This window comes from Cynocephalus volans, chromosome 1 (assembly GCF_027409185.1).
Source record: "Cynocephalus volans isolate mCynVol1 chromosome 1, mCynVol1.pri, whole genome shotgun sequence".
Lineage (NCBI taxonomy): Eukaryota > Metazoa > Chordata > Mammalia > Dermoptera > Cynocephalidae > Cynocephalus > Cynocephalus volans.
Window position 1 is genome coordinate 23,567,785 of NC_084460.1, and position 72,089 is coordinate 23,639,873.

The 72,089-nt window shown below is 40.7% G+C and overlaps 1 pseudogene; it reads right to left on the bottom strand.

The window, feature by feature from the left end:
- Positions 1-2,912: 2,912 nt before the first annotated feature.
- On the bottom strand, positions 2,913-25,755 carry LOC134369310 (structure-specific endonuclease subunit SLX4-like; annotated as a pseudogene).
- Positions 25,756-72,089: the final 46,334 nt, after the last annotated feature.

The following is a 72,089-nucleotide window of genomic DNA, read 5'->3' on the forward strand; positions in this document are numbered from 1 at the left end:
AAGGTCCAGGGCCCTTGGAACATCTCAAAGTTAGTTTGAGTCGAAGAAACTTAATTTTTCGAGAATTTGATTTTGAGAAGTTTGCCAAATAACAAAGTTTAAAACACTTCATTAAATAGATCATACATTATTATAAAATCAAACCAGAGTGACAAAAGATTTTGAGGGCCCAAAGCACAAGAAATTATCTTGATAAAACACAGAGTTGGTTTCCCACTCCAGTTACCTAAAACATGAAAATCTCTCACAGTTTTCTCTTATGGGAAGTTCAGTGCTTCAAGAAAACCCTATTGTTCCAACACAGACGAGCAACTTCTTCCTTTGCATCAGTGTAATTTTGACATCAATGCTCAATTTTTAAAAAAACGATGAGTAATTCCCTTCTAATTTTAGCCAATTTTTCTAATTTTTTCATAAATTTACCCTTTACAAACCTTCCTTATGACTTACTCAGACATTTCTATGACATGCTTAGACTTTCTGTTTCTCCTATATTTTCTCTTTTTTAAATAACCAGTCATTTTACTTCAGGACAAAAATTTACTACACAATATTCTTTTATACAAAATTACTCCTTTTAACCTTCCTACCAAAAATATGTCTTTATACCCATATTTTTTTCTTATATATCTCTTTCTTAACTATAGGTTCCTTTCTATCTTGTTTTTCTTTTCATTTTAAATTTACTTTTTGAAATAATCTTCAATAACTTTTGAATTTAGATAACAGTAACTCCTTTTTAACAACACAGTTTATTTTTCCTCTACATCTTATATACAGGATTGTTTTTCTATTTTTAGTAGTTTTAATTACATAAATTAATTAGGATTTTTAACTTTTAGTAACCTTAAATGGTAAAACTTAAGAAGTAATCCATTTTATTTTTTAAATTTTTTGTGTTTTTTGCATTTAGCCTAATGTTTATTGGTAAAAAGGAACTTTGTTTATATTACCCTGTTTATATCAACTCCTGTTTCTTTTTTTATTGACACTTGTGTCTCTTATCTTTTTTTAATTTTTATTTATTTAATTTACTTATTACACAATGTAAACATTTTTTGTGGCTCTTTACCACTTTCTCCTTACCCCCCCCCCCCACTTCCCCTCCTCTGGTGGCCTCAGTTCTGTTCTCTCCTTTTGAAAGTTCAATGTATCATTGTGATTGTTGTATCCTTCCTTTTTTGTTGTTGTTTTGTTTGTTTTTTCAGCTCTCTTAAGAGTAAGGACATGCAGTATTTCTCTTTCTGTACCTGACTTATCTCACTTAATACAATTTTCTCTAAGCTCATCCATGTTGCTGCAAATGGCAGAATTTCATTCCATTTTATGGAGAGTAGTTTTCCATTGTGTATATACACCACATTTTCCTTATCCAGTCGTCCATTGATGGACATTTAGGTTGGTTCCAACTCTTAGCTATTGTAAATAGAGCTGCGATGAACATGGGAGTGCACGTGTCCCTTCAACATGATGATTTCCACTCCTTTGGGTGTACACCCAGCAGTGGGATTGCTGGATCATACAGAAATTCTATCTGTGGTTGTTTGAGGAACGTCCTTACAGTTTCCGCCATGGCTGCACTAATTTACAGTCCCACCAGCAATGTAGGAGGGTTCCCCTTTTCTCTGCATCCTCGCCAGCATTTGTTATTCTGTCTTTTTGATAACAGCCAGTCTTACTGGCATGAGATGATAACTCAATGTGGTTTGATTTGCATTTCCCTGATGCTTAGTGGTGCTGAGCATTTTTTCATGTGTCTGTTGGTCATTCGTATAGCTTCCTTTGAGAAATGCTTATTCAGCTCCTTTGCCCATTTTTTAATTGGGTTACTTGTTTTTTTACTGTTGAGTTCCTTGTATATTTTGCATATTAATCCCTTTTTGAATGCATACTTTGTGAATATTTTCTCCCATTCTGTAGGTTGTTTTCACTCTCTTGACCGTTTCTTTTGCTGCATAAAAGCTTTTTAGTTTGATATGATCTCACTTGTTTATTTTTTTTCTTATTTCCTGTGCTTTTGGGGTCTTGTTCATAAAGTTTTCGCCCAGTTCTACTTCCTGAAGTGTTTCCTGTTTTCTTTCTTTCTTTTTTTAATAAAGCCATTTGTTTTTATTGTACATCATAAAAAATAGACTGCACCATATTTAAAACACAAAAGGACATTCACAAGGATGTGGAGACCCAAACTTTTCTTCTTTTTTAGCCCTCCCCCATACTCCATGTGAATAAAACCCACTAACAAAGACCATGCTTGTTTTGGAGGCTGCAGAGTTGTGCTGGGCCCTTGTGCAACATTGTCTAGTTTGGAGACTACTAGTGACAATGACAAGTGTCTTGGCAGGACAGCTGGGCCAGAAGGGCTGCCCTGGGGGCATGGCAGCACAGGGAGCCTGTGGATGTCTGGTCTGCAGATTGTGGCTGGGCCTGTTCTGAGTGCTAAGAAGGAAACAGGCTCAGGCCAGCTGGGGCAGACTGAACACAACGTCCAGCTCAAGACACAAACTCATGGGCAGTCCTGCCTGGGGCTAGTGGACAGAGAAAGTGGTGGATGTGGCAGAATCAGGCCTCATCCCCACCAGCTGGTGGCAGCCCACTGCTCCTCTGGAACACATAGGGGCCATGCTGGGTTAAGGGAGACACACTGTGGTCACAGACAGAGGGAGGCACCTGGGCCCTAGATCCAGCAGGTGACATGCACCAAATGCTGCCCCAGGAAGCAGGGCCCAGAGGAGGAGGATCCAGGTTGGTGCCATCATCATTTTCACAGGCCCAGAGCAGATGTGGCCCTGAGGCCCTGGAGTGCCTGTGGAGGCCTGACTTGTTCCAGATGTCCCACATACTCCCAGCAGATGGCCCGCAGGGACTGCTGATGCTGGGCACAGACCATGGGGCAGGGGTGGGGGGTGGCCCTGTCATTTCTGCTTCCCTTTCTTCTTGCCTGCAGGCTGCTGCCTATTGCCCTTGAGCCTCTCTTCATGGGCTGCAGCAGTGGTAAAGGTGATGCACTTGGTGTCCAGTAAGTCCCACAGCTTGCCCGTGGCCACGTGGATGCTGTTCTGCTTCAGCTGGGCCTGAAGCTCCACCAGCTCAAAGGGCTGGTACAGTAGCACCTTCTGGTAGAGGGCCAGCTGGGAGCGGAGGTGGATCCTCAGCGCATCCTCTGTGTCAGTGGCCTGGACAGCTGCCTGGCTGCCTGTGACACAGTGACCCCTGCCTCAGCCTCCTCATCTTCCCCCGCACACTGGAAGGCTGTGCCAAACTCACGGGAGGAAGAATTCTGTGAGCTGAAGGAGATGTCACTGCCATCCACAGAGGTGGCTGCAGATTCCAGGGATGCTGTGAGTTGGGCATCACCATAGGGGCCTGGAACAGCCTCCTCAGCTGGTGACCAGCTCAGGAATGGGATGGTGTCACCGGACTGCTTCTATCAGGGTCGGGGACCCTGGTGTCGGAGGGTTCCTCAGACCTTTGGGGCACAGGGCTGGGTGTGGCTTCCTGCCCTGGGAGCCTTGTAGGTTTCAGCAGTGTGGGTCAGGTTGCAGGGCACCTCCAGGGGCACCTGTGAAGCCGGAATCTTGTCCTCGGAGTCTGACTCCAGGGTCTGATGAGTGTACTGGAATATCTCCTTCAGATTCAGAACCATCTGGCATTTAGGCAGAGGGTAAACTCCAAACCTATCCAGCCCCTTCTTCAGCACTGGGGTCTCCATAATGGAATACCTTAGCATTAGAGTCATGGGCACTTTGGGGGGCAAATTCTTCTTCCGATTAGCACCTTTTGGCATCTCCAACTCTTCTGGCTTCTGAGCTCGATCGGCACTTGGTTGCCTGGGCCAGAAGAGGAGCCTCTGGAGACTTCTCTTCCTCATGCCAGTTGCCCCACAGAGCTGAGTTCAAAGAGTTCAGCCTCCTGCTCCCTGGGGAGCTGGCCCATGAGGATTTCTCCTGAGATTTTCCTTGGGCTGCACAGCTTCCTGGGAAGGGGGTGGTGCCCAGGAGTCCTGGGAGCAGCAGTCTCTCTCTCGCCCTGCTGCCGGGACTGCTTGTGCTCAGGGGGGCCAGTGTGCTCGAGGTTCAAGTGGTCACTTGGGATTGGCAAGAGGGGCTCCACTTGCCAACAGAAATTGTCAACTGAACAGGGAGTTGCTGTCTAGCTAGAGGCTGCTGTCTGCCTGGTCAGAGGAGGCCACCTCCTGCTCGTCCTCACTGTCCTCAATTTCCACCATTTTGCTTGCTGTGGCCAGATTTGGCAGGCTTGGCCCAGGCGGCAAGTGCTTCTGGAACAGCCAGGTGAGATCGGTGAGTGCTCCCTCGATGGGACAGGGAGCCAGCAGAGAAGAGTGCTGGTGGCCTCCTGGGCAGGGCCTGTAAGGGCTTCAGTAGACCTGCGTCTGCTGTTGGAAGCTCCTGGAGTGACCGGAGCATGGCAGGGAGATGACATATCGGGCATGATCACCGAAAACTTCTGTGCAGCTTTGCTCACTTCCCTGTTACCCACAGGGGCCCTGGGCGTGTGTGGGGTCATCTCATCTGCGAGAGCCCTGGCCCTGAGACCTGTGATTTGGGTCTGGGATAAACAGTCATGGCTTCTGCTGGCCAGCGGGGTAGCAGGCACCAGCCACAAGGTGTCTGTGGTGTCCTTGTCAAGGCCACTGTTGTGGTCACAGAGCAGCCAGGGGGCTCCTCTGTGCCCCAAGAGTCCTGACTCTCCAGCTGTCCCCCCTCCAACCCCCTGTGACTGGGCTTCTCTTCTTAGTGGCCTTTGGGAATGCTCCTGATCTGCATTGACATCAATGACTGAAAACAAAGGACTTGGGGCCAATTTCTAGAACTTTTCTTTCTTCTGGGGATCATCAGAAACTGGCTTTATTTTGGTTTGTTCTAGCTCCAGCTCTTCATCTGAATCCAATAAAAGGATAACTTCATCTTCTTTGCTCACACTGGATGAAGAATTCTGAGCTCTAAAACTTAAATGGTCAGGATTTGATTGGGTTAGGTCAATGGATGGAGATTTTTCTGGGGAAATCAAGAACCCCTCGTTTTTGCGTTCTCACATGGAGCTACATTCTTTGCCTTTCTGGCAACCTGGTTCTTTAGATAATGCGAGAACACTGCTGTCCCTCCTCTGCTTTGATGGTACAACTAGAGACAGTAAGTTTGGGGAGCCCACGTTGGAAACTCCACTGTGCAACTGGGGTGTTAACTGGGGAAAATCCATTTAGTGATGGGAGTGGAGATGTGACTGGCCAGGGACCCTGCCATGGGGCGGCTGTGACAGGAAGCAGCATGGCTGTGGTGGGGGTGCCTGCCAGGGAGCTGCAGTATGGGAAATCTCCACCCACTAGTGCCACTTCATTCCTCGTGATCACTCATTATTTGGGAGTGTTCAGAGAATAGTCCTTGAGTTGATGGAAAGAGCTGTTCATAATCATGGACATCCACCCAGGGCAAACAGGAGCCTCCTTTTCCCCATGCCCAGCAGCCTCTGGAAGGGCTGGTGGAGCTGGAACCACCATGTGTCTCCTTCGGCAGCTCTTGCTTAGGGCTCTCTGTCTCCCTCTGTCCTCTGAGCACTGGCCCCAGAGCAGCAGAATTTCCCAGGTGGCTGGAGCCTCCTCTCTTCCTGGCCCCAGTGACTCCATTTGCTCTGCAGTTTCCAGCTGTTTTCCACACTGGACGCTTGCTAGCACACGCCCAGACACCAGACTGTCCTCCCTGAGCGGGGCAGTGTCTTCATCAGTGTCTGATGCTCTGTCCCCCTGGAGCAGCTTCTGCTGAGTAGCTGCGGATTCATAAATTTCTTCCATTTCTGCTTCATTCACCTTTTCTCTGTTTTCTTTGTGGCCCTCATTTCAACACAGTCTCTGCTTCCTCCTCTTCATCTACCCACATTGACCTCAAGAGTGCTTGGAACTTCTCGCTCTGCTTTCACAATTCTTGTCCTTCTCTTGTCATTTGTCCTCTGAATCCAGCACGAAGGGCTCTTGATTGCACAGGTGAACAGGCTTGCTCACTCCAAACCTGAGAACCAAGGGATCTCAGGTAAGGGGCCAGGTGGGGAGAAAGGCAGGTGTCTGCAGTGTAGAGGTAGCGTGGGAACATGCAGGTGGCCTCGCACTCCCATCACGCAGCTGGTCGCACTGGGTCAGGTCCCCATCCTCCACAGCAGAGAAGCCTTCGTTGTTTACATACTGACTGAGGGGTGGACATCAGGCATACCGCACAAACTTGGGGGCATACAGCACCTCCCCACTCCCCATCTGGAATTACATGTAGCTCAGGTGTGAATTATTGACCATGGTGCTGAAGTCTGCAACCAGCAACCCAAGGGAGACTGAAGCGTGGCCACTCCTCTCGAGGTGCTTCTCCTCGGATGGCAGGACAAACCCGGTCAGTGGAAGGCTTCTGGGTACCAAATCCAACCCCACACCCCCTCTAGAGCCAGCCAGGTCCTCACTGCTGGGCCACTGGCTGGCACTCAGCCCCTCCCCTGCTAGGTCCACCAGGTCCTGCAGGGCCTGGCGCTCCCTCTGGCTGGCTGATGGCGACGGGTCCCTGGGGCCACAACTGTCAGTGGAGGTGCTGTAGAGAGCAGGTGGCCCTCGCCCGCCTGGCTCTGGTTGTTCGAGCAGCACCAATGGTAGAGCAGGCTCCTGCATGAGACCCTGGACAGGCCCCTGGAGCACAAGGGGAGGCATGGCCCAGTCTCCCGTCAGGGTGCTGTTCTCCCACAATAAGGGCCAACTTCTTCAGTGGCTTGCAGGCACCCACCTGCCTTGTCCAACTCTTCCTACAAAATCCTGCTGGCAGGAAGTGGTGGCTGCTGGACACCTCCACTTACTCTGAAAGGGGCAGGGTCACACGATCCTCTATCTGTCTACCTGTGGTCTTGGAGTCCCAGACTAACAGCTGCGGGGGGGTGGGGGGATCGGGGGCTTCTTCCTCCAGCATTTCTTCTCTGCTCTGGGTCTCCACCTCTCAGAAAAAGCACTTTCCAGTCTGAGCGTCAGCATAGCTAGACTCTGCTCCATCTCAGATCTGGACAGAGCCATGGTCACCAGCAGGTCCTCCGGTTGGCCCACCTTCTGCCTCTTCTGGGGTCCCTTCTTGTTAGTGGCACTGTTTCAGACCTCCAGTGTGATTGCTGAAGCTGGACACTGTTGGGCTGCCACCTGCCTCGGGATGAGCTGTCTGCTGCTCCATGGCCTGCAGCAGGAGCTGGGGGCCAACCTCCATCTTTGCTGCACACTGTTTCAAGTGACTGATTCTGCTCTTTAAGATGAGAAACAGTTTGCCACAAATCGAGCACTTAGGGATCCGAGGTGCGGAAGGACTTAGCACCTTTTCAACCTCATCCTAGCACCTGCTCAGGTGCTGCTCCCTTCTGTCAAGTTCATAGCCGAGAGGTTCTTTTGACAGATCTGGCAGAAGAACAACCTCTTCTCTTCCCGGCTATCGTCACATGTGGATGCTCTACCCATACAAACTCCTGTTGCAGGGCCAAGGTCACCACAGTGTAGCTCTCTGTTGAAGGGAACTCGGGCCCTTACTCATTCCCCCTCATCATCTCCTCTTGAGGGCCCTTTGGGACATTTTCTTCCAGTGTGGCCTCGAGGGGGCACTCTTCTGAAGCATGTTTCAAACACTCAGGGTCTGCTCTCTTGAACTGCTGCATTCACTGTAGGACTAGCTCCGCCTTGGGGATTTGGAGGGACTTGGCACTGCTGTCCTCAGACCGGAAGGAGGGGGCTGGGAGTCACTGGTAGGACCACTCTCTGTCTGGATGCTCTGTGCTCTTTCCCAGAGCACAGGCTGATACGGAGCAGGAGCAAGACACCTCCCTCTCCATTCACAGTGAGAGCTGGTTCACTTTCTTGACTTGGTTGCTCCTTGCTTTTTAGTCCTAGGGGCCTGGCTGCCAGATGGAGGTTTCTTCTCTGCAGGGCCTTGAACGATTTCATTCTTGATAGCAGTTTGTTTAGTCCTTTTTAATTTGCTTCTTGTATGAGTGATGTTTGAGGCCTTTTGTGTATTCCTTTCTTCTGACACTTTCTTGCTTCCATTTTTTTCTCACCCTTTGGAAGAAGCTGGCACAGAGTTCTTTAAAATCATCATCTGATTCATCTGACCAGTTTTAAGGCTTTCAGGCTGGTCTTCAGAGGAGTAAGGGTCAATCTAGGGGGCATATACACAGATGAGAAAGTGAACCCGAGTGTAAGCCTAGCTGAGTCTCATTCCCACTTACAGCTCCCTTTACTTCTCACTGAGATACTTGGAAAGTTGTCACAATTGAAAAAAAAGCACTGTTTTTCTCTCCATAATTATTCTGTCATCAAAATGGTCCTCTGGTTAAAAACACGTTTAGCGCTTCCCTCTGTTAAAGTTCAGAGTACATATGAACTTGGTGCTCAGAAGATTCTCCAAGATCTCCGTGGTAATAAAGGACAATTGGTTTATTTAGTTTCACATCTCCAGCACTGCCGTGGCACCTTCTAAACAGAGACCCATATGCCTGCACATGCACTGCCTGGCACCCCTTGAATAATTACCTATGTTTTCTTTTAGTAGTTTTATAGTTTCGGATCTTATATGCAAGTCTTTAATGCATTTTGAGTTGAGTTTAGCATATGGCCAGAGGTACGGGTCTAGTTTCATTCTTCTCTATATGGATGCTTTTTCTGTGGCTATCGAGATATCATAAGGTTTTGATCTTGATTTTGTTGATGTGGTTTATCACAGTTATTGATTTGGGTATGTTGAACCATCCTTACATCCCTGGGATGAATCCCACTTGATCTCGGTGTATAATTTTTTTGATGTATTGCTATATTCAATTTGCTAATAATTGAGGATTTTGGTGTCTATGTCCATCAGAGATATTATCCTGCAGTTTTCTTTTTTTGCTGTATCTTTTTGTCTGATTTTGGTATCAAGGTGATGCTGGCCTCAAAGAATAAATTTGGGAGACCTCTGTTTCTACTTTTTTGAATGAAGAGAATTAGTATTAATTCCTCTTTAAAGGTTTAGTAGAATTCATCAGTAAAGCCATCTGGTCCTGGGCTTTTCTTTGTTTGGAGACTGCTGATTATGACTTCAATCTTATTGTTTGTTATTGGTCTGTTCAGATTTTCTATTTTTTTGTATGTGTCCAAGAATTTATGTATTTCCTCCAGGCTTTCAAATTTGTTAGTATGTATTTGTTTATAATAGTCTCTGATGATTCTTTGTATTTCTGTGGTATTGGTTGTAATGTCCCCTTTTCCATTTCTGATTTTTGTCATTTAGATCTTCTCTTTTCTTTTTTTCATTAGTTAGCTAATGGTTTGCCTATTTTATCTATCTTTTCAAAAAACAACTTTTGGTTTCACCGATCTTTTGTATCATTTTGGGGGTTTCCATTTCATTTAGTTCTGCTCTGATTTTAATTATTTCTTTCCATCCACTAACTTTGGGATTGGATTGTTCTTGTTTTTCTAGATCTTTGAGGCATAGCATTAGGTTGTTTATTTGAAATCTTTCTGTTCTTCTGATGTGAGTGTTTATTGCAATAAACTTCCCTCTTAGTACTGCTTTTACAGTATCTCACAGGTTTTGGTATTATGTGTCTTTCTTTTCACTAGTTTCAAGAAATTTTTTGATTTCCTGTTTTATTTCTTCTTGAATGCATAGGTCATTCAGGAAGGTGTTGTTTAATTTCCATGTATTTGTATAGTTTCCAGAGTTTTGCATGTTGTTGATTTCTAGTTTTAATCTGTTGTGGTCTAAAAAGACACTTGAAATTAACTCAATGTTTAAAAATTTGTTGATACTTGATTTGCAACCTAACATGTGGTCTCTCCTGGAGAATGTTCCATGTGCTGATGAGAAGAATGTATGTTATGTAGTTGTTGGATGAAATGTTCTATAGATATATGACAGGTCCAATTGGTCTAAAGTATGGTTTAAATCCTGTGTTTCTCTGTTGGTTTGTTGCCTAGATGACCTATCCAGTGCTGAGAGAGGGGACTTGAGGTCCTGTACTATTATCATATTGGGGTCTATATCTTTCTTTAGGCCTCCTGTTATTTGCTCTATATATCTGGGTGCTCTGGTGTTGGGTGCATATATATTTATGAATGTTATGTCTTCTTGCTACATACATCTTTTTATCATTATACAGTGGCCTTCTTTGTCTCTTTTTTATGGTTTCTGTTTTAAAGTCTATTTTATCCGGTGTAAGGATAGCTACTCCTGCTCATTTTTGGTTTCCATTTGCATGGTATATCTTTTTGCATCCCTTCTCTATCAGTTTGTGTGTGTCTTTACAGCTGAGGAGAGTCTCTTGAAGACAGCACGCAGTTGGATCTAGCTTTTTAATCCGATCAGTCAGTGTCTTTTGAGTGGGAGTTCAATCTGTTTACACTTAGAGTTGTTATTGAATAGTATTGCTTACTCCTGGCATTTTGTTGATTTCATTTGGATGTCTTAAATACCTTTTGTTCCTTTCTTCCCCTTTTATTGTTTGTCTTTGATGTTTGTTGGTTTTTTGAGGTGGTAAGATTAAGTTTCTATTTCTCATTTGTATTTTTGTTCTGCCAGTGGGTTTTGTTCTTTCTTGTGCATTTGTGGTAGTGATTATCATTTTTCAGATTTCTGATGCAGGACTTGCTTGAGAATTTCTTGCAGGGCTGGTCATGTGGTGGTAAACTCCTGCAGTTTTTGCTTGTCTGGGAAATACACTATTTTTTCCTCATTTCTGAAGGATAGCCTTGCTGGGTTTAGTATTCTTGGCTGGCAGATTTTTTTCTTTTAGTAATTTGAATGTATCATTCCATTTTCTTCCGACTTGTAGAGTTTCTGTTAAGAAGTCAGCTGTTGGTCAGAGACTCCCTTATAGGTGACTTGATACTTTTCTCTTGCTGTTTTTAGGACTCTCTTTGTCTTTCAGCTTTGCCAGTTTGACCATAATGTGTTTCAGAGAGGATCTTTTTGGATTGAATCTCTTTGGGGATCTTTGAGCCTCCTGGATATGAAGGTCCATGTCTCTCCCTATACCTGGGAATTTCTGTTATTACTCATTGAACAGGTTTTCAATACCTTTTCCTTTCTCCTCCCCTTCTGGAACTCCCATGACTCAAATGTTCGTGTGCTTAAGGTTGTCTGCTAGCTCTCTTAGATTTTCTTGATTTTTTAAAATTCTTTTTTCCTTTTTTGTCCACTTGGTTATTTTTAAAAGACTGTCAAGATAGAAATTCTTCTGCTTGCTCTAGCCTGTTGCCTAAGCTTTCAGTTGTGTTTTTTATTTTCTTGAATGTGAATGAATCTTTCAGTTTCATGAGTTCTGATACATTATTTTTTGAGGTATTCATCTCTTTATAAATTTCCTCCCTCATAACCTGTTTTTTTTTTTTTTCACATTTCATTATGTTGTCTAACTGAGCCTTCTCATATCTGATTGATCTTCCTTAAGATTGTTGCTCAGAATTCCTTTTCAGTCATTTCAAGGGTTATATGCTCTATAGGGTCTGGTATTTGAGAATTACTGTATTATCTTGGTGGTGTCATATTTTCTTGGTTTTTCATATTTCTAGTATCTCCGTGTTAATGTCTGGTCATCTCATAGAGCAGTTGCTTCTCCTATTACTCTAGAGTGGGATTTGAAGAGAGATACTTCCTCTTCTTTTTCCAGTCTCTGCTGGTAACTCTCCTGTGTCAAGGCAGTCGAGTGGGCAGCAGGCTGCTTGCCCAGTGGCTGTGGCTCCTACTGTGGCTGTGAGCTGCCCTTGAGCAGCAGTGGGTGTGGTGGTATCTCTGATGGACCACCCATGCAGAAGTGGTGTTTTTTGCATGCTCCTGCCTTCCGCCAGGTTGGGGGGTGGGCTGCCTATGGCTCCTGCCTAGGACCCTGTGTATGCTCCTGCCTTCTGCCAGGTGGTGGGGACTGCCCACAGCTCCTGCCTAGGACACCATGCATGCTCCTGCCATCTTCCAGGCCAAAGTACTCCATTTTAAATTGTCTCATACCAGCATCTTAGAAACTATTTTTCATAGTTTCTAGAAACATGTATTTTCTCACAGAACAATTTTTATCCTTACTAACAAACCCAAGTATATAGCTTTAAAAGTACTATATAAAAATAAGATGCTCATGTATATAAACTTTAACCTTATGCTCAATAATTAATGTTTTAGTATTTTAACTTATTTGAAATGAACTGGACATTTAATGAGTATCTATTACTTAATTTCACCTTAAAGTTTTAAGTTGTCAAAAATCTTTTTTTAAATATATATTTTATTCATCCTAAGAAGACTTTTTAAAACTATGAACAGTTCATTTATGAACATTTATGCCTAATTTACTTAATTTTTTATAGTATGCTTGAATTGTTAATGAAAATTTTATGAAACACTGAACAAAACAAACCATCATTTCAAGTTATTTTTCTGTTAACCATTCTTATAGCATGTTAGGCAGTTACCACCTGAACAAGAATTTAACCTCAGTTAAATACATGGATGTTTTGTTGATCAGAAGATGCAGCTATTTTCCTTAACCCAACAATATTAAGCTGGGCCTTATTTACCTAAGATTTACCTAAGTCATGTGAACAAAAAAGCATTTGAGTTAGGTTTTCCCTTCTAATAAAGTAAAATAAAACATTTGATCAAAATGCTTACTCTTTCTTTAAATCAATTGATTAGAGCTCTTTTGTATATTTTGGTAGAGAAATATCACATACACTTAACACATACAGATACATAGACATATGGACTCACAGACAGAAGCTAATCTTATAGCTTTCATTAAGATTCTTCGTTTGTCAATTTTTAAATAGTTTCTCTTCCCCCTTAGACTATCAATCCTTTAATTCCCCATTCCATCGCCCTAAACAATAGTTAGCTGGGCACCCCAAAATTTTGCACTTCCAAAGGGATAAATCCCAGATGTAACAAGATAGACAATTTGCCCAAACAAAGAAAGGCCCATTTAATACAATTTACAGAAAAAACAACTTAAACAAAGGTAACCATTTCTTATATAAACTTCAATCAATGTCTTCCCCACTGCAAAAGTTTCTAGTGGTTTAGGTGTAGAGAGGGAGGTTCCTTTATAAATAATGATTTCCTTTATCAATGCGAATTTCTTTTACAAAGAGTTTCAAAATATCCAACTAGATGTCCTGGATTATAAAGTTAACTGTTTTGAAAGTTCCTTGGAGGAGTTATCTCTAGGGTTCGAAAAATCCTTCAGTAAACTTAATTCAGTTTTAGGCCAAGGGGTAAAAAGCAAAACTTACCAGTTCCATTTGTAGGCATTTGTATTTTATTTTGTTTATTTTTTTAATACAATTTTATTTATATGTATTTTTGTGGGGTACAGTGTGTTGTTTCAATACATGCATATCTTGCACAATGATTCACTTAGGGTAGATAGCATAGTTTTATCCCCATTAGTTCACCCCTTATTTATTTTAAAAGGGGCTATAATTTCAGTGGGATGGGGCCATTGGTTCTGCAACCTCAGAACAAAGGAAAGAAAATTCAGACAAATCAGGAGAAGGAGCAGACAAGGAAGGAGTTATAGGAGCCAGTGAAAAGGACCGGGAACACAAGGACAGAGAGTCAGGTTTATTTGCTTTCTTTTCTAGCAACTTGGATCTTTTCTCAGAGGCAACAATAGTGATTTCCCTTTTTGGTAGCTTCCATTCACCACTTAAAATAATGTTCTCATTGATTTGGGGAAACACAAAACCCCTTCTTTTCCAATTGGGTTCTTAGATACATAAGCTTAGGCACATCAAAGGATGCCCAATGTGGCCATTGCTGGGGGTGATCATCCTTTGTTAACTGTGCCCAAAGAGAAAGATATATACAAGAATCCAGGCCATATGTACAAAACATAAAGCCTGCAGGAGTGCCAGAGAGAGGGAAGCCAGATCAAGAAGAAAGCTTAGAAGATAGGGTACGCATGTCTGTATGGAGGAGTCCCTTCCTTTATTAACCTACATAGAGGAATCCCTTCCGTTATTTATTAATAAAATTTGAATAGATCTTTATGAGAAATTTCTCCCTTAATCCTGCAGACCTCTGCCGATATGGAAGGTTGGAGTTGGGGTTGCGAGAGGACCTTACCTTATCACCTCTAGAAGGTTGAGAGCCCACTCAGATGACAAAAAGCCCTTGAATGCATGCCATGGAGAGAACTGAGATGATCCAGAGGCCATCTGTGGTCACTTTGCACCCCATCCTCATTGCCAAAATTGCCTAAGCAAACACTTCAGCCTGTAAGGGAATTTAAATGAGGCTTTTGTTTGCAAACTAGGGAAACTGCCTCTCAGCATGATAAGTCTGCCCAACAATCAGAGAAAGTGGGGAGGTTTTATTGTGTAAGTTCAGGAAAAGTCTAAGCAGTAAACAAATTCCAAACATTGTATAAAGACAGAACTGATAACTAGGACATATTAAATAATGATTTCTCAGGCCTTTTACAATATTTATGGCTACTCTCACCTAGACTACTCAACTCATAAGTAATCCTCCTTTGTTTAAAATACAACAGGTTAACAACCATCTCATTTTCCAAGGATTTCTCTAAACAGTGTCATCTACATTTATCTAAGTAATAGGATCTTGGTGATAACAAATTCCCTGTAAAGAGTTTGTTTGTCAAGCAATGAATTCTAATGGAAGGTCAGCTAGAAGAGAAAAAGTCAATTAAGTTTAAAAAAAAAAAATGGATTCACTGTGATTCTTTTTTCTTTTATTCTCCTTTCCTGTCTTCTTTTCTTCTTCACCAGATTCAACTGTAGTCATATTTTTTTTTTTTTTTTTTTAGTTTTGGTAAAATGTATATAACATAAAATTTGCCATTCTAATCATTTTAAGTATAAATTCAGTGGAATTAATCATACTCATATCTGCAATGTTATATAACATCACCACTATTTCCTAAATTGTTTATCACCTCAAACAGAAACTCTGTACTCATTAAGCAATAATTCCCTATCCACCCTCCCCAGCCCCTTGAAACTTCTAATCTAGTTTCCATCTTTATGAATTTGCCTATCCTAGATGTATTATATAAATGGAATTATACAATATTTTCTTTTGTATCCAGTTTATTTCACTTGGCACAATGTTCTCAAGGTCCATTCATTTTGTAGAAGATATCAGAACTTTATTCCTTTTCATGGCTGAATAATATTCTGAAACACATTTTGTTTATTAATTCATCTGTTGATGGACACATAGGTTGTTTATACCTTTGGCTATTGTGAATAATGTTGCCATGAACATTTGCATACAAATATTTATTTGAGTTCCTCTTTTGAATTCTTTTGGGCATATACCTAGGAGTGAAATTAATACAACATCTTTTTGTAAGAATGTGGGTCTTTTGGGGTCTGCACTTAGCCATGAGATCTTCATATTTCTGTGACTGCCAAGCCTTTCTTCCTCCCTCCTTTTCTCTTTTTTTCCCTACTTTTCCTTAGAATGGACCATTTTTTTAATCCACATGCCTCCAGAGATTTTTCCTATGCATTACTAAATTTATGATGATATAGAAAGTAAATATTTTATAGCTTTTAAACACTGCTTTCCTGTAAGTATCGTTTTAAAAATCATTGTATTCACTCAACGACTTGACTTTGCACACTTTCTAGGCTAATAGGTGTAGATTTATCTCATTCAAAACTGCTGCATAGTATTCCATAGCATGGATAGGCATGGTTTATTTGGACTTTCCCTATTGATAGACACTTAGGTTGTATTTATGATTGCAGCAGTGTTGTAATAAACATTCCTTCGTGTGTGCCTTCTCATACTCATTGGATCGGTACCAAGAAACAGAGTCACTGAGACACATAACAACCATGTTTTAAATTTTAAAAGTTACTGCCCCTTGGTCCTCCATAGAGTCTACAAGAGAACTCATTCACTCTCATCCTCACTGACACTGATGTTACATGTGGCAGAGGTAGCCAGCTGCAGTGGATTGAATGCTCCCCCTCGGAAAGTCATTGAAGCTTAATCCCCACTGTTAACTGTTGAGGGTGGGAAATCCTCTCATGGTGATTGAAAGGTGGGGCCTTGAAGAGGTGATTAGATTGTAAGGACCAGGCCCCAGTAAATGGAATAAGAAGTTGATGGTTTAATGGTGGTCGTGGGCACGGTTCTGAGGCCCTTAGAAGGAGAGTGCATAAGGAGCTCTCTGCTTCCACCATCCTGCCATATGAGACCCTTGTGTCACTGTCACCACCAACAAGGCCTTTACCAAATGTGTTCCTTGGACTTTGAACATCCTGGCTCCTGAAACTGTAAGCAATAAGTTTCGTTTTCTTACTAATTACCCAGTTCCAGGTATTTTGTTATAAGCAACAGAAGCAGACTGACATATCAACTGTCCACTGCAGAGCCCTGCTCTTGTTCTGTAGTCTAGAATTGTTGCGAAGAGGCAGCCTCCCAGTCAAGGACTGCATTTCCCAGCCTCTCTTGCCTTTGCCTTTAGGTGAGCCATGTCACTGTGGGCTCAAAGAAAATTGGGCAGAAGTAATGAGCTGGCCTATGTAAACCTCTGGCACAATTCTTCCTCAGAATCTACTGGGGGCTCCCAGGCCCATAGCTAGCAACAGAGACACAAGAGGAAATCAGCCTGAGTCTATGAGTGTCATTGTGGAACCGAGCACCCCTCCCTGTCGCTGTTGATTTGTCTTTTGTTGAAGATAAAATTAAGTCTATTTTGTTGAGTTAGTGAGATTTTGAAATCTGTCTGTTAACAGCAGCTATTATTACCTTACTAGCATATTATCTCACGATAGTGCTTTTGCCAATCTAATGGGTAAAAATTATCTTGTTTTAATTTGCATGTCTCTGGATGCTAGTAAAACTGGGCATGTTTTCATATACTTATTTGTCACAGCACTTTATATATATATAACCTCTTTTAATCTATAATAGTCTAGTAAATTTGTTGTTGTAACCATTTAAAGATAAATAATTTTTTATTTATTGAGTCCTGAGTCCCATTGCCAGTAAGTTATGAAAACAGACTCTAAACTCAGGTCTGTCTGGTTCCAAAGCCATTTGGGGTGGGAGATGGTCAGGGTTTGGGGAAAGGTGAACATTAGTTCACCTCGAGAGGGCATTAGTTTTCAGATTTTTATTTTTAGTTATGAAATCCTGTCTTTAAAGGAAGTTTTCTATGGTGGCCTAATAACACTGATGATGATAGTGATGACGATGGTGGTGATGATGGTGATGATGAAGAAGAAAATGATGGTAAACATTAGAGCCAAGGTCCTAGGCTGGAGGAAGACCAGTTCTTTTCATAGAGTGAATCTTTATTATTTTCTTGTGTTCATTCATTTATTCATTCTTTCAAAAAATATTTATTGAACATCGCCTATGTTTTAGGTACTGTTTTAGGCACTTGGGAAATAACGGTGAACAAGACCAAATTTCTACCCCAATGAAGGGTTGCTACATCTCACAACTCCAGGGGGTACTATTAACCTTATGCTATATATGAACCATACTTCCTAGAGCTGTGTGACATGGTAGTGCTGGTCCATAGACCTTACATTCTAGAGGAGATGATGAATAATAAATGGGTAGACAAATAACTATAAAATACCATATCAGGTGCTATATTAGTGCCATACCAAAAATAGAGCAAAGCAATGGATGTGGAGTGAAGGTCTTCCTGTTTACAGGGACTATAAAAACACCAGTGAAAGGTGAAACCTTAAAGGACTACACAGACTGGGGAATGGTCAAGGTTTCTGAGAGGGTCTGGCATTGCTTGCTGGACACAGGCTCCTCTGGGCTCCCACAAGCATTGCTTGTAACTAGAGCAACAGTTTCTAAATTTGGCTCCAATTAGAATCACCTGGAGAATTTTAAAAATTACTGATTCCTGGGTATCATCCCAGGGATTCAGATTTAATTGATCTGGAATGTCACCTGGGCATCTGGAGTTCTTAAAACTTCACTCTCCCATCTTCTGAAAGATCTTGGAATTAGAGAAAAGGAGCTGGGTTTAGGTTTAAGGTTCATCTTTGATGTGGGAAGTTCTCTTGGGCTTTCCCTCTTCTCACCTCCAAACGTGAGCAGAATCACAGGAACACTTGCAGACAGGTTGATTTAGCACTGCTCTAGTACTTGGTTTTGTGGTGACCAACTGCCTTTGGTAACTAGACACTTGACAAGCTGCTAGATTGGAGCAGAATTCTCCAAAAGTTCTGTTTGCAGTTGACAAGTTACCCCCTTACTGTCATTAACTTACAGCCCCACCATCTGCTTACATGTAAGATTGACATGTTTTTCTGCTCTGTGTTGTGACAGTGGCTTTTTCCAAATCAGACAATATTAAAGGGTTATTGCATTTACACCTTCTTTGGGATCACTTCATAGCTCTGCCACTTATTAGATGTATGATCTTGAGAAGGTTACTGAGCCCCTCTGTCTTTGATTCCCTCATCCATAAATGGGAATAATAGTGTCTACCTGTAATCATATCTACCAGGAAGGGTTATCAAAGGGTGCCTGGCACATAGGCTTCACAAATATTAGTCTTTCTCTACATTAACCCTAAAACAATTATTGGGAGTTATGTATAGAATCCTCCAAAACTCCCCAATGAGAAAGGCCTGTGACTTGCTAGGCCTCCCTGATTTCCAATCCCACCCAAAGACTTCAGTCCATGGGCCAAGGCTTTGTCATTCTACTTTGATTTTCCAGGTTTTCCCAGGGTTGGTGTGGTCTAGTCAATTGTGATCAGTAGGGCCACACAGTGTGAGTTATGGCTGCTTCCATAGCAAATGTGAAGGAGGGATTTTTTTTTTTTAGTTCCCATAATGGGAATTGAAAGATTGCTTCTAATTATTGTGACTTATCTTCACTGATCTTAGAGGAAGAATAGTGCCCTCCCCATCAGATGGCTCAAGTTGCTATTAAATGATTGTGGCAGATAACATTTTCCAAAGATAGCCACCATATATACCCCAACCCACATGTACTTCTTACAATGTGATTCTGACATTCCTCACTCCTCCCATTAAGTGATGGGGGTCCATGTTTCCTCCCCTTGCACCTAAGTGGACTTTTGTGACTACCCAATCAGTACAATATGGCAGAAGTGAAGTTATTTGACTTCCAAGGGTAGATCATGAAACTTCCATGCACTTCTGTTCCTTGCCCAGTAAGAAGACTCACTAGAGGTGGCTAGCACTTGTTTCTAATACAAAAAAGTCCAAAGTAACAAGTAGATAGTCATCTGTAGAGTGTGTAGGAGAAAACAATGGAATCCAGTTAAAAAGTAAGGCATCCCCCGCAAGATATGGAAACTGGAGACAGCAACATAGAAGGACAAGGGAAACTCCTGATTAGGACCAGTGTGGAGTCTGGAGAAACCCTGCATTGCCAGGACAAGTTAGGTGGGGAGGGGCCAGCGGCCAGCAGTCCCACCATAGACACCTGCAAACTAAGCTACAGAGAACCATGTGGCCCTTGTAGACAGTGAGCCCAGCATGTAGAATGGATAAGGGCCCACATGACTATATTTTCTCAGAGGGGAACTACATGTAGAGTTATGCTCACCCCCCTCAGTTCTGGGTTGCATGGGCATCACTATTTTGGGATTGGAGCCAGGGGAGCTCAGAGTTCTACCAATCCAGTAGTCCTGCACACCCCACAGCTGCCTGGATACATACCCTCTTTCCTCCCAGGAACTCAGAGCCCCACTCAACATGGGGAAACTGCCTGAGCCAGGGAAGAGTGAAGGTACCATATCAGTGATCTGATCCATCCATGCCCTTTTTCTCCAGGGAGCTCAGAACCCCACCTGGCTCAAAGACTCATCCCCACTGCAGTGGACAGTGAGCAGGAGTTGTGCTGGCCCCTTGTGCCAGATGCCTGGTTCCATGCCCTCCTTCTCCTCTGGGAGCTCAGAGGTCTGTCTGATGTAGTGAGCCTACTCTCAGTAGTGGAGAGCAGACTGGGTGAGCACAAGAACCTAGATCCATGCCACCACAGAGGAAGTATGGGGAGCAAGCTGGCAGTTACTACTGTGCTCACTCAGAACCAAAACTACAAAGTCCAACCCAACGATCAATATAAAACACTTCTACAGGTAAGAGTCTTTCCCCTCAAAAACCACTCCAAAAACTAAAAGTGACTACACCACCAGATGCCCAGACATCAATGCAGAGATATGAAAAGCATGGGGAAAAAAAGGGAAACATAACTCCCCGCAAAGAAGACTATAATTCTGCAATACCAGACCCCAAACAACAGGAAACTAGTGAATTACTTGAAGAGGAATATCAAACAGAAACTTTAAGAAAACTCAGCATCATGGATGAAAAAATAGAGAGAAATCACAATGAAGAAAGAAAAAAAAAAAATCACCCAGGACACATATATGAGAAATTCAACAAAGAAATAGAAACAATAAAAAAGAACCAAGCAGAAATTCTGGAACTGAAGAATTCATCCAATGAAAAAAATTAAAAATAAAAATACAACCAAGAGCATAAGCAGCAGGCTAGAACAAGCAAAAGAAAGAATTTCTGAACTAAAAGAGAGGCTTTTTGAAATAATACAGTTAGACCAAAGAATTTTTAAAAATGAAGAAATCCTACAAGATCTTTTTGATAAACTTAAGCATACAAACATCCATATTATAAGTGTACCAGAAGGAGAAGAGAAAACAAAAAGCATCGAAAGCCTATTTAATGAAAGAATACTAAAATCTTTCCAAGCATTGGGATAGATATGGTGTCACAGATCCAATAAGCTCAAAAATCCCCAAACAGATTCAACCCAAATGGACCTCCCCAAGATACATTATAGTCAAATTGTCAGAAGTCAATGACAAAGAAAAAATTTTAAGAACAGCAAGAGAAAAGTGTCAAATCCCCTGTAAGGGAATCCCCATCAGGCTAACAGCAGACTTCTCAACAGAAACCGTACAGTCCAGGAGAGAGTGGGATGACATATTCAAAGTGATAAAAGAAAAACAACTTCCAACCAAGAATATCATATCCAGCAAAGCTTTTCTTCAGAAATGAAGGAGAAATAGTATCTTTACCAGATTAAAAAAACTGTGGGAATTCATCACCACAAGACCAGCCATTCAACAAATCTTCAAGGGAGTCTTACATCTGAAATCAAAAGAGCGATATATAGCACCATAAATAAATGAGAAAGAATAAAAACCACTAGTAGAACAGACACACAAATGAGAAAGAGAAAAAATATATATCCTAACACTACAAAACACACACACACACACACACACACACACACACACACCAAACAGCAAACACAAACAATAAAAGGGAAAGAAAGGAATGTAATGAATATAAAATAACCATTAAAAAGTAATAAAATGGCAGGAACAAGGCAATACCTTTCAATAACAACCCTGAATGCAAATGGGTTAAATTCCCCACTTCAAAGATGTAGACTGGCTGAACAGGTTAAAAAAATAGACCCAACTACATACTGCCTGCAAAAAATTCACTTCACCTATAAAGACAAACATAGACTAATAATGAATGGTTATAAAAAGATACCAAAAACAAGCAGAGTTGCCATACTTATATCAGATGAAATAGACTTCAAACCAAGAACTATAAAAAGATATAAAGAAAGACATTATACAATGATAAAAAGATCAATGCAGCAAGAAGCTATAACAATTATAAATATACATGCACGCAACATCAGAGCACCCAGATACATAAAGTAACTGATATTGGATCTAAAGGGATAGTTAGACCCAACATAATAATACTTGGCCACTTTAACATGCATCTCACAGCACTGGACAGATCATCTAGACAAAAAATTAGCAGAGAAATATTGGATTTAAACAGCATTTTAGACCATATGGACTTGACAGACATTTACAGAACATTTCATCCAACAACTGCAGAATATGCATTCTTCTTATCAGCACATGGATCATTCTTTGACCATATTAGGCCACAAATCAAGTACCAACAAATTTAAAAGGACTGAAATCATATCAAGTATATTTTCAGAACATAATGGAATAAAATTAGAAATTAACAACAAACAAAACTTTGTGAACTATACAAATACATGGAAATTTAAAAACTTGCTTCTGAACAACCAATGGGTCGAAGAAGGAATAAAGCAGAAAATAAATGAAACAAATGAAAATTGAAGCACAACTTACCAAAACCTGTGTGATACTGCAAAAGCAGTATTGAGAGGGAAATTTACTGCAATAAGTGCTTACACCAAAAGAATAGAAAAACTTCAAATAAACGACCTCACTTTACACCTCAAAGAACTAGAAAAACAAGAACAATCCAATCACAGAAGTAGTAGATGGAAAGAAATAATTAAGATCAGAACAGAACTAAACGAAATAGAGACCAAAGAAATGATACAAAAGATCAATGAAACAAAAAAAAGTTTTAAGATAAACAAAATAGACAAGCCATTGGCCAGACTAACTAAAAAAAAGAGACAAGACTCAAATAACAAAAAATCAGAAATGAAAAAGGACACATCACAACTGATATTAAAAAGAATCATAAAGACTAATACGAACAACTATAAGCCAAAAGTTTTGAAAACCTGGAGAAAATGTATAAATTTCTGGACTTATACAAATTGGAAAGACTGAACCAAGAAAAAACAGAAAACCTGTACAGACCAATAATGAGCAACAAGATTGAAGCTGTAATCAGCAGTCTCTCAACAAAGAAAAGCCCAGGACCAGATGGCTTCACTGCTGAATTCTACCAAACCTTTGAAGAAGAATTAACACCAATCCTTTTCAAACTATTCCAAAAAATTGAAACAGAGGCCATTCTTCCAAACCCATTCTCTGAGGCCTGATACCAAAATCAGACAAAGACACAACAAAAAAAAGAAAACTACAGGCCAATATCCTTGATGAATATAGATGCAAAAATTCTCAACAGAATATTGGCAATCAGAACACAAGAGCACATCAAAAAGATTATACACCATGATCAGGTGAGATTCATCCCAGGGATGCAAGGATGATTCAACATACATAAATCAATAAATGTGATACACCACGTCAACAAAATAAAGGACAAAAACCACATGATTATCTCAATAGATGCAGAAAAAACATTTGACAAAATTCAACATCCCTTTGTGACAAAGAATCTCAACAAGTTAGGTATAAAAGGAAAGTATCTCAACATGATAAAAAGCATATATGACAAACCCACCACCAACATCATCCTGAATGGAGAAAAGTTGAAAGCTTTTCCTTTAAGAACAGGAACAAGACAAGGATACCCACTCTCACCTCTCCTGTTCAACATAGTATTGGAAGTACTAGCCAGAGCAATCAGGCAAGAGAAAGAAACAAAGAGCACTCAAATTGGAAAAGACAAAGCCAAATTGTCCCTGTTTGCAGATGATATGATCTTATGTATAGAAAATCCTAAAAACTCTACTAAAAACTCTTAGAGCTGATAAGTGAACTCAGTAATTTTGCAGGAACTAGCAGAAAAAGAAATCAAGATATCAAGCCCATTTACAATAGCTACCAAAAGAATAAAATACCTAGGAATAAATTTAAATTTAGCCAAGGAGGTGAAAGATCTCTGCAATGAAAACTGCAAGACACTGCTGAAAGAAAGAGGACGCAAAAAGATGGAAAGACATACATGTTCCAGGACTGGAAGAATTAATGTTTTGAAAATTGATCTACAGATTCAATGCAATCCCCATCAAAATACCAATGACATTCTTCACAGAAATAGAAAAAACAATCCTAACATTCATATGAAACAAGAAAAACCCCAAATAGCCAAAGCAATCCTAATACATAACTAAATATAGCCAGAGGCATTACACTACCTGACTTCAAATTATACTACAAAGCTGTAGTAACCAAAACAGCATGATACTGGCATAAACACAGACACTCGGACCAATGGAACAGACAAGAGAACCCAGATATCAATCCACGTACTTATAGCCGAGTGGTCTTCAACAAAGGCACCAAGAATGTACATTGGAGAAAGGCACCTCTTCAGTAAACGGTGCTGGGAAAACTGGATATCCATGTGTAGAAGAATGAAATTAGACCTGTACATCTTGCCATATATCAAAATCAACTCAAAATAGATTAAAGACAAATATAAGACCTGAAACTATAAAACTTCTAGAAGAAAATATAGGGGAAACACTTCAGGATGTAGGACTGGGCAAAGACTTTATGAATAAGACCTCAAAATCACAAGCAACAACAACAAAAATAAACAAATGGGATTATATAAAACTAAAAGTCTTCTGTACAGCAAAGGAAACAATTAACAGACTGAAAAGATAACCTACAGAATGGGAGAAAATATTTGCAAACTATACATCTGTCAAGGGATTAATATCCTGAATGTACAAGGAACTCAAACAACTTAACAGTAAAAATAATAACAATAATTTGATTGAAAAATGGGCAAAGGAGCTGAATAGACATTTCTCAAAAGAAGACATACATATGGCCAAGAAGTATATGAAAAAATGCTCAGCATCACTAATTGTTGGGTAAATGCAAATCAAAACCACGTAGAGATATCAACTTGACCCAGTTAGACTGGCAATTATCAAAAAGAGAACAAGTACTGGTGAGGATGCAGAGAAAGGGAACCCTCCTACACTGTTGGTGGGACTGTAAATTAGCACAGCCATTATGGAAAACAGTATGGAGGTTTCTGAAACAACTGCAGATAGAACTACCATGTGATCCAGCAATCCCATTTCTGGGTATATACACAAAGGAGTCGAAATCATTATGTAGAAGGGATACCTACACTCCCATGTTTATTGCAGCTCTGTTTACAATAGCCAATATATGGAAACAATCTAAATGTCCATTGACAGATGACTGGATAAGGAAAATGTGGTATATACACAATTGAATACTACTAAGCCATAAAAAATAGTGAAATTCTGCCATTCACAGCAGCCTGGATGAGCTTGGAGAAAACTATTTTGAGTGAAACAAGCCAGGCATGGGAAGAGAAATACCACAGTGTATTCACCCGAAAGTGGGAGCTAAGAAAGAGAGGGAGGGAGAGGAGGAGGGAGGGAGGGAGGGAGGGAGGGAGGGAGGGAGGGAGGGAGGAAGGAAGGAAGGAAGGAAGGAAGGAAGGAAGGAAGGAAGGAAGGAAGGAAGGAAGGAAGGAAGGAAGGAAGGAAGGAAGGAAGGAAGGAAGGAAGGAAGGAAGGAAGGAAGGAAGGAAGGAAGAAAACACAATAATACATTGAACTTTCAGAAGGAGAGAACAGAACTGTGGTTACTAGAGGTGGGAAAAGGGGGAGGGGAGGGGGTTAGCAAGAACGTGGTTGATGGACACAATGAACGGTTACATTTTGTAATGATGAACATGCTAATTATCCTGATTTGATCATCACACGTTGTACCCAATTATTGATAGTCAACTCTTTGCCCCACAAATACGTATAACCAATTATGTTTCAATTAACAAAAATTCCATGCCCTTCTGCCTTGTTCTGTGAGGACATTTACACTTGAAACAGCCATCAAGATGTGAGGAAGCCCAAGAAGCCACACAGAGAGGACAGAGGTGGGTGTTCTGATCCAAAGGTGTGGTCCCAGCCACCAGCCAATATCACCTGCCAGTCGTGAGCAAGTGAAGTGAGCCTTCAGGAGATTACAGCCCCCCTCTGTCCAGTCATCGCTGCCTTCAAGCCACTTCAGCTGATGCTGCAGGGGACAGAGATAAGCCATGCCTACTGAACCCTGTCCAAATTACAGACTCATGAGCAAAATAAGTGATTGTTGTCATTTTAAGACACGAAGTTTTGGGATGGTTTATTACCTAACAACAGATAGTGGCTACCATGGTCATCTTGTTATACTGATATTTGGTTATCTAAGGACCAAGCCACACTGTTGCTGGTTGAACAGGGGTCGGCTAGAAGGGAAGACCTCCTTTCTCGAATGCAAACATGTGTCTCAGAAGAAAAATTAAAATTTGAAGTCAGGACTTTATAGAGGAATGCTGAGCAAATATTCACTCTCTTTCTCCCCGACTGTGGAAGGAGGGCACTTCCCTGCCCTTTCTTGACTATCGGCCAATGGGATATGGTGGAAGTGACAGTTTGCCAATTCTGAGCTTAGGCTTTAAGCAACGTAGCAAGTTTCCACTCATCCTCTTGAGCACCTGCCATCCACCATGAGAAGAACATAGCTTAGCAGTCACTGCTCCTTCAGCCTCAGTTGCAGAATGAAGACACACAATGAACTTTGACCAGATCTGAAGCTGAGGTCATCTAGGTTCAGCTGAGCCCAGGCAACCCACAGCAACCAACACAGCCCACCCACACACCTCTGAGCAAGAAATAAGTGTTTGCTTTTGTGAGCCACTAAGATCTCAAGGGTGTTTGTCTCTGCAGCAGTGGCTGACTAATTCAGAAGGCAGCTGGAGTGGCTCCGTCTCAAAGAACATGGGGTGTATGAGCATGTCTCATGATCAGACAGAACTACTTTGTGTCCTGGTTATGCTACACAGTGGTCAGCTGTGTGACTTTTGGGGTTTAACCTAACATCTCTGAGCTTCAATTCTCCCTTCTTAGAACAGGGATAATAAGCTCTGCCTCACACAATGTTGTGAGGATTAAGTGAGACAACACTCATGAGTTAACATGGCAGGCAGAGCTGAAATATTTGTTCCCTCTCCTTCCTCACCTTTATTCCCACTCCCATTAGGATTCAACATGTCTAAAAGTCTAAAAAAGGCATTTCCAGGGATGGGGTTTAAAGGTGACATCCACCAAATCCAAGATGTGTGATGGAATCCAAATATCCCCCAAGTCCAGTTAGCTCTGGTGGAATCCCAGCCTTCTCTGGAAACCGTCTTGTTTTTATACTGTGATTATTCTGCTTATTTCCCTTAGGGCTTAGCATTTTTTCATGTTTCTGGCTATCTGAGCCATGGTGAGAGGACTAAGATGAAGGGGAGAATTGTTCTCAAGCAGGCCAGGGTATATCCTAGCCCTGGGGGCAGTGGGCTGATGGCATGAGAGCGTCTAAGGGAAAAACTAAAACTCAGCTTTCCCATCAGAAAATTTTCCTCATGTTACACATCATGTATATTCATATATGTATATGTGGTATCAGTAAAGATCCAATCAGGGAGGTAAGACCACTATGAGTATTATGAAATAAGGGATTAATGTTGAAATTAAATCTACACAAATGTGGGAGGACCTTGGGAAGTAAAGGTCCGGGGAGGGGAGTTGGAAATTCTTTCAACAGCCCTCCGGAAGCACTGGCATGGGAGAATGTCAGTCTTGTGGGAGAGATGCAGAAGCAGCCAGGGACACCAGCTGAAGACTGGGGTTGCAAAGGGAGGTGGGGAGTCTTTGGGAGGCTGCTGCTTCTCATAGCCACCATTTCTGTGAGATTTCAGCCTTCCAGTTTGGGAGAAGGGTTGCTGTTGATCAGTAGGGCCAGAGCTAATAAGCAGAATACTAACAGTATAAAAACAAGACAGTTTCCAGAGAAGGCTGGGATTCCACCAGAGCTAACTGGTCTTGGGGGATGTTTGGATTCCATCACACACTCATATCATGGCTCAGATAGCCAGAAACATGAAAAAATGCTAAGCCCTAAGGGAAATAAGCAGAATTCCCTTAGGAGAGAATTAGGGCAAGGTAGAGCCTACCAGCAGCACCTTTTTGTCTGTCTTTGTGACTGCGTTTGACCACAATGGCTTTCAGAGAATAAAGTCTGCTAACTTACTTCTGCCTTCTACATCTCCTGCAAACTTCTTTCTCAGGCAACTTTAGCCCAAAATCGTACAGAGAAGGGGATTCTGGGAAGCAGCTCCAGTGTAGTCAAATTGACCGTACAAAACCACTATGTGTATAATTACAAGATTCACATATGCACATGTGTTTGCTGAAACGAATTCAAATAAAACTGCAGGATATAAAATAAAACAGGAAAGTTAATCCTTCCATTTCCATTTTGGGTAACACCTTAAAAGTCTTTGTCTTTCCTGTGCATATGTTTAATGTATATGTGTGCATTCATTGTTATACATACACAGATCATATATATTTATATGCAAAAACAGAATCTGACTATAAATATTCTTTTTCAACTTACCTATTCAATGTATGCCTCTTCGACTCCTTTTCACATCAGTTTGTAGAGATCTACCTCATTGTTTATATAGATGGTATACCACAGCATTTGTTTATATGGGTTGGAGTTTTAGAGTGTTTTCTATCTGTCTTTATTGCAAACAATGTTGTACACACACACACTCACACACACACACGTGTTTCTGACCTTGCACACAATTTCTAAAGACCATATTCCTAGAGGTAAAATGTCATTTTAAATTTACATTTTAATGACTCTAAGTAAACCATCCCACCAAAAGTTTGTACTAATCTACATGTTCATTGACAGTGTATATTTATTTCTTCTGTTAATTTTCTGTTACTTGTTGCTATAGTTTGAATGTGTCCCCTAAAAGTTCATGTGTTGGAAACTTGGTCCCCATGCAGCAGTGTTGAGAGGTGGGAATTTTCAGAGGTGATTGGGTCATGAGGACTCTGCCTTCACGAATGGATTAATGGAATCATGGATTAGTGGAACAATGGGTTACCGAGGGACTGGGTTAGTTATCACAAGAGTGGGTCTGTTCAGAAAGCCATTTTGGCTGTCTCTCATGAGTCCCCTCACCATGTGATGCCCTTGTGCTGCCTTAGGATTCTGCAGAGAGTCCCCTCCAGCAAGAAGGCCCTCACCAGATGCAGCCCCTAATATCTGGACTTTCCAACCTCCAGAATTGTAAGAAATAAATTTCTTTTCTCTATAAATTACCCAGTGTCAGGTATTCAGTTTTAACAACAGAAAACAGTCTAAGACTCTTGTGGATTATGTCCACTTTTCTATTGCACTATTTGTCTTTTTATATCAATTTGTTGACTTAAATAATCATGTGAATATATTCTCTAATTCTGATTATCTTTTCATTCTTTCATGGTGTCTCTTTAGTTCAGAATTTTCACATTTTTCTGTATTTAGTCTTTTTCTTTATAGTTTACAGGTTTAATGACATGTTTAGACAGAACTTTTACATCCCAAGATTGTAAAACTTTTGCTCAAAATTTATTCTGGTTCTTCAATTTGTTTCATATTTAGATCTTCAAGCCACCTTGAATTTATTGTTATGAATGAGTGTTTAGTAAAGAATTTAATGTTGCCCTCAAAGAGGTCTGGGCTTTGACCTTGGCTCCTGGGGGATATTCCTAAAGCCCTTGAAATGTTATTCCTGAAGGAAGAGTCTTGGTTTGCCTGGGAGCCTTGGGTCACACTGTATGGTCTCACAGTACGATTTGTGATAGGAGTTGGCTACACTTTAGAGAAGGGGCCGGCTGTGCCTGAAAGACCAACCATGTGATTTAGGCTGGGGCCTTTGAGTCATGCAGTATCAGTTGACTTGGATGCTGAATCAACCACATGGGCAATCAATCAATCACAACTACATAGTGGAGCTCCAATAAAAACTCTGAACCCAAGCTCAAGTGAGCTTCCCTGATTGGCAATTCCTGTGCATATTGTCACACACCAGTACTGGGAAAGTAATGCATCCCAACTGCAGAGGGAGGGGACCACAGAAGCTCCACATTTGGTGCTTTCCCGATTCCACTCACTGAGTTTCCTCCCTTGCCTGATTTTAATCTGTTTCCTTTTCCTGAAATAAATCATAATCGTGAGTATAACAGCTTTCCATGAGTTCTGTGAGTTCTTTGAGCAAATTATCAAAACTGAGGGTGGTTTGGGGATATACCCAAACTTAGAGTTGCTGTCAGAAGTTAGGATGGTCTTGTGTCGACAGTTCCCCTAACTTTGCAGTTGACTAAACTCCTGCCGTGAGAAGAGGTAGGAATCTAACACTTTTTCTCTTTTTTTTCCAAGTGGACAGCCAATGTTGTCAATTCTTCTCTCCACTGACCTGGAAGGTGAGCTCAGTCATGTACTATCCAGGGAGTTGTTTAGAAATAAAATATTAGTCTGTTTAACTATGAGACTTAACTGCTTCAGAAGATTTATGACTAGGTTGAGATCGATGGGATATGGCTTTGGTGTGCTTGCTGGGGACATGTTGAAATCAGCACTGTTCTGAGGGGATAAATAAGAATCCAAGAGACACTATCTCCATACTCATGTCTCCCTCAAGCCATGTCCCCATAGCCGTCACCATAGGTTTTATGCCATCCTCTCCAGGCCACCAGCTGTCACACAAATGCATCCACAAACAGGATACTAATTAGACTCCTTTGGATGACACTGTGGAACTATCACAACATGGGGGATGCATCTGAGAGTCCTTGTTTTACTGCCACGTGTCAGCTTCCTTTCCCCAGTCTCTTATTTCTACATAGGTCCCCTCATTGAATATTCATTGAGTGATAGGAATCATTTCTGCAGCTTCCCATACCACAGGGACTTCACATGGGGCTCCTGACCCCATTGGACACATAGGCCCAGAAACCCTAGAATTCACCTCAAGCAGTGGCCAAGTATTTCCCGCAATTCCGTTGTTTTGTTTTGATACTTAATCAAAAGCATACTATGCATATTTGCACACAAATCGTCTTGAAGCGAGGGGGTCACATCTTGAAGCAAGGGGGTCATTTCTTGAAGCTAGGGGGTCACTTCTCTCAGAGTAGAAAGTCATGGGAGAGAACAGCTTTTCTGACCCATCCTGTTTTGGTTCTGAAAGGCCTTGCCTAGCATCTCTAATTGCTGGTTGCTCTTCATTTCTCCCTCTCCTCTCTTCTGGCTGTGAGGATAACACATTTATGAACGCCTCCTTCCTCTTTTCTCAAAAGGCCAGCTCATTTTTCTGTCTGCAAAGGACACATTCCAATGAGGGCAAACTCCAAAAATCTAGAAATCTCCCTTTTCAGCTTCTCTTTCCCTCTGCACCAGGAATCCAACTACCTTGGCCTTGAGCTACCCACATGCTTGATGCCAAATTTGCCCATGCTAAGGTTTGCCCTCTCAGGCTGGCTGTGTCCAAAGTGACAACGACAGCATCAACCCAGCATTCCTGAGCCCCTGTCATAGGGGAAGGGAACACAGCCAAACACTCCAAGTGGCTTAAATGGACACAAGAAACACTGGTGCACACGGCAGGATAAAATGCAAATTAGTGAGGAAACAAGACTCTAGAACTGTGCAGTCCAATATGGTAGCCACTGGCCATACATGGATATTAAAATTTAAATTAATTAAAATTTTTAAAAAGTTAGCCATTAAGTTGCACTAGTCACATTTCAACTGTTCAGTAGCCACACGTGACTAGTGAGTACCAATTGGGCAGCACAGGTACAGAACATTTCCATCATCATAGAAAGATCTATGCTGTACAATATAAGCCTTTCTCGGCTTGCCTGGAGACCCAGATTCCAGCTCTTCTGAGTTGTTCTGGGGAAACACTGGCTCCCTTTTGTGACTAACACTGTCCCGATGGTTTTGTCTTCTCTACGGCTATTAGTGTGGTTTTCACTGATGTGTCCCAAGCCACATATTTTGACAGAGAATTTTATTTCCAAATTCCTGATGGGAATTTACATTTTGATTCTCAGCAGACCTGCTGAAATGAGAGCAAGTGCTGTCAGTGGCAAACACATATAAATGTGTGATGGAAAAGTCCAGACAGTCTTCTTCAAGGAACATGTTTATTTTCCTATTTAGTAAATTACGATATGAGTAGAGAGAAGGCTTGGAAGATCAATGTTCTAGTCCTAAATCTGTTTCTTAGCAGGGGCCCTGCACATGTCTTTACACCTCTAAACAGTCCTGGGAGAAATATTCGTGAGTGGCAACAGCAGGCTGTCACTATTACAGAATTTCCCCAGTGGTTCTCTCATCCTGACCTCTTCGCTCTGCTCCTCTTTATAGGACATCGATACAATGTGGTGACATATTTATTTTGCTGCTCAGTGGTTCCCAGATTTTCTTATTCTTGGGTTTCTTCCCCTGGGGTATGAGTGGTGATGTTTCATAGCTTCTGCAGCTGGAACAACAAGTTTGATGGCATCTTTCTGTGTCCCCTGTTACCAGTGACTGTTGCACTATTGCTTTTCACTTCCTTTTTGGCTTCTTGACTTTGGAGTGTTACTATCATCTCTTGGAAATGCACCAAAGTAGTTATTACAATTGCCTAAGAAGCTGGCAGAAAAACAAGTAGAAACAAAATAAGTGCCTCCTGAAGACAAGCAAGGTCTTCAACCGTGTATTTGTTCCACTGCTAAAGCTGTTATCTCAGCCAGTGGAATTCAAGCTGCAGCCTTGCTGAGTGAGGATTTGTTGTCCAAATTGGCAGAGAAAAGGGAGCCATCACTTCCTGGAGATGGCTTGGCTGGATGTCCTCATGCTGCCCTTGGAGTGGGGTGACCAAGGATGTTTCAGGGACCAGTGTGGTACAGCCTGTGGGAGGCAGCTGGGAGGGAAGGGCAAACCTAGAGCGAAGAAGCCCTGGACAGCAGGTCCTGCCTGGGCACTGCTTTTTCTGCAGAGTGAACCTGGGAAGTGCCGTAGCCTCCCACAGAATCAGGAAGAGATGAGATCTCTCTCAGGCAATCTCATGAGATTGTGATGCTGAAATGAGGTGGACACTGCTTCTCAGATTATAGACAGCATTTGTTGGGTATGTGCTGCAGAAGCACCACTCTTCCCCTCTGTTTCCCCAGATGGGTCTGAAGGACACATGAGATTCCCACACCTGGCAGAATGTTTGTCCTAAACTGTTTATTTCATAGTCATCCTAATAAACCTAGCTCTGCATTTGTTATGGCCACACAGGTAGAGTTGCTCAAGTACTTACACATTTACCTTGACCTCTAGTTGTAGATGAAGACTGATTTTTAAAAATGGGGGTCAGAATTAGCAAGGGGGTATTGAGGACATTAACCCTGTGATAATGTGATTTATTAATGGCCCCAATTCTTCTTCCTTCCTGCTATGGTTTGAATGCTTGTCCCCTCTAAAACTCATGTTGGAACTTGATCACCAGTGTGGCAGGATTGAAAGGATCAAAAGGTGAGTCCTTTAAGAGGTGATTGGGTCATGAGGGCTCTGCCTTTATAAATGAATTAATCCATTCATGGGTTAATGGGTTAATTTATTAATGGGATATCATGGGAGTGGAGCTGGTGACTTTATAAGGTGAAGAAAGACTCAAACAAGCACGCTTAGCCCCCCGACCACGTGATACCCTGTGCTGCCTCAAGACAGCCCTCACCATGTGTGACCCCTGGACCTTGGATTTCCTAGCTTGCAGAACTGTAAGAAATACCCAGTTTCAGATGTTCTGTTAAAAGCAATAGAAAACTAAGGCATTTCCCCATAGCTACACTTTTTGCCACGTAACTTTTCAGTTTCTCTCACTAAACTGGTGGACTCTGTTTTCCTACCATTTGGATCTGGGCTCAACCATGTGACTTGCTTTGGCCAACAGAATGTTGCAGAATGACAGTGTGACGGTTTCAAGTCTAGACCTCAAGAAGCCCTGCATGGAACAGATCTCATTGCAGTGGTGCCAGCCAAGACCTTTACCAGCTGACAGCCAGCCATCTCCAGACCCACAAGCAAGCCCTGCCAAGATCAGCAGAGCTGCCTAGCTGACCCCAAAACATGAGCAATAAATGCTTATTGTGGAATGCCATTGAGGTGCTGTGGCTGCTTTTAATGCAGCATTATTGTGGCAACAGACGACTGATATCCCCTTGCAGAATGAAGGATGACCCCCTTGTTAGTATTGGGGATAAACTGAGAGTATGTTTCTCAGAGGGGAAACATGATTGTGGTAGCTTTTCCAGAAAGAGGTGTGGCCTTTACTGTTGCAGTCTCTTTCTGCCACTGTAAGATTTAGTTCTCATGTGTGAGGCCATTTATTCTACTTTGGGCCCAGTTTTGCCTCAGATGCTTTTCTTGCCCTAGAAGGATTTAGGGATCCCTGCAGCACTAGCTCAGTGATTCAGAATGTCAGCATCAGGCTGCTCAGCTGCAGGGTCCGCTCTGTTCTCTTAACTAGTTCTCACTGCATCCCTTGTGACGAAGCACAGCTCTGCTCTCAGGTTCACACAGCTGTGACTGTCTTGGTTCTCAGGGTCCACACTCTCTTTACTCCTTTGTGTTAGTAAAGCCCTTTTGCTCCAGAAAGTCTCATTTCTGAAGTGGAAGCACCACATACTGCCCATTGCCATGGCTATGTAAGGTATAAGTAATAAAGGCAAAAACAAACAAATCCCAAAACAAACAAAAATATAATCAAAAGTGCTTTCTCGCCACTGTATTAGGCCCACAGGTTTTTTCCCCCACCATCCTTTATGAGTTATTCTCTGCTTTCACAAGGTGTTTCTCTCTCTCTCATCACCATGCCTCAAGTGCCTGTTCCACTCTGTTCTCACCCTACCACTAACTAAGTCTTTTCAAGACAGAAAAAGGAAGATACAGGGAGTCTGGCTGTCAGAGACAGCTACTGTGACTTTGATAGATGCTGGGGAAAGATACAGCCCAGTGTTAGGCCAGTGGCTTCTCTCGGTAAATAGTGGCTTACAATAAAAGGTGAACGGACCCCTGGTTTCATCAGAGGCTAGAAACCACCTTAGCAGCTGAAGAGTGATTCTATTTTAACCAAACTTCAGAGAAGGGAGAGAAATTAGGCAGAATTTTGCCAAGTCTGATATTGGGGATATAGGATATTACAGAAAAAAATTAAGCGGGGGGAAGGTCCCACAGTCAAAAATATGGGGAACACAGGGCTAAACAGTTAAATGTGATATGTTTTGAATGTTTGTCCCCCCTAAAGCTAGCATTAAAGCTTAATGCCTAATATGGTATTTGAAAGGTGGGGTGACCACTCAGGGGTTAATGGGTTGATAGATTATTGGGTTATCATGGGAGTGGCACTAATGGCCTCGTAAGGAGAGAAAAAAGCACATGTTCGTGTGCTCAAGCTTACTTAGCCGTCACCATGTGATACCTTGCACAGCCTTGGAACTCTACAGAATGTTCCCACCAGAAAAAGGCCCTCACCAGATGCCTCCTTGACCTTGGACTTCCCAGGCTTCAAAACTGTAAGAAATAAATTCTATTTCTTTATAAATTACCAAGTTTCTGTTATTAGCAACAGAAAATGAAATAACAAATATGCTTCTTTGTTGCAGTTCTTCTTGAAACTTTTCATAAGTGATTATTCATTGTCATCTCCAAAAAGGGGGTTTCTAAAATGCAATTATCTAAAGGTTTTTTTGTTTTATTTTGTTTTGTTTTGTTTTATCACAGAGCCTCTCGAGAGACATTGTGGAACATCAAGGTAGAGAAGAGGTTTGAAACCCCACACCCCAGCAAGGGCGAAGAGGCCTTGCAATGGTCTGTGCACAGTAGTCCCACCCCCAGGAGAGAACCCAGGCTGTGGAGGTGCCAGGGACAAGGTGGAGCAGAGTCTATGTGCAATTCAGACTGGAGACTCTTGGGAGAGTCAGGACGTCTTCCTATAGCCAGGGCTGGCAGCATCTTTGTGCCCTGGAGATCTAGTCAAAACTGGAAGATGGGTTCTAGAAAGGCTGGGGTTCTTGCTTGCTAAGGGAGTGTATACAACCCATATATCTCTCAAACCAAAAGCTGGAGCATCTTGTCAGAAACCGGCAGAAAACAGAGACTGTAACTCTCCCCTGCCCACCATTTCTAGGAAGTCTCAAAAACCAAGGCAGTTGTTGCTACTCATATGTGCAAAAGCCAGGATCAGAATCTGTATCCTACTAGTTTGGAGTTGCAGCATTCATCAAGTCTTAACTCTCTTCCTTTGATCTTTTTGTCTGAAAGCTTAGAATTTTTTGTGATGGAGAATTCTCTCTCTTATATGCTATTTCTTTTTAAACTTCATAGAGGATAGTTACTTAGGGGATATTTACAGTCCTTTATGAAAATTAATGATATAGACTTCTCTTACTCTATAGAAAAGGCAATATGTAATTTGCTGTTCAAATTGAGATGCTTTTGAGAACAAAGGGGGCAATGTTAACGACTATCCTGAAACAACATATTTAAACCAGGACTGTCCCAGGCACACTGCAGTGTGTGGTTACCCTGCCCATATGTGTGTAAAAATGTGTGCAACACAGAAGTTTTGAGAAGAGATGTCAGACATTGATGAGGCTGTGGAGATGAGGGGCCAGGGAGAATAGGTGGATTGGTTGCATGAGGGGACTTTGGCAGTGGCTAGTGCCAAGAATCCTGAAAAAGGAAATGACTCTGGTTACTAAGGGATGTTGATTATTACAGTTATGGAGAGGGCAGATTTGAGAGGGCATTGGAGATAATATTAAAATACAGAGAAATGGCTCTGCTTCTGTAAATTTTGGAGAAAATTTATGTGCTTGAATTAGGCTTAAGTTGTAGCATAGCCTATTGTTAGGCTGATAAACTATCTTATTCTGTGTAAGTCCAGTGGGCTCTGGCTTCTCCACATTAGTCCAAAACGCTGATGGACCTTTATCATTAGGGAGTAGGGAATGCCCAGGGAGAGTAAGAGTTTGCTTTGTGATTCTATGATGTTTCAGTATTGTTAAAATTCATCGTAGTTTTCTACCACATGGTATTAGGAACCAAGAAGTATTGGGCTTTGTGCGTTATATTTAATAGGATGACTGCTGTCCATAAAGCATGATCATATGATGACAATTAAAAGAAACAAGGGTACTTAGAGGTATGGCATATATCCAGGATTAGAAAACAGAAAATTTCTTTAAATGGAAGAGATTTAAGACTAATTTCAACAATGTTGGTTATTTTTAAAATTTTTGTGTGTTCCTCCTCCTCCTCCTCTCATGTTATTGGTCACAGTAGCATTGTTTTGCTAACATTCATGAACACTGTGCTTGCTAAGCATTATGAAGTTCCTGTTTTACAGATGTGATAACAGGCTTAGAGAGGACACATGACCTTTCTAAAGTCATGAGACTAGTAAATAGTTTTAACACCTGGGTCTACCCTTCTCCAAACCTCATGCTATCATTAACCTACTCAATACATCAACTACATTAAACTGCTTAGGACTATCTGGCACAGAATATTTGATCAGCATTTCCAAATTTCAAAAGTGTAAAGAATCAGAACCTGTTGTTTCTTTGATTCTTTGGATTTAGGAAATAGCAGTGGCCTCCAGTCTAAAAGATAATAACGAGAGGACATGAATCCATGACTTGGGACAGTGGTACACCTTGTTTATTTGATAACGGAAACAGATCATTTTTAAAATTCTCTACTCTATGCAGCATTTTTTCAGTAATAATCATGTCCTAATCAGTAAAAATCATTATTTTCTTGATTTATTCTTGGTTTAAAAAAATTAATAAAAAAGAGTACATTTCCCTTTTAAAGGCATTATTCAAATTTGATAAAATATTTCACATGTGAACTAAAATTTGCGCATATCAAATAAAAATGCTACTCCTCGAAGTTTGTATAACTTTGTATATGATTTTACCGTTTTAAAATTTGAACACAAATGCAACTCCTCGTGGTTACATAAAATGGCAATTGAAATAACTGGAGCTTGGTTTTGTCCTCAGAATCACTGTGCTAACATTGATATTTTGAGTCTACTGTTTAAAGGTAGGACTATGTAGAACCACAGGTGTTGGAGGTGAGAACAGCACTGGAAGTGAGCTCACATGACCTGGAACTGTTACAAACTGACTTTTGAAGTGAATGTGTGAGGCTGAGCCCTGGTCAGGGTGGACCATATAACTGGAAGTGCTTCAAGTTAACTTCTATGTAGAATACAATGTTTATAAAAAGATAAGTAATAAAAAGTATTAACATGAAGCTTACATATTCATTATTAAAACCCAACAGTAATCACCACAATTGTTTAGAAAGCAGTCTAACAAAATAATAATTTTGGGGAAAAGAAGAATTTTATAACAAGCATTGTTTAGAATTGCTAGCACACATGATAATAAAAAGCTCATCTGTAGTATTGGTTTGAAATTCTCTACGGACAATGCACCCCTTTCCTGCCTTTACCTAGGCAGCTGACTCCCACCACCCACCCACAGTACCCCACTGCTTTGGGGGACCCCAATCTGGTTCAGGGGCTACTTGGTTCCCTTAGGGAATGCCTACACTGTTAGGAAGCTTTAGGAAGTTCCAACTTCAATAGAAAAACAGTTCTATCTTGGGGGAGTTCTCAGTTATATAGGGGAGAAGTGGTTCACCTCTTTACAGAGGGCATAGGTAGAGAGAACATTGTTGCTCTTGAAAACCTGAGTCTGGTTTGGAAGAGCACATGCTCTGAAATGGAGCTACAAGACAGGAACGGGTAGCATCAATAGGAGCTTGCCTTTCAAAGCAGGTAGACAGGAGCTCACTGACAGTTGAAACAGAGTAAGGCCAGGCCTGTGAACCAAACTGACTCCACTTTCCCTGCAGAGGACACTTTGTTATTGTTCCATTCCTCAGTCATGAGACCCCCCCCCCCCCAGGGCAAATGATTACCCCATGGGCTGCCCTGACCAAATAGACTGAGATAAGAGAGGAAACATATTTACTGAGTTGCAAAACCCCTCCCCAAAGCTTGTTTACTACAATTGTAAAAGTTACAGATTAACCTTAAGACCCCTTTAGGAATTCCCACCTGTTCACAAAGCATCAAGGTGACTGCTACAATGACCCTCCTGGGGTGACAATGATGAACACCACTGCCTACCGAGCATGTGCCCATGACACAACCAGGAAGAACAGAACGGACCACCTCCAGTGACGCTGGCCTGCCACCCCTTAACTCCTTTCCCTATAAAAGACCCTGAACAGCTCCCCTCTGGGGGCTAGCATACTGTTGCTACCCCCTTAGGCATAAGTCTATCCCCTCTTTTAATAAAGCGTTGCTTGCTTTACTGTTGGGTACATTGTTCATTTCTATGACTTTGGAATCCGAGAGCCTAATTTAATCACTGGCAGAAATTGGAAACCTTTGGGCACCCAAGAGGACTCCAGCTGCAAGAGGCAAGTGGCCACTGGAACTGTTTTGCTCCCATGTCTCTGCTGCTGGTAGATCTCTCTCCTGGAGTCCCTGGCCTAAATTCTGACAAGGCAATGCTTTGTTCTCTTTAGCTTTCTCTGATTTTCTGAGGCCTCTTCTGTTTGGTTGGATTATATCCACTTCTATACAGGTGCACCCTGGAGGGCTCCTGCCTATGCTTTGTTTTTCTGATTTAAATCTAGTTGACACTTTAATTCTTTATACTGAAAACAGCGGGGAGAACTGCTTTTATCAGTTACTGTTACTTGAATAGGTTGGCCCCGCCGATTAGGACTAGGCTAAACTGGACCCCACTGCTCCTCTTTTCTCTTTGTTTGTTTGCTTGGTTAGACATTTAGTTGAGTACTGGTAATCTGAATAAACCTTCCAATCCTTGCATCAACTTTTGGACTTCAGGTCATTTGTTTAAGGTGAGAGGGCAAGCCGAGCCTGGCCTGTCGGTAACACTGTGATTCCTAGATGCAGTTCTAGGGCTCCCCAAGGACAACAGGCAGGTGATGAAAGATGGGGGCTTGTCACCAAACCACTCTTTAACAGCCTGCCAGAGCTGAGTGGGATGGGGGGGAGCTGGGTGCAGAAGGCACGTTCCGCTGAGCATCAGCTGTCATGTATTCCTCTGAGTCTGCCAGAGATGACAGCATGTAACAATTCCATAATTCTGGACAAATTATAGAGAGGAACAGCTTGTGAAAACTTCCGTGAAATTTGGAAGGACTGGAAGCTTTATTGTTCTCAGCTATAAACTGCGCTCTTAAATTAATGTAAAGGGAACTGTGCCAAGTAAAGGTCTCGCCAGATGTACTTTAATGAATGAGAAAAAATAATTTGTGATTGTAATTCATGGTTGTATTCAATTCAAGGTCCTGAGTGGTTTAAAGAGAGTTTTTCTTAAAATGTCATTTTTATGACTATAAAAATAATAAAATTATAGAAATCACAGGAAAATGTTAAGAAATAATAATCACTCACAATTTTATCTCACAGAATGAACCACTGTTAATACTATTGTGTCTATAGATTTTTAAATCTTGTTCTTTTCACTTAATAGTATGCTTAAACATGTCCCTCTGTCATTAATCATTTTGTGGAAATACTTTTAATAGATGCATATTATTTTATTGTGTGAATTTGCCATAATGTATTCATCCTATTCCTTATCACTGGATGTTTATCTTTTCAATCTTTTGTATCTAATAAATAACATTGTGACAAACACCCTTGCAGGTAAATATCTCTATATGTTTCTGAAACGCTTCCCTAACATAGATTCCAAATCATGGGGTTATTGGGGAAGGGTATAAACATTTAGAGACTCTCAGTGTGCATTTCCAGGTTGCTTCTGTAGCAGAGGTTTTGACCAACTTACCTTCCACCAGCAGTCTGAGAGAGGGCCTCCCTTCCCCTGCTCCCACCGTCACTGAAGTGTTCTAAATTCTCCCAATTTTAATGGCACAAAATAGCAGTGTTTCACTGTAACTTTGTTTATGATGATTGTGAAGTAATAAATGATATATCTGGTCTTTATCCCTGGTTCCTGGTACAGAGTTTCAAAAACCCTTGGATTTTCCTGACTAAGAAGAGTGTCTTTATTATGCTAATGAGGTGACGCAGAGAGGGTCCCTAGATAATGTTAAGATGGGGGCTGGTCACAAGAAAAGAAGGAAGGAAGGAAGGAAAGAGGGAAGGAGGAAAGGAGGGAAAGGAGAAAGAAAGAGCTGGAATTTCAGGCCAGTCAGACCTCTGGGGACAGGAGGGAGGCTGGAGATTCAGTTCAGTGATACAGCCAATGACTCAATCATGCCTATGTAATGAAACCCCAGTACAACCTCTAGACACTGAAGCTCAGTGGACTGTCCTAGCTGGGAAACAGACCAGTGTGCCAGGAGAGTGATGCACACTGATTCTTGGGGCAGCGCACAGAAGCTCTGCATTCCTCTTAATGTTGCTCTGTGAATGTCTATTTGGCTGCTCCTGATTTGTATTTTTTATAGTAATACTGGGATCCTAAGGATAGTGCTTTCCTGAGTTCTGAGTCATTCTAGTGAATTATTGAACCTGAGAGGGTTGTAGGGACCCCCAAATTTATAGTCAATCAGAAGTGCAGGTGGCCTGAGGGCCCCCTGAAGTGTGGCTGGTGTCTGAAGTAACAGCAGTCTTATGGAGGACTGAACCCTTAACTTGTGAGGACTGATGCAACTCCAGGTAGTTAGCATCAGAATTTTCCTGTGGTACACCCAGCTGTGGGTGAAACAGAATAAGGATTTTTGACGAATGGAATTTTTTTCATGGTTACATTCAACAGGTAGTTATTGCACCTTCTAAGTACCAGGAAAGGTGCCAGATGCTGGGAATCCCATTGGGAGCAAAATCAGAGACAATCTCCACCTGTGGGGAGTCAAATCTGGTGGTGAGTGGAGACATCAATGAAATAGTCACCAGTCATGTGAAACTGTACAGTGAGGAAGGTGAATGGTGCTATGAGATCACTTAATAGGAAGATTCGATGTAGAGAAGTCAAGCAAGCCTTGTTTGAGGAAGTGATTGAACTGACCTCTGAAGAAAGAGAAAGAATTCACTAGGAGAAGAGGGGTGAGTGGGCCGGTAAGGAAGCATTTCAGGCAGAGAGAGCAGCCCTTGCAAAGGCCAGAAGCACTGGGGTGCAGGGACAGTGATGAGTGGCTGCGGAGGCTGCTGGGCTAAGAGTCCAGTGCATAAGAGGCACACTGCTGAAGGTGATTTAAAGTGTTGACAGGAAAGCTTTCTGGCTATTATAAGGAATTTAAAAACTAAAGGAAGCAGCAATGAGGGAAAAGGTTACAGACCATAGGGATACAAGGCACTAGACCAGTTACTCAAAGAGCTGGAGGCATTTGCCTAAGAGCCTCACAAACCTGGGATGTACTTGCGGAGATCACATGACTAGGGAAACAGAGAACGGGGCAGCTGATATCTACAGATCCTGAAGATGACATTGTTGAGACAAAAAACAATAAACCCTCAGAGTTAAAAGACTGCCAAGGCCACTATCGATGGTTAGAAATGTGTCCTTTCTTTAGCACTTCTTCCAATTGGTTATTTGCAAGATAAGGAGTGTATATATTTAAAAATAGACAAAACAATGAACCTGTTGGGCATGTGCAACCTCTTCTGGAGGTCCATTCCTCCCCTCTGTGACAATTTCACGCCTCATGCATCTGACAGCGGCTACCCCAAGTGCATGTACTTGTGCAGCCGGTTTACCTTCACAAGGCTAGCCTGCCCCTTTCTCCTGCTGCAGTGTTGAGACATGTTCTTGTTGTGATAAAATGCTGGGATTATAACAATTGGTTTTCAGAAAGGCAACCACATTTGCCCCTCCACCATAAACACAAATCTGGAAATTTATTAGAGAACTTTAAAAACTGGGGAACTTTTTCTCTTCGATTTAAAAGAAATCAGGTTAACTAGGCACTCTGAGAAAAAAAAGGTATTTGTTCTGATGTTTGAAATCTGAGAACCTCTGACAAGCCCTGTCTACATTCACATGTGTTCTTAGATGTGGAAGAAAGAACAGCCGGTGGGGTCGATACTCCCAAGATGACTCGAGAGAGTGCCTACTAGCAAGGTCAAGATTGATGGATATAATACAACAAGGGCAGGAGACAGAAGGAGTTTCAGGGCCTGTCTGGCACTGCGTAGGTGCTCAGTGAATAAATAATGATTGATTCTTTGTGTGTATGTGCAAATTAGTTCTTGTTCTCCTGGGATTTCTCATGAATTTAGAATCTGGTCAGGGACATGAAGTTTACAAAATTGATCCAGGAAGGAGAAATTTCTACCAATACTTTGTAATATCAGATTAAGTTAAGATTAAATTGGGAAGGTAAAGAAAGAAGTATATAGCTGTCCCCCTCCCCCCAAAAGAAATCTCTGTGGTTTAAAGCAGGGATGGCTTTTCCACATAGAAGCAGCCTCGGAATCTTTCTTAACAACATATTTCAGAAAGCCATTGTCAATTAGTTGGGCAGAGTTGTCATGCCATGTGAAAGCTATCTGCATTCCCCTGCCCAAAGGCATTCAGATCATCTCATTAAAATGGCAACAATAAATTGTCAATGAATAAATAATAATAATCTTTGTAAGCAAATAAGGAATCTAGCACTGCAGTGTCCCAAGTTATTGAATATCCACACCTACATGCAACCCTTAGGAATAGCTACAGTTGTTTTTTTATTTGTTTCTTTGTTTTATTTGTTTGTTTTGTTTTGTTTTAAGTAGCTAAGCTGTTGTGATTGGTAGTTGGGTAGAAATAAACTAAGACTCAAAGGAGCCTGACTGAGTGTTCTGCCTGCTTTCTCCAAGTGACATAACAAGCTTGGATCAACAGCTGCCCCACAGACACATGCTAGCATCAAGGTCAAGACTGATGGAGATAATACAATGAGGGCATGAGACAGGAGTTTCAGGGCATGATGTTATCCTAGAAGAGGCTACAAAGTCAAAAACTATGCCCATGTGGTTGCCTAAGATGTCAGAAAAAAGGCCAGAAAAAAAGAGTATTAACATTAATAACTGTCATTTATGGATCAACCTGCCATAGGCCAGGATTTCACTTAAATATCACAGTCACTGGGTAGGGCAGATTGTATTCTCCTCTTTTAGCCCATGAGCAAATTGAGGACCAGAGAACTGAGCAGTGTGCTCAGGGTCACACAGCACATAAGGGGTGACACTTGAATTTGGCCCAATGTAATGGCAGGCTCCAAAGAAAGCTCTGTAAAGAACCACACTAGACCACTTAGAGATAGCAGGAATGTGGCCCCACAGTAGATATTGGGAGGGTTAGTTACAGGGATAAATATTTCAAGAAAGTACAGAGATTGGGCAATTGGGAGTGATGAGATATTAGTAACCCCGCCACTAAGTTTTGCTTTTTAATTTACTTAATATTATTGGAATAAAAGTACACATTAGTTAAGTCTCCATTTAGAGTTGGCTAAATACAGAGCTGTAAAAGCTAACAGGATGTAAAAGAAATAGGCCATCTGAGTATAACACAGTACCTCCTCTCACCTTCCATATGCCTTTGTGAGAGACACAGCCTCACTACGCATAGTGTGGCCTCCAGACCAGCAGCTTTGCCCTCACCTGAGTATTTATTAGAAATGCAGAGTTTGAAGCCCCATCACAGACCTACTGAATCAGAATCTGCACATAAAATCTTCAGATGATTCTTGTGCACATCAAGGTTCAAGAAGAACTGAGCTAGGGGACACAAACTGGAAAAAAGAAGACAAGATATAAAATATCAAAAGAAATAACTCGCCATACTCAGAGAAAAATAAGTCAGAAAAGGGTGGTTTTTCTCAGGAAAAAATGGCAATTTAAAGCTTTGCTCAGGGAAATCATGTTTTTTTCTGGTAAAATTATAAGCAGGATCTGTTCATTTGAAACAGAGTAAAAAAGACTGGAGACCTTTGAGAGCTGTCACATCTGGTAGGCACAAAATTAGAATGAGCTAAATAATAGTTACAAATTCTCCTCTCAGTAGGGGCTGGACAGTTAGCTCAGTTGGTAACAGTGTTGGTAACACTGAGATCAAGGGTTCAAATCCCTGTACCACCCTAGTGCTTAAAAGAAAAAAAGAGCTAGGCTCCATGGTTTCAGGGTAGTTTTCTTTTTCTGTGACATTCCAAACCCAAGGAGAGGCATGTTATTAAAAATTGTAAAATACTATGATATAAGATGGGGGTGTGAGAGTCATAGAGATGGGGGCAGAGGGGGAGATAGAGCACCTGACCTCAGTCAGAGAAACTGAAGGAAAACCCTGGAATAGGGAGGGGTTTAGGAAGCTGAATGTAGCTGTGGGTCTCCATCATTTCTGTTGTCTCTCTGCCCAGTTATGTTTAAATTTTGATTCTCCATAAACACAGCTCTCAGAGATGAAAATAAATGATAATTTCTTGGCCAAGAAGTTGCCATTTATTTTTTTTCAAAATGGAAATATTGTTATGTTTTTTTTCTGATTATGAAAGTAATACATGTTGCAAAGATATTAAGACAATAAAGAAAAAATGTAAAATAGAAAATGAAAATCACTTCCAACCCCAGAGACAGAGATCACTATATATTGCTAACACACACTCGTACATGCACACACATGCACACGCAGACACAGACCACTCACATGTACTCAGTTTTATAGACCTGGTATCACATGAAACAACTTCTCCAATGCCATGATTGTACAACATTGTGCTTTGTGCTGCTAAAATCCAGGGAATGGGTGGTTGAGATAGTCCTTCCTAGTTTGAGGATTAGGAGAAGTAGGTGCACGTAATTAATATTAATCTTTAAAAATATTTAAAGGCTTTTTATTATGTCTTGATGATGAAATATCAATATTCCTCCAATAAAATTCACCTGCAGCAAGGTAAATTTATACAGCTAAATAAAAGAAAAACCTGGCAAATCAATTTACCCTCATTTTGCTAGGGTTTTTAACCATTTTTCCCCCAGCTTTATTGAGGTATAATTGACAAATAAAAATTGATTATATCTACCACGTACAACATGATGTTTTGATATATGTATCCATTGTGAAACACAAACCAGCTAATTAACCTATCCATCACTTCACATATTATGTCTGGGTGTGTGTGTGGTGAGAACATTTCAGATACACTCTCAACAAATTTCAAGTATGCAATACAGCATTGTTAATTACGCTGGATTGAATTATGTTCTCCCAAAACTATTGAAGCTTGAATTGTCTCCCAAGTTTTATGTATTAGAAACTTAGCCCCCACTGTGACTGTTAACAGGGTGGGAAATCCTATTATGGTAATTGAAAAGCAGAGCCTTGAAGAGGTGATTGGATTGTAGGACTGTGCGGTAGTGAACAGATTAAAAATGGTGATCAAGGGCATGGTTCTGAGGGCTTTAAAAGAAAAGAAGAGTAGGACTTCTCTCTCTCTGCTCTCTCGGCTTCCACCATCTTGCAATGTGAGAACCCTGGGTCACTGTCGCCACCACCAGATGGACTTTGGACTTCCCAGACTCAGAAACTGTAAGCAATAAATTACATTTTCTTTATAAATGACCCAGTTCCAAGTATTGTGTTATAACCAAGGAAAACGGACTAATACATTAACTTAGTTACCATGCTGTATATTAGATCCCCAGAGCTTATTTATCTTATAACTGAAAATCTGTACCTTTCTCCCCATTTCTCCCTCTCTCAACCCCTGGCAACCACCATTTTTAAATTAAAATATATATAGTTGTTTGTAGATATCTGTGGGGTACAGAGTTGAATATCAATACCTATGCAATATGTGATGTTCAAATCAAGGTAATTAGTATATTCAACATTACATAATGTAATCATTTTTTGTGGCCCTTTACCAATTCCTTCCTTTCCTTCCCTCCTGCTTTCCCACCTCTGGTAACTCAGTTCTGTTCTCTCCTTTTGAAAGTTCAACATATCATTGTGATTGTTATATCTTTCTTTCTTTTTACTATTAATTTGTTCATTTTTTTAGCTCCTAGTTATGAGTGACGACATGCAATATTTCTCTTTCTGTGCCTGGCTTATTTCACTTATAATTTTCTCTAAATTCACCCGTGTTGCTGAGAATGGCAGTATTACATTCTATTTTACAGCAGAGTAGTATTCCACTGTATAGATGTACCACATTTTCCTTATCCAGTTGTCTGATGATGGACATTTAGGTTGGTTCCTTATCTTGGCTAAGGTAAGTAGAGCTGTGCTAAACATGGGAGTGCAGGTATCCCTTCAAAATGATGATTTCCATTCCTTTCAGTATATACCCAGCAGTGGAATTGCTGGATCTTATGGCAGTTCTATTTGTAGATGTTTGAGGAAACTCCAGTCCCACCAACAATGTGGGAGGGGTCCCCTTTCTCTGCATCCCTGTCAGCATTTGTTATTCTCTTTTTGATAATGGCCATCTAACTTGGGTGAGATGATATTTCAATGTGGTTTTGAATTGCATTTCCCTGATGCTGAGTAACGTTGACCATTTTTTCATGTGTCTGTTGGACATTTGTATATTCTCCTTTGAAAAATGGTTATTCAGCTACTTTGCCCATCTTTTAATTGAGTTATTTGGTTTTTTACTAAGTTGTTTGAGTTCCTTTTATATTCTAGATATTAATTTGTCAGATGCACAGTTTGCAAATATTTTCTTCCATTCTGTAGGTTGCCTTTTTCCCTCTGTTAATTGTTTCTTTTGCTGTGCAAAAGATTTTTAGTTTGATAAAATCCTTTTTGTTTATTTTTCCTTTTGTTGCCCTGCTTTGGGGATTATATTCATAAAGTCTTTGCCCGGTCCTACTTCCTGAAATGTTTCCCATATGTTTTCTTTTAGGAGTTTTATATTTTCAGGTCTTATATTTAAGTCTTTAATCCATTTTGATTTGATTTTGGTATATGAAAAGAGGTAAGGGTCTAGTTTCATTCCTCTACATATGAATATCCAGTTTTTTCAGCACCATTTATTGAAGAGACAGTTATTTCCCCAATGGATGTTCTTGGTAACTTTGTCAAATATCAGTTGGCTATAAGTCTGTGGGTTGATTTCTGGTTCTCAATTCTGCTTCATTGGCTGAGTATCTGTTTTTATGCCAGTACCATGCTGTTTTGGTTACTATAATTTTGTAGTATAATTTGAAGTCAGGGAGTGTTATGCCTCCAACTTTATTATTATTATTTTTTTTTGCTCAAGATTGCTATGGCTATTCAGTGTCTTTTGTTATTCCATATGAATGTCAGTATCTTTTTTTTTCTTTTTCTGTGAAGAATGTCATTGGTATTTTGATGGGGATTGCATTGAATCTGTAGACCGCTTTGGGTAGTATGGACATTTTCACAGTGTTACTTCTTCCAATCCAAGAGCATAGAATGACTTTCAATCTTTTTATGTCCTCTCTAATTTCTTTCAACAGTGATTTGTAGTTCTCATTGCAGAGATCTTTCACCTCCTTTGTTAAATTAATTCCTAGGTATTTTATTTTATTTTATTTTATTTGGTGACTATTGTAAATGGGTTAGCTTTCTTGATTTCTTTTTCTGCTAGTTCATTACTGGAGTATAAAAATACTACTGATTTTTGTGTGTTGATTTTGTATCCTGCAACTTTACTGAAATTGTTTATCAACTCTATGAGTTTTTTTGTAGATAGAGGTTTTAGGCTTTTCTGTGTACAGGATCATGTCATCTGCAATGGGGACAGTTTAAATTCATCTTTTTCAATCTTGGTGCCCTTTATTTCTTTCTTTTGCCTGATTGCTCTGGCTAGTACTTCCAATACTACGTTAAATAGGAATGGTGAGAGTGGGCATCCTTGTCTTGTTCCTGTTCTTACAGCTTTTCCCCATTCAGGATGATATTGGGGGTAGGTTTGTTGTATATGGTTTTCATTGTGTTGAGATACTTTCCTTCTATAGCTAATTTGCTGAGAGTCTTAATCATGAAGGGATGTTGAATTTTGTCAAATGCTTTTCTGAATCTATTGAAATGATCCTATGGATTTTGTCCTTGATTTTGTTGATGTGGTTTGTCACATTTATTGATTTGCATATGTTGAACCATCCTTGCATGCCTGAGATGAATCCTGTTTGATTGTGGTGTATGGTTTTTTTTTTTTTTTATGTATTGCTCTATTCAAATTGCTCATATTTTTGAGGATTTTTATGTCTATGTTCATCAAAGGTTTTTGGCCTGTAGTTTTCTTTTTTGTTGTGTCTTTGTCTGGTTTTGGTATCAGAGTGATACTGGCCTCACAGAATGAGTTTGGGAGAATAGCCTCTGTTTCAATCCTTTGGAATAGTTTGAAGAGAATTGATATTAGTTCCTCTTTAAAGATTTGGTAGAATTCAGCAGTAAAGCCATCTGGTCCTGGGCTTTTCTTTGTAGAGAGACTGCTGATTACTGCTTCAGTCTTGTTGCTTGTTATTTGTCTGGTCAAGTTTTCTTTTTCTTTTTCTTGGTTCAGTCTTGGTAGTTTGTATGTGTCCAACTTATCCATTTCCTCCAGGTTTTTTCTTTTTCAAAATTTTTATTGTACATGTCTGTGGGGTACAGCATCCAATATCAATATCATTGTGCAACATGTGATATTCAAATCAGGACAATCAGCACATCTACCATTACACAAATTTGTTGGTGTATAGTTGTTTATAATAGTATCTAATGATTCTTTGTATTTCTGTGGTATCAGTTATAATGTCTCCTTTTTAATTTCTAATTTTTGTTGAGTCTTCCCTCTTCTTTTTTTAGTTAGCCTAGCATCTATTTTGTCTTTTTATCTATCATCTCAATAAACCAACTTTTTGTTTCATTGATCTTTTGTATCATTTTGGGGGGTTTCCCTTTCATTTAACTCTGCTCTAATCTTAATTATTTTTTTCCATCTACTAATTTTGGGATTGGATTGTTCTTGTTTTTCTAGTTCTTTGAGGCATAGCATTAGGTTATTTGAAATCTTTCCATTCTTTTTTTGCAAGTGTTTATTGCAATAAATTTCCCTCTTCGTACTGCTTTTGCAGTATCCTACCAGTTTTGTATGATGTATCATTATTTTCATTAGTTTTAAGACATTTTTTGATTTCCTGTTTATTTTCTTCTCAGACCCATAGGTCATTCAGGAGCATGTTGTTTAAATTCCATTGTTGTATATTTTCCAGAGTTTTGCTTGTTATTAATTTCTAGTTTTAATCCACTGTGGTCTGAAAAGATATTTAAAATGAATTCAATTTTTTAAAACTTGTTGATACTTGATTTGTGACCTAACATATGGTGTGTCCTGGAAAATGTTCCATGTGCTGATTAGAAAAATATATATTCTGTGGTTGGTTGGATGAAATGCTCTGTAGATATCTTCTAAGTCTAGTTGGTCTAAAGTATAATTTAAATCCTGTGTTTCTCTGTTGATTTGTTGCCTAGATGGTCTGTCCAATTTTGAGAGAGGGGTGTACAGGTACCTGACTGTTTTTGTATTAGGGTCTATCTCTTTCCTTAGGTCTAGTAGTGTTTGCCTTATATATCTGGATGCTCCAATGTTGGGTTGATATATATTTATGATTGTTACATCTTCTTGCTGGACAGTTCCCTTTATCATCATATAGTGATTTTCTTTGTTCCCTTCTATAGTCTTTGGTTTAAAGTTTATTTTATCCAATATAAGAATAGCTACTACTGTTTGTTTTTGATTTCCATTGGCATGGTATATATTTTTCCATCTCTTTACTCTTAGTCTGTGTGTATCTTTACAGGTGAGGTGAGTCTCTTGCAGACAGCATATTGTAGGTCTAGCTTTTTAATCCAATCAGCCTGTCTGTGTCTTTTGAGTGGAGAATTTAATCCATTTACATTTAGGGTTGTTACTGAGAGGTATTGTGTTACTCTTGGCATTTTATCAATTTCATCCTTTTTTGCATATGGATATGCAATTTTCCAGCACCATTTACTGAACAGACTATCATTTCCCCATTGGGTATTTTTGGCACCCTTGTCAAATACTAGTTGGCTGTGTACATGTGGTTTTATTTCTGGGGTCTCAAGTCTGTTCCATTGGTCTGTGTCTGTTTTTATGCCTGTACCATTCTGTTTTGATTACTACAGCTTTGTAATATAGTTTGAAATCAGGAAGTTTGATGCCTCCAGCTTTATTCTGTTTTCTCAAGATTGCTTTGGCTATTTGGGGTCTTTTGTGATTCCATGTGAATTTTAGAATTGTTTCTTCTATTTCTGTGAAAAATGCCAATGGAATTTTGATAGAGATTGAATTAAATTTATATGTGGCTTTGTGTAATATGGACATTTTAACAATATTAATTCTTCCAGCCCATGAACATGGGTATCTTTTATTTTCCCTAATCCTGCCAAATCTGAGAAAAATAGGACTGGGGATGAAAGGTGTGGGACTATCTGTTCCAGCATAGCTCTTGGGAGGCCGCTGTCATAATTGTGTCCCCTTGGCCACAGCATTGAGCAGGGGAGGGCCAAAGGCTTTAGTTGGATGCCTGTGGCACACTCCAGGGTGACAAGCTAGCCAACTTAAGCTGACCCTCAGGGGCACCCTCAGGCCTCCAGAACCCTAGCCTCAGAACAGCCCCCTCTTCCCTCTGGGGCACAGCTGGGCACCCTGCCCCACTGCCTAATGGCAGTCACTTAACAGAGATTGAACTTGGATAAATGCTTGCTTGGGACTCCCACTGCATGACAGAGCCACTGCAGCATTGCTCAGTCACAGGTTTCTCTCCCTCTTCTGGCCCTAAGTTCCTTCCCTCTTGGAGCCCGCACCTCAGGCTCTTCTCTCTTATTCTTGAGCTGATCCCAAGCCCACCTTGGCCTGGCATGGTACTTGCCAGCCTTTCCCTCTTCAGGCCTTAAAGGCCATGTTTCTAATCGTGCTCTGACTTTCACTTTGTTTCCAGACTGCTTTCTTGGCTTGAGGTTCGGCACCAGTGCCCTAGTCCTGGCCATCCCATGGTCAAGTGTCCTGTGGCTCTGAGAGCTTTCAACCACAGCCCCTCCTTCCTCACTGCCTCAGCATTTCAAGGTACCTCTCCATGAGTCAAGGCACTGACACAGTCACCCGCCTTTTTATTTGCAAAACCAGCACATCTGCATTGCATCAAGAAAGATGGAGATCCAAGGGCCTGAGAGAAAAAGCAAGGGTTGTTTTCATTCCACCCAGAGGAGAAAGAAAGAAGGGCACATTTATCCATGTGGAAACCCTACAAATATGACAGTGGATGAGAAGGTGGCCTTTTCATGCTTTGCTCATCAGAGGATGAAATCTATGGGGAGCAAATGCTACCTTCAGTGCCATTTTCTTGTGCTGTGAGAACTAGGTTTGAGATGCCCCTTTAGGAAAAGTTTTTTAATAGAGTTCTTGGTCATTTTCCCAGATTCTTTTTTAAAAAAAAACAAACAAAATCTAACCCAAAGGCAAGTGTGCATGTGCGCGCGCACACACACACACATACACACTCTCTCTCTCTCTCTCTCTCTCTCTCTCTCTCACACACATACATGCACTCTTAGTTTGAGCTGATTCTAACCAATCCAGACACATTGGTTAGCAGCTTCCTCATGTCCAGAGTGGGAACTTGGCTCCCATCTGCCTCTTCTGAGGCAAAGGCTGGTAAGATTGAACATTACAGCTGAGGTATTGGCAAATGGTTCCCAGTTCACAGGGCTCATTGGCAGAGGAGGAACTTGGCAAACAATGGGCACCAAGAAGGGAAAAGACAATAATTGAACTCTGGGTATTACTTATAGGCATCTGGGGCTGGCTTGTCATGGACTTCAAATCAGCACTCAATTTAGTTGAAAACCCAAAGAAGCCCTCTTGCATTGGGTCATCACAAGAACCGTTTGGTATGAGTGAATTTTTACCTCTTCCTTTGGCTGATTTGGTGTGATTAATAGCTCACCTGTTGTCAGCTCATGTTTCTTGTGGATCAACAGTTCTGAAAGTCAACCTGAACTCATTTTCACCTTCTTTTTCTGAGTGACACTTTAGTAATGCCTTAAGCACAGATTTTGCTTTCTCTTCAGGACAGTCCTTTGAGAAATCCATGGAAAGATGGTTATGGGGAGGTGCAGTGAGCTGCCCAAGGTCACTAGGAGCAGGTGGAAGAGCTGGAACTGCCTTCTGGCCATTCTGTTCCTACAAACCACTCACTCTTGTTAGCCTTGCTGTGGCTCCCACGTGTTCTCCCCTGGTCACCACTGACACTTAAATGACCAAATGCCTGTTCTACCCTGAATCCTGGGTCTTGTGCTGTCCAAAAGCATCTTTACTACCCATGGACCATTTTCATCTCTTGTATCAAATAGTTTTGTTCCTAGCATTCCATGGTTAAGTGTGACTCTTGAAATTGTGCTTTGAAATTAAGTAGAATAATATTAAAAATTGATTCACTTAAATATTTACTGGGAACTAGTAATGCCAACTGGGAAATGGGAACTACCAGGTACTGGGGATCTAAGAGTGTTCAAAATCTCTTTCCCAGCCGCCATAGAGATTCATTAAAAGATAGAAATGAGGTGAAACAACACAGATAAGCCTGTAATTACAGCCACGATGGGCACTGTGAAGAAAAGAAACGTGGTGCTGTAAGGGGGTAAGATGGAAGATTGGCATAGCCTACTTGCAGTCAGGAAGGCTTCCCTGAAGCGTGACATGTGAGCTGAGATCTGGAGATTGAGAGGGTGTTAAGTTAGACAAGGTGGGCATGGCAGGAAGTACACTTGGGCAAAGGCCCTGTGGCAGAGGGCACCTGACATGCTGGAGAAATTGCAAGCGGGCCAGAGAGGCAGCAGTGTGACAAGAGAGGGTGCTGGAGGCTGGTCTGGGTCACCCCTGAAGTATGTTCCAGGGCCATGACAAAGACAGCCCTCAGGTATGTCAGGAGCTCAGCCGAGCTGGGAGAGAGCAAGCTGAGTTGCCAGGTGTCAGAGTAGCTGGTTAAAGCAACAAGCCAAAAATGAAAGTTAAGGCTTTAATCACGTTCTGCGATGGTACAGCAAGGGGCTAACACCAGAGAAATTGCTAACTTCCCTGTCCCATTTTTCCCCTTGAAACAACGTGCTGTCAAGGGTCAGGTGGATCAGCTCAGGCATAGTGTTGTCTCACCATGGACAGCCCCAAACAAAAGGCTCCAGCAGTGTTAAAGACCCTGAGGGTGTGGGGAGGGCAACCGGTAAGGGCAAGGGGTGGGACAGTCCCAGGTGCTAAGTCAGAGTGGGAAAAGTGTCCTCAGGGTCTTCCCCCTTCCCCTCATATGAAGGCCTCAGCAGAGACACATGAAGAAGACCTCAGACCAAGGCCTCAGATAAAGACACCCAGGCATGAAGTTTCTGGGCTAGGCAAGCACATTTGTGAAGACTATGACCAGAGGGGGTACCTCAAGACCTTGACTGCAGCTCCTTCAGAGACTGCAGACACTCTGCATCCACAAGGCTGCTGCATGGAGGGCAGCTTTCCCCCTGAGGCCCGCCAGGCAAAGCCTTTGCGATTGCCTGTGGCTGGGCCTCAAAAGTCACACATAGGTTTTTAACCAGGAGTCAGCCTCCTTCAGTTAGATGTCCCTTACTCCCAGGGATTTTATCATATTCTAGAAGAAAGATTTAAGCTTTGAGAAGGTGACAGTAAAGAAGGAGAGAGCAAGCTACCTAGTTCGCTATGAGCATCTGCTATGAGTTGGGCACAGCGGTAGCAGCAGGGCACGGAATGGGGTTGAGAACACGGACATGGTCCTGCGTACAAGGTTTCCATCCAAGTGGCCTCTGCAAATGTTAATAAGTTAAAATTTGAGGTAATTGCTATAGTTTTAGAGCACAGGGCATTATGAGAAAGAATAAAAGGGGGACTTAAATTAGATTTGGCGTGGTGGTGGTAGAGAAAGTTCTTTCCAAGCAAATGAGGTTTAAGCAGAAACCTGCTAGAGAGTAGGAAGCAGCCCGGGGAGGGTTAGAGGGAACGGTGTTGCAGGCAGAGGGAACAGCAGGTGCAGGGACACAGGAGGGGGCCGTGTTTTATCCTAACCAAGAGAAGGACACAATCGAATGTGGAAGGTTCAGGGAGAATGGGGCGGTAGAGAGGAAGAGAAAGAAGAAAAAGGATATGGGAGTGAGAAAAAGAGAGGAGAGAGGCTTATGATGGGAAAGGAGAGGAGGGAATAGTCTTTGAGAGGCATAAAGTGTTGGGTGTCATCATTGTAGGCCTTATATGGTGTTGAAGAAAGCTGGGAGGTTTGGGGTTGAAAGAGTTACATCCTGTAAGGACAGCCCTGTGGGGTTTGCTCGAGGCTGGGATTCTGGGCAGAGGGAGACTTTGCAGACCTTGCTCATCTCCTGAGCTGGAAGTCAGGAGACCTCTCACAGGACAGCAATTTGGGCTCTGTTCCAGGCAGCTGCAGGCAGCTCAAGGTTCTGAAGCAATGGGAGAGGCCCCTCATGCTCCTGCCAAACGGAGGCCTCATGTCCCTACCACCAGGGAGGCTGAGACCGGATGACCAAATTCCCAGAAAGCCTAGACCCACCAGGACCTGGCTTGGCAGATTAAACAAGAGCCCACTCCTTTAGAGTCTGAACTTAGAGACTAGTTAAATTTCACTTTGTATAATTAGTATCATAACTACAGATTTCATCTTACAATAATTGTATCCCTACTTTACAGATAAAGGATAAGGATTTGATTAAAAGCTGTTATGAAAAATTATCTAAAACTTAGAAATAAGGCAAAAGAGTGACTGTATATGCTTTCCATGTTACAATGAAGCATTGTCTAACGTTTCACTGCCACTTACTACCATAAGCCCAGTGAATTTAACCTTTTATTAAATCTTTCTGAAGGATTCTTGCCCTTACATATTAGGCCTTGTTTCTAATCAAGTGCTTGATGTCATCTTTAATTATTGCTTGGACAAGTTACTCAACTAAGAGAATCTGTTTCTTGTCCAAAAGCTAATTATGAAAATGAAATCAGTCACCCAAAGACATATTATTTACTTTATATTCTCTTTATAAGGCTGTCATAAGAATACAAGGACAGGAGCAGTATCTCTTTTCACACACAGAAGGAGAAGTGGAAAAGCACTGGAAATATACCTCACCAACCTCACAGCTCTCTCTCAAACTAGGTCTGTCCGGGATCAGGCATTTAAAGCAGCCACTGAGTAGAATAGGAAAGTAAGTGAGCATTAATTTCCCCAGGCACAAGCACAAGTCAGAGGTGAAATTTAATTTGAGTAAACTTCACTCCCACCAAATTGATGGATTTGGTGAATGATTTGAGCAAATTGGCCATTGGCTTGAGGGTTCTGGATATTACCTGCAGCTTGGACTACCATTCCAAGATTTTTGGCAGCAAATCAATGCAGCGAATTTTGTCCAAAATTCAGCCAGCCATCTGGATGTTTTGGTGACATTGTTAAGTGTTTGACTGGATCACTGCCTGAATTCAGAGAATCTTTTGATGTAGAATGCTGGTGTTGCTAGTTAAAAATGATAACTTTTACCACCTATAGTTGAACTGACAAGATATTTGGGTCTGGTATGGCTGAGATTACAACCATAGCCATAACCTTTCTATGTCTAGTTTCTTCACTGATAAAGTGGGAATAAAAATGCCATTATAGACTGAATGTTTGTGTACCTACAAAATTTATAGGTGAAAACTAATCCCCAATGTGATGGTATTAGGAGGTAGAGTATTTGGTAGGTGATCAGGCCATGAGAGTAGAGCCCTTATGAATGGGATTAGTGCCCTTATAAAAAAAGACCCCATGGTACTGGCATAAAAACAGACACACTGATCAATGGAATAGAATAGAGAATCCAGAAATCAACCCACACACCTACAGCCATCTGGTCTTTGACAAAGGCACCAAGCCTATACACTGAGGAAGAGACTGCCTCTTTAGCAAGTGGTGCTGGGATAACTGGATATCCATATGCAGGAGAATGAAACTAGACCCATACCTCTCACTGTATACCAAAATCAACTCAAAATGGATTGAAGAATTAAATATACACCCTAAAACATAAAACTTCTTAAAGAAAACATAGGAGAAACATTTCAGGAAGTAAGACTAGGCACAGACTTCATGAATATGACCCCAAAAGCACAGGCAACCAAAGGAAAAATAAATAAATGGGATTATATGAAACTACAAAGCTTCTGCACAGCAAAAGAAACAATTAACAGAGTTAAAAGACAACCAACAGGTGGGAGAAAATATTTGCAAAATATACATCTGACAAAGGATTAATATCCAGAATATACAATGAACTGAAACAACTTTATAAGAAAAAAACAAGCAACCCAATTAAAAAATGGGCAAAAGAGCTAAATAGGCATTTCTCAAAGGAAGATATACGAATGGCCAACAGACATATGAAAAATGCTCAATAACACTCAGCATTCGGGAAATGCAAATCAAAACCACACTGAGATACCATCTCATCCCAGTTAAGATGGCTAATATCCAAAAGACTGTGAATGATAAATGCTGGCGAGGTTGCAGAGAAAAAGGAACTCTCATACATTGTTGGGGGGACTGCAAAATGGTGCAGCCTTTATGGACAAAAAAAATGGTATGGAGGTTCCTCAAACAATTGCAGATAGAACTACCATATGACCCAGCTATCCCACTGCTGGGAATATACCCAGAGGAATGGAAATCATCAAGTCGAAGGTATACCTCTTCCCCAATGTTCATCGCAGCACTCTTTACAATAGCCAAGAGTTGGAACCAGCCCAAATGTCCATCATCAGATGAGTGGATACGGAAAATGTGGTATATCTACACAGTGGAATACTACTCTGCTATAAAAAAGAATGAAATACTGCCATTTGCAGCAACATGGATGGACCTAGAGAAAATTATATTAAGTGAAACGAGTCAGGCACAGAAAGAAAAATATCAGATATTCTCACTTATTTGTGGGAGCTAAAAATAAATAAATAAATACACAAATAAACTAGGCGGGGGGGTGGGGAAGAAGACACAACAATTATAATTCCTTGAAGTTGGTAGGACAAGTGAACAGATATGAGGTTGTTGGGAGGGAGAGGGGAGAGGAAGGGAGGGAGGTTTCCATAATGGGCCACAATAATCACATTGTTACTGACAAAATAAAATAAAATTTTTTTAAAAAGAGACCCCCCAAAGAGTTCTCTTACTCCTTCTACCATATAAGGACACAGCAAGAAGGTGCTGTCTACAAACCAGAAAGCAGGCCTTCACCAGACACTGAATCTGCTGGCACCTTGATCTTGAACTTCCCAGCCTCCAGAACTATGAGAAATAAATTTCTGTCGTTTATAAGTTACCCAGTTTATGGCATTTTGTTATAGCAGCCCAAACAGACCAAGACAAATACTCACCTTGATTCCCTCATGTGGGTATTGGCAGATCACATGAGAAAAGAATGAAACTTAACACTATGCAATGGTATAACAGGAACCAGAAAACTACAGTGAAAGATCCTATTTGATAGAGGAAAGAATAGAAAATATCCAGTAGTCACTGGCCCTTCCCAGTGATAGGATCCTCCCAGGCAGGCCTGGTGAAGACTCTGCCCTGGAGGTAGGGGGAGCTGCTTCCTTGACCGTCTTTCTCCGAGGCACCATCTGCAGTGGGCACTGGGGAGGATGCAGTTCCTTGGGGTAACGTAACTTTCATAGAACTCAGCCCACTCTTGCAGGTCTGAGGCCTCAGTAAAGCTGTACAATCACAGGCTTTTAAGGCCATGCTCGTTGTTTCTCTGACAATTACTACAAAAATGTGATAGGCTTCTCTTCAATTTGCCTCCAGTTTGTTCCATATGCCACAAAAAACACCCTGTATTCTTCCTTTGAATGCATTCCTCAAGCATGCTTTATTTCTTTGCTTCCCAACCCTACCTTTCTTTCTCTCAATGAAATGTACCTATATTGAGACCAACTGAACCAGTAGGTTTGGGAAGGCAGCATTCTTTATCTGACCTTTGCCACAGGTCTGAGCCTCTTTGTTTTACTGAAAAACCCTGAGGAGATGTTGCTATTCAAAGCCTTTTTTGGTCTTATCTCTTACTATTTAGGGCCCAGAATCAATAGGTCTTTCTAACACCCCAAGACCTTTTAGTCTCTGAACTTTCCCTATTCCGTTACTCTGCTTGTAAACGAGACAAACTTGCCTGAGCTTGTCTCTTTCCCGTAATACTGTAAGACCTTGCTTAGCTCAGCAACAGCCAAAACACTCGATCAGTCTTTAGAACCACAGACTCAGCATGCATGTGGTCTGCTTTGCAAGTGATCGAAGGTTTCATTTTAACAAATGTTCTTCATTTTTCCTCCCTCTATACAGATTACCCCACCACTGCTGCCTGATTAAGCTAATGCCATACAACTTCAGTCTTTTGAACATGGCAGCATCTCACTTCATGATACAATTTTTTGTGTGTGGTAGTTTGGGTAGGGTAGACTGCAGTAGCAAAAAGACTAAAGCATGCAATGGCTCAACACTTAGACATTTATTTCTCACTCACAGAATACTCCAGGGAGATTCCAGATTAGCAGGGAGATGTGTGAGGCTGTGTGCGTGTGTCTGTTTCTTTCTGTGCGTGTGCACAGTCATTTTAGGGACCGATATTTCTTATGTGGCTTCCAAGATTGCCTTGGGGGATGGGGCACCATTAGCTAGAAGGGAAAAGAGGATCACACATGGGGGGTTTTATGGGCCAGGACTGGAAGTAGCACACATCACTTCAACTCATCATCTACAGGGTAGAACTCAGTCATGTGGACACAACAAACTTCAAGGGAGGCTGGGAAATATAGTCTATCTGTGAGCCCAAGAAGAAGAAATGGATTTTTGCAGAGCATTGTCTGCCACAGTGTCCCCTTCTGAGATACCTTGTATGAGTCCATTTCTGCTCCTCATAACAGAATTACCTGAAACTGGGTAATTTATAAAGAAACAATATTTATTGCTGACAGTTTCAGAGGCTGGGAAGTCCAAAGCCTAGGGAAGATATCTGGTGAGGTGACTCTACAGAAATGCAGGGTGTCACATGGTGAGAATGGTGGAGCAGAGAGAGAGAGATGCTCTCATGAACTCTCCTTTTAAAGCCCTTAGATCCATGCCTATGACCACCATTAAACCATCAACGGATTTATCTATTTACTTGGGCATGGTCCTCACCATTTAATCACCTCTTCAAGGCCCCCCCTTTCAATTATCATAATAGCATTTCCCACCCTCTTGACATTGTCACAGTGGGGGGTGAGTTTCTAATACATGGACTTTGGGAGACACGATTCAATCCAAGGCATATTTCATCCTTCACCCGTGAAGGAGTGCTGGCCTCACAAGTCCGTGGCAAGGAGAAGGTGAGACAATGTTGTGGTGCAGCACCATGAAATGCTAGAACATGGTTGAAACACCTTGGAGGGAGAATAGTAAAACACCAGGTAAAATATACAGGAGACAGAGAAATTATCTCCACATGGACTACATGAGTAATTTTTTCCTTGCTTTAGACTACTCCTTTATGGAGAAGGATGTCTCTCCATCATCAGAAATAACTCCTGGTATATGTTTATGCACATCCATGCACAGCATACACCTCGCAGATAATTTTCTGCTGTCTTTCATAAACTGCCACTGCGGGAGAATGTGTCAGCCTTTTACATGACGGCCTTGACAATAATGTGATGCCTGAGTCACTTCAAGATACTTGGTCTACAGTAAAAAATGTCAGCTAGAAAAATGAGCTGTTGCTTTTGCCACATGACTGTGTACACATGCCCCACGTCTACGCCAATTTGGGCCATGTCTCTGAATAAAGGGCGTGGTAGTGAGATCCACTCCTGCAGGGAGATGTTTTCAGAGTGAATGTTGGGGAGCATGTGCCTCCAGTGCTCTTTGATCTCAGGAAAGGTCCAGGGATGCAGAAACGGAGGGAGGTCTGTCAGTTTTCTGGGATGAGAAGAAGGCAACCCTTGTCTCTGGAAACACCTGAGGAGTTAGCAAGATCTAGTTGTGGTGGAAAGGAAGTTTCAGGGAAGAAATCTGAGTATTTAAATGGCAGGTGGACACGCATTTGATTGAGTCTCTGCATTTGAAGGATTAGAAGAGACTTTTGTGGCATGCAAAGTCATATCTAACAGATGAATCTCATTTCATTCTTTTGATTAAAAAACAAAGTTTTCTCTAAGACCCCTCTCCCTTCCTCTTGGGCCATATTAGCACAAAACTAAAGATTTTGGCTACCTTCCCAGAACAAAACGAGGTGTGTGAGTGTGTGTGTGTGATTCTCAATCATCTGAGATTCTTGTCTGTCTTTTCCTCAAGGTCATCCAGGAGTACATGGAAACAGTGAGTATTTACAATTCTTTTTCTCTTTTTTTAAGGTCAAAGTAAGTATGCAACTTTAGCTTGTTGATGTTATTTTTACGGTTTATGACTGTAAATATTAGTATTAGTGTTAGACAGCTGGAGTGAATGACCTTCAAGGAGTGGACCAATACTAAGATTTTAAGATTTTATGATTTGGTGTTATTCATATTAAATTATCCCTTAGGCTATTGTATCTCCCACTCAAAGCACTTTGTTTAGTTTATACCCATTCATTCTCATTTTGATGCACATTCAGAAGGGGACACGGCATTTTGGGTGGAAGGGACAGCCCATGCAAAGGCCTGGAAGTGGAAATGAGTCTGTGATGTCAGGGGCACACCTGTGGGACTTGGTTCCTCCAGTCATATGCTCACCTTGGATCCTTGGTTGGGAATAGGATTAGGGAGCAGCCCAGCAGTGCCCAGTGTGGACCTTCTTTGAGGCCTGAGTTTGAAGATGGTTCAGTCAACGTAGGAATCCACATGAGAAGTTGAGGTTTTTATTTGGACCAAATCTGGGGCTAGGTGAGAGCATGCTCAGAAGCCTGCAGCCTTCTAGTACATGAACTTTCTAGCACATTAACATCCCTGCCCTCTTTGTGAACCATTAATAAGGCTCTTACCTTGGTGAATGCAATTAGTGCCGGAAGCCAAACTGTGTAACACCTTAGATAGTTTCCTTCATTAAAACTCAGTCAATTTTATGAGCAGTTCAGAAATCCTATTCAAGAAATGCTAGAAAGACAAATAAAAATGAATATTGCATTTCTGGGGTTTAAATTGTAGTTTAGGGTTTCTAAACCAACATTCCATGGCTGGGCTGCCCGGTGCAGAATTTTACAGACTTGTGCGTGTGCGCCTTTCCAGCCCAGGATGAGGGTTCTCTGGCTTTCAGAAGACTCTCAAAGGGGCCCATGAGCCTAGAAAGTTAAGGAGCGCTGGTTTGGTACAGAAGCCGGACATAAACAGTTCAAACTTTGGTTGCGTCACCACTTGTCCTCACATAAAAATGTGCCACCCAGCTGTTGCTTCCATGCCTTCTCTAGAGGGGCCCAGAGCTTGTTCTCAGATCTGGCTAAGAATTGCCCATTTCCTTCCCCTTCTCCCTCCCTCTCCAGTCTCAAAAGCCCTGACTCCTGATCACCCCTGTGGTTCACCAGCAGGGCCACAGTTGCACAACTACATTCCCAACAACCAAACCAAACTTTCCTGCTGCTTTAGACTGCCCCATCTCTATGTCACTTCATCTATTTGCTCTGTCAATAAAATATTGACATTTCATGCTAGCCTAGAATTTAATAGATGCCAAGCCTGGCTCACTTCTACATACTCTGCAGTGAAAATCCAGCAACATTTTTACAAATGTTACCATCTCCATTACCATTAATAACCAACATTTGTAATTGTAACTATAATACCTTTTGCTGGTTAAATGTGCTGTTTTGGTTCTGTTTCCAGGTGTTTTATCTCCTTTGAGTCTTGCAATATGGCTGGAGGCAAGTAGGGGAGGTACACCCCATATTTTCAGAGATGAAACAACAGAGCAGAGCCGAAAGATTTAGGTGTCTGGCATGCAGTCCCAAGTAAGTTAGAAACAAAGCCAAGAATAGAACAGGGCTCTAAATTTCCTTTCCTACTTCCTGCTCCACTATACCTTTTGTGTACACTTTGTGACGAGGGGTCAAATTTTATTTTAAGCCAATCCAAGACCCTAAACTGGCTTCTTGAATTAAGCCACTTGCAAATGGAATGTATTGTGGTTGCCATGAGGAGATTTGACCGCTTAAGTCACTCTGGAGGAAAGCTCTGTAACTGGACTTTTAACTGGATTGGCCAAAGATAATCAAGCATAACCACCTGTAGATTTTTAAAATAATTGTATTTTTTTAGGCAGATAGAGTTAGCTTTTACCACAACACGTTAGAGTTGCTAATTGTCTCCCATTCCCAATATTTTTGTGTTCTTTTCCTTTTGTTGGCATCCTCTGCTGGAGGTTCAATGCCTCAGGGAGTGGAAGCTTGGATTATTGCATTGATCTTATTATGCAAAAAAATGCTGAATTTACTTTCTTTAGCATCCAGGAGCAGGGCCTTTGCACCTCTGCATCCTCTCCTCTTTCCTACTCCATGCACAGCAGAGCCAAACCGGGAACACTAGGCAAAGGTATGGATGGTCTGTAATGTGGATTAAGAGCTGTGTGCATAGCCCAGCACACCAAAGGGCCAGGGAGAGGAAGGAAAACAAGCCCTAGCATTGAGAAGATCAAACTCTGAAATGTCTACCTTCTATATGAAATGATGTTTCTGCTGTTGACGGGACTGGCGCCATTTTAAGAAAACCCCTCCATTTTGTAAAAACTCAGGCAGGAAAAACCTGGGCGGGAAAATGTGGGAGGGGCTGGGAGGAGCCATGCTAACCACAAAATTAGCTTATGTACTGTTGGCTTGCTTGCATTGGCTAATAACTCCTCGCGCGGTGATCAGGCGACTGAGTTGCCACGCTTGCAGCTTTAAAAAATGAAAGTAAAGGGCCGAGCCCGTGGTGCACTTGGTAGAGTGCTGCGCTGGGAGCGCGGCGACGCTCCCGCCGCGGTTCGGATCCTATATAGGACTGACCGGTGCACTCACCGGCTGAGTGCCAGTCATGAAAAAACGACAAAAAAAAAAAAAAAAAAAAAATGAAAGTAAAAACAGCTAGGGGCCGCACTCTGAATTGGCTGGTGCAGTCCCAGCTGCTGGCAATAAGCTTTTTGTCTTTCCATATCGGTCTCCGAGGGTGATTTCATAGAGCCGCTGGATTGATGGAGGCAACAATGCCCCTTCCTTGATGTGATTATTGGCACACAATCCTTGCCTTTTCGATCACTTTCTGCTGGTGCTAATTCTCCCCAGTATAGTCAAAGAGGCGCTAAAAATAAGGTAGGTAATTGGGGATAGTAGGGGCAGTCCTGTGGATAATTAATACCAAAAGCCTCATGGACCACCCAGAGTTAGCCCAGTTAGAAAACGAGTGCTTTCGTATATGCTGGGCGATGCCATTCATGGTGCAGGGAAGCTGGTAGAGTGGGTTCTGGGATGAGGGATGTGGAGACTTGGTCACCCCAGAAACCCTTTCATTTTGAAGATCTCTATTCTGAAGCAGATGTGGCCTGGGGAGTAATACTGTAAAGAAGAAGAGGGGTCACACCAGAAGGAACCAGCCTGTGGGAGAAGGGTGTAGCATAGGCTGGAACCGGGACTTGGATTCCTGGACCTAGGACCTGGGAATGAGCAGGGCAGCTCAGGGCCAGAGGGACACATCCTTTTCCCTGGAATTTGCCGTAGGAATCATACTTGAATTAAACCAGGCTAAAATCGTCTGGTTATTGCTAATTGCAATATTCCTAGCAGGCTATGTGGTAATATGGCCATCCTTTAGCATCTCTGATGTCCCTATTAACAAGCCCCATTGCCTCTGAACAAATCAGTAGAGTCATTGACTGTGATTTGACTATTCAGCCTTTCTGATTTAAGTAGAAAAAATTAGGTAGTATGGGTGATCTTTCAGGCACATTCTATGCAAGAATGACTCGGCTTATTTCTTTATTACACTGGAAGATCTATTTTGAAATTTCTCATAAACTCAAATAACAAATACTCTGACAAACCAAGGTACAAGCTAAAATGCATAAGCTGATACTTCTTTGGGTGTAATATGCCAACAAAGCGTTAATGCAATGAGCGAGTGTGTTCTGCATTCTTTCATTTGAGTCAACTCAGGAAATATTTCTGAACTCTCTACTCTGTACAGAGCATGGCATTCTGCGAAAAGAATTTCAGCAAAACTCTGTAGTGAGGGACGTAGGGCAGAAGGAGTCCAAATACAGGGCTGATATCTTTCCATTTGCAGTTGCTCCTTTTTAGCCTGACAAACCAAAGAGAAGCTGGAATTTGACAGTTAAAAATAAAAACATGTTGGAACCTACCATGACATTCTCTGGAGTCCTTTTTTCCTAAAATGCAGCAGCCCTGATAGGACAAAGTATGCTCCAACCCAGTTTCTCTTGACTGTTACCACACTTGGAAGATGCTTTTATTTTTTCGGTAGCCTAAAGTCAGGTAGTTGCACAAGGCTGCATACTGATGGCATTCAGAAATATTCAACAGGGATGAGCTTAGATACTGAAGGAATTCAATATTGTGACGCTTTCCTTTGGCAAACAGATATTGACTAGACCAAAGATTTGCTTTATGGTGGAAAGAGAATTTATCTGATACGTAATTTCAGCCATGTGGAGGCATATCCAGTATTCCTCAACAGTGACTAGCCTCTCACAAAATTGCGAAGCTGATTATGTTTGCCTTTGGGACCTTCAGCCCCATACTCGGCTCCATCCCTTAATTTCAGGTGCCCTGCATTCCAGTCCACAGGGCACTGGCCCTGGATACCTGTCTAAAGCTGCTCTTTTGTCTGGTGTGAGTCCTTTATGATCCACTCCAGCCAGTTACTCCCACTACTTTTCTCCATCTTCCACTCCAAATCCAACCAAGGAAATGAACATTGTTTTCTAGCTTAATTCCCCTGTGTTTAGGGAACATAATCTTTAAGATATTGGTACTTCGAATTTTGTTGAAAACTGCTTTGTATCCCAGCATATAGTCAATGTTGACAAATATTCCACGTGCACTTAACAAGAATGTGCATTCTGCAGCTGTTGAACGCAGTGTTGTGCTAAAATCTCCCACTATCATTATGCATTTGTCTATTTTTCCGTTTGATGCTGTCAATATTTGCTTTAGACATTTTGAAGCTATGTTATTGGTCACATAGAAATTTAGAATTGTTCTATGGTCCTATTGGACTGACTCTCTTATTATTATGAAATACTCTCCTTTATCTCTAGAAATGCTCTTATCTTAAAGTCTACCTTATACTATAACCATATACCTACATCCTCTGTCTTTTATTTAAGGTGTGCATGATTATGTTTTACTATCCTCTTACTTTTAATCTTTTTCTACCTTTATATTTAAGGTATATTTCTTATAAGCAATAGTTTTTTTGATCTAATTTCACAATATTTGACTTTTAATTAGAATATTAATTCTACATATTCATATTTAATGATCTATTTGAGTTTAAATATGCTATTCTACAATTTATTTCCTATTTAGCCCACCTCTTTTTGTTTCTTTTTCCCCTTTTCTTACTCTCTTTTTGTCCAACCAAGTATTTTTATTGTTCCACTTTCTCCCTCTATTGGTTTCTTAGTTATACAGACTTTTACTATTATTTAATGTTACCCTCAAAATCACAGCATTTATTCTTGACTTAGAATCTAATATACATTAATATTTTACCACTCTCTGGACAATTCAAGGGCCTTAGAACCCTTTGACTCCATTTACCCCCTTCTGTATCCTCTTTTATAAACTAGGTTTTCAAAAATATTTAAATCTTTTTGTTTTTTTATTCTTATTACTGATCTTTCTATGGCATCACATCTTTTTATGTGCTTATATTTTTCTTCATTTTTCTGTTATTTGGCATACAACTTAAAGTAATTTTTTTCAAAGATTTCTAATAGGTATATTTTCAAGCCTCTGAATATCTAAAATTGACCTTCTTTTGTCTTCCCAAATGAATGGAAATTTCTCTGAATATAAAATGTGGCATTCATAAACTTTAACTCATTGATAATCTGATTTTTTGGGGGGTTTTAAAAATTTTTTTGTAGCTGGCCAGTCTGTGGATCCAAACCCATGACCTTGGTGTTACCAGCACCACACTCTTCCAAGTGACCTAACTGTCCAGCCCTGATTTTGCTTTTAATCATGAGACTTACAAGAGTCTTTCTTTATTGTAGTTCAAATATTTGCCAGATTTTGTGTAGGGGGTCTCTTATCATTGACTTCACCTGTTGCAGTTATCTATTTATTTCTTTGTTTATATTTTTAAGTGCCAAGCTCCATGCCAAGGATACAACAGTGAAAGATATAATTACTGCTTTCAAGGAAGAGTAAAGGAGTGTACTTGGGGGTTAGATAAATAAAATATTACAATTTAGTGAGTTAAGGACAGTGATATGGGGAAGATAGTGTGGGATCCCAGAAGAAGAGCATAAAGCCTAGATGGGGGTCTCAGGTAAGGCTTCCTGGAGGAAATATAAAATCTTCTTCTACGCCACAATAATTTCTGGACAGTAATTACTATTATTACCATCATGATTATTATTATTATTATTATTGTTATTATTATTACTTGTAAATCTAGCCTCTGCCTCTCTGAAAAGAGCCATGGTCATAATAGTGACAAACACACCTTTGTACCACTGGCTGCCACCTCCTCCTAGCTGACCTGAGAAAGCCTGTCCTCTCAACCAGTTAGCCCAGGAGGAGGATCTCTGAGTTAACACCTGCAGAAGGAGATGTAATTTAATACTATATATGGAATCAATGACTGGAAGATTGTTCACTGGACTCAGTACAGCCAGTTGACTACTGAGTCAGGAATTTTGAACTGAGAAATATACCCACCATGCTCCAAAGAGTTGCTGGAACACATTTCTGTGGTCTGATCAAGCAGAGTGATAAACGACTTGTGTGGCATCTTCAGATGCACTAGGAGCCACCAAAGTGTGACTTCTTAGCATGCCCATTTCTCATCCTCCTTCTTCAGCAACATTTATTTACAAAGATGGATGGAGCTAAAACAAATCAGAAAAATTATTGTTTGTCTTCATTTCAGTTTTCCCAGAATAAGACCTTGAGACAAGGCTTCAAGTGCAAGTTGAGAATTTGGAAGGTATAGGGGAGTCAGACAGTGAGACAGGGACAAGAAGGGAACAAACAAAGGGAGTGTTATTAGGACAGCGACCACAATGGGCAACCGGAGCTTCATCCCAGTGGGGAACTCAGGTAGCAGATGTAGAGCACATGCCTCACACTTACCTTAACCAAGGGGCAAGAGATCTGGGGTATTTATACAGTAGTTCTGGGCACACAGTGGTTGAGGACCAGCACTTGCAACTGGCCTATGGTGGGTGCAGGTAGAGTGGCCTTCAGGGGTTTTGGAGAGAGCCCTAACGCTGGCAGGTGGAAGTGGGCTGGGGCTCTCTGAAGGGGTGATGCACAAGGGATAGGGACAGGGCCAGTGTCTGCTCCAGGTTCCTCATGCTCCATGCCCAATTCGCACCTTGAGGAAAAAAGCATGTTTGAAGAGCTCAAGCTACATCATCTCTGTCCTCCCCACTTCAAAAGTTCATGGAAAGATTTGCATTATCTTTTAATTCTATTTTTTCCACGAACGTCATAACTTCATAACTATTTCAAACTTTGTATTATAAAAATTATCATTTATTTTATAAATATATTGTATCTGCATTGTAAAGTGTACTATTTTTGCCAAATGACTGCAGGATTTTTAAAAAACATTAAAACATCTAATATAGTCAAGCATGAGAAAAATAACAAAAAATCATGTCAGAAAGATGACATGTACACAACCCACGTTCTCAAAGAAAGGTATAGCATAACTGGAAACTAATAGCAAAAGATAAAACAAATTTTATGCATATTCTTTGAATAATTATTGGGTTAAGGAGGAAATCAAGGGTATAAAAACAGGTCACTGAAAAATAATGAGAATCAGGATAATTAATATTTAAAATGATGGGATATTCATAAAGTTGCTCTCAATAATTTGTAATACTAAATACACCGTATTTTTAAAAGTGAAAGCAAAAAATATATATTATTTCAACTAAAAAAAATGAAGGAAAGAAAAAATAGCCAAGGGAGCAAAAAGAAATAAATTAAAATATAAAAGCAAAAAATAAATAAAGCAGGAGAAGAAAAATAAATGATGGCATGAATAGATAGTGAATACCAGGAAAGTTTCTTTGGAAAGAATCAGTAACATGGTCCAGCTGCTGGGAACCTAATTTAAAAATCCCATAATCAAACTGAAAAAAAGAAAAAAAAATGGATAGAAGTTATACAGAAGTTTAAAAAATTATAATATGATAAAATTCATATTTATTTTCTAATAAATTTGAAAATCATTGAAATGGAAGTTTTATTAAGAAATCTAGGTGACTAGAATTGACTCCATAGAAATTGCCTGGTTAAATCACTTAAGAAATAAATTAATAAAATTGTTAAAGAATTTTACCCTCACCCCAGACAAGCCCCCTACATATTAAAACATTATAAAGCAACAGTAATTTAAAAGGTTCTGGGAAAGGAATAGTCAGATTGTGCCAGCTAGAATGATTTGGCAGCGAGTAGCGGAAAAACCTGTTTTAAATGAGTTGAAACATTAAGGAAATTTTTTACTTTGTGTATCAGCAAGTTCGCCGCAGGTGGATGGCCCCAAGCACAGTGTAATCAATGCCTCAAGGATCTCATCAAGGAGCAGGGTTCTCATCAGATCTCCACTTGGCATCCTGACCATGCTGGCTTTGCAGCAGTTTCAGGCATCCTATCCAGACATGACAAGACCTGCAGAAAGGAAGACAGTGAGCCTTCCTTGGGGTTCCTTTAAAGAGTGAGAAACTTTTGCCCATGCAAGCAGATATTGTGTTACATTTCAATAACACGTCCATCCCACAAATCACTTGCAAGGGAGTTAGATCATTATAGACATCAGGGAATCAGTTATTCAAACCAATACACAGAACAGAGACCCAATTCTTAGAATACAGACTCTATGTCTACTTTTGGTCTGTTTCAGGAGCATTTTAAACTTTTCCTCATGCAAGAGTACTTCAGAAAGTTAGCAGAAAAGTAGAATTTAATGATAATGCACCTTTCCATGAACTTTTTGAAGTACCCTCCTATTAGTTACATATTTCTTGTTAAATTTATATTTAGATTTTTATGCTTTCTGTTGCTACTATAAACAAAACCATCTCTGTCTTTGTGTTTTCTAACTCATTTTTATATATGAAAGCTATGGATTTCTACATATTAATTTTTATAGTCCATTTATTTACCAGTCTCTTTATGTTTATAGAGGTTTTCATTAATTCTCCTAGATTTTCCACATAAAAGACATATCATCCACAAAGAGTGATAATTTAACCTTCTTTTTTCCATTGCTTCTATCTGAAGTGTCATTCTTGTGTCCAACAGGAATAGCTAATACCACCTGTACAATATTAAATGAAAGAGGCAATCATGGGCATCTTTACTATGTTCCCAATTTTAGTATTTATTAATTCCTTTTTTAAAAGTCTTTTGAGAATGCGCCAAATACTTTTTTAGCATCAATATGTTAAATTTTTTCTCCTAAAATCTATTAATATGTTGAATTATGTTCATACCCTTCCTAACACTAAACCATCCTGGCATTTCTCCAATGAATCCTTCTTGGCCATCTGACTAGTCTTTTAATGAACTGTCTGATTTTCATTCCTATGGTTATATTTAAAATTTAATAAGTAAATTTTTAAGTAAAAGTAACATGTAGCTTTTCTTTTTTTGTATAATTTTTGTCAGGCTTCGGTGCCAGCGTTGTCCTTACTTTATTAAAAAATAACTTGGAAATTTCTATTCTTTTTATATGTCCTGGAAAAGTTCAAATAGCATTGTCATAACTTATTCTTTAGAAGCTCGGTAGAATGCTTATGCAAAACTATCTGGTCCAGTGTATATGCTCAATGAGTTGATGGAAGTTTACACCTTAAAAACTTTCCCTTATTTCTTAAGCAGAAATTGGTCCATATAGTTTTGTCCATGTAGTCTTTGTGTTTCTTCTGGTATTAGTTTTGGTAAATGATATTTTCCAAAAAAATTATTTATTACACTCAGGCTTTAAATTTTCATTTGCATTTGCATATTTAAAATCTGTTTATGTAGAATTGTGCAAATAGTCTTTTTTTAAATTTACTGTTACTGAGGTTATTTTTCTTTTGCCCTTTCTTATTTTGTTTGTGCTTCTTCCTCTCTTTTTGCTTGACCAAATTTGCTACTTGTCAATTTTTTTAAATTGTACGTATTTATGGGGTACATCATATTTCCAGATATGTATACATTGTGTAATGTCTTCTCAATCCATTTTATTCATTTTTAAGAGAAATAAATTTTAATTTGTTAATTCTACTTTTCTCTAACTTATTAATTTCTGATTTTATCATTATGAAATACTTCTTTTAGTTGATTTGGTGGGGGTTTTCCTAATTTTTTGAGTTGGATACTTAATGAATTGATTTTCTTTATTTTCTTATTAATATAAATATTTGAGGCTAAAATTTTTCTCTGAGCTCTGCTCTGTTTATGTCTCACAGTTCTGATGCATATTTTAAATATCATTGTTTTCTGGAAACAATGGGTAAACATGAGGGCACTTGATAATCCCCTGGGTATCTTGTGAAATGCAAATGCCAACTCAGTAGATCTGGGGCACCCAAGATTCTACATTTCTAGCAAGCTCACAAGAAGTGCAGATGCGGCTGTCTACAGGTCACAATTTGAGTAGCAGGAGTTTAAAATAAGGTGTTTTTTTAATTCTCAGTTTTTTTTCTGATGTTATTAGTTTCTAGTTCTATTGCAATGCAATCGAAGAATGCTGCCTGTATTACTTCTGCTTCTTGGAATTTATTGAGGTTTTTTTGGTAGCTATTATGGGTCAGTAATTATCAATGATCATGTGCTCTTGTCAAAAATATGTGCTCACTCTTTTTAGGACACAGAGTTCCATCTATGTTTACCTTTTTGGTTATTTTGTATTTGTCTTTATATTCTTAGTTAATTTTTGTCCATTTGATCTGTCTTGTACTAAGAACATTGAATTAAAATTTCCCACTGTTAGTGTATTTCTGTTTATTTCTCATTATATCCATTAGTTTTGCTTTATCAAAACTGCAGCATTTGGTACTTATGTACATAGATATTTAAAGTATTAAATCTTTTTTGATAATTGTCACCTTTTTGGAATGACATACTATGTCCTTGCACAGAAATACTCAACATATAATCAGTCACTTTTCCTAAATTAACTTACAAATTTAACATGATTCCAATAAAAATACTAACATCTAAACAGGATGTTTTTCCCTAGAAGTAGACAAGCTAGTTCTAAAGTTCATTTGGAAAAATAAACAA